Here is a 72,089-nt window from a genome sequence, read left to right on the forward strand (position 1 = left end):
TTCGGAAAATAAACAAAAGGCACGTTCCGCCTTCGCGTGACACGACGCAGTTACTTCAGATTCCCTCCGCGCAGCCAAATGTTTAAAATTAGAGTCTCTGGCGCATGTGTCCCCCCTCCCATCTGCCACCCACGCCGTTTTCGACTTTGCCGAGCAGTCCATTCTTCGCCTCGCACACCTAAGAGTTACACTAAGAGATGACGCGAAATCCACGTCATTGCTTACACGGGGAGGTTAGTAATTTCTCAACGAGAGCAGGCAAAAAACCTGGTAAGATTTATTTGTAACCTTGGTTCCCCTCCAACTAGAAAGTAAACAAGTAATAAAGAATGCATATAACCAGGAACAAAGGAGAGTACATGTAATTTAGTCAGCCTTTTTTTAAGGCTACTATGGAAAAAAACGTTTTCAAAGAAAACTTTTGTTAACACACTGAAATCAAACGAAAAAAATAATTTTGCCAAACTCTATACCAGGTAACATCGGGGAGCTTCTTTAAAGAGGACAGCCCGAAAGTTCGAAGACTTCAGCAACCGCATCGTGGCTTAAACTATAATGGAACTATTTGCCAATATTCAATACAATATACAATACAATAATATTTAGGGTTATAATTCAAGATAACTGTACTCAATTCTTTTTCCATTCCCTATCACTAAACAGGAACTTTGATGCTCCGCCAGACTAAATCATATTATAACCTTCTCAAAAACAATACTCCGTCGAGACACAGATATCAAGCGCTCGATCACAGATCGAAATTCAATAATTAATCTCACTGCAGAACTGAATGTCATAATTTTCATAAGCATGCTTAAGAATATCGCAACCAATCTTTCGGTAGCATCGCTGAGTGAGTGATGGTGATGGTAATTATACAAATAAGACAAGTTTAATCAATTAATTCCATCGGATTCGATTCGTATTGAATTCGTTTCGACTGGAAGACTCCTGAAAATAAAACGCTCACCGTGAATTTTTGCCCACACAGCTGCACTAAAAGAACAAAATGGTAATGAAAATTATATGTATTTTCCGATCTGGTACTTGAGAATCCAAAACGATTATTTTACCGGACTACTCAAGATCAAGGTAACTCTTTTTTCCGCCCTAACAGGTAAATCAGTCAAAAATATTTGCGACCTTCAATACGATATCTCCCTAGCTTTGAGCTTATAGAAGAAAGGAAAGCTTCACTTGCAACTCTGATTACTTATCATTAATTTCGGCATCATTTATCTTTAGTAACGCCAAATGGAAGAAAAAACCTGAGGGAAGTTAGTGCCCGAGGGGAACGCTGGACTTGTGGGCGCGGCTCTTTGCATTGGATTGGCAGGAATAAGAAGGGAGAAGATGCTGCTGTAGAGAAGGAATCCTATGAGATAACCAGAAGAATGTGGATTACATTCTTCTCTCCATTTTTATATCAACTAAAAAAATGAAAATCGTTCGAATCACTTCACTCTGATACTAAAAACTACTTACTGAAACTCAATTTGATAACGAAGACAAAAATGAAGAGAGACTTCACCATACCTTATAATTTAATAAAATAATAATAAATTCTATATCAACGACGGTGTCGCAGAGATTTCTAATCCAAGGGACTAATTTTATCAGTAAAAATAAATGAATATATTAAGATAACGCTGTTTCTTTCACTAATTGCTCTTACATCAGGCCTTAGGGAGCGTGATGGCCAAGAGTGAGACGCGAGGGAATGGTGATAGCAGGGTTCCAAGGTCAAATCCGAGGGAAATAACTGAACAACCCCATGATGTCCCCAGGACTGGTCCCCCCACACAGCATTTGTGAAATTCACACACCTATGATTTAGTTCGAGGTGAGATTCATCATCACCTAACCACATTTACTCACGAGTTTAATCACCGAATGATCACCCTTTAGAGTATTAATTAAACTTCACTAAAATGAAAGCACTTTCTTTAAAAAAAGTTAAAGAAAAAAGACGATGACAAATGATAGATATTTTCATACTAGGCCATTGCTACGGACGGACGGTTTGGTACCGGGTAACTTAATATCGGCTCTATTCTTAATTCATAATTAATATCACCCTATGACATTCTTTTTCCTTTTATTTTTCTTGTACATTCACTTTATTCCCTTTCTTTCCCGCTAACCGATATTTACCACCTCTAGAAAAACTTTACTCACCAAGATATCAAAAGCAGGCGAAGGTGTTGGTTGTAAATTTTAGCCAAGCTAAACCACATCGGAAAATATAATTGCAGAGTTAAAGGTCATAAAACTGTTTACCAAAGATAAGAAAGTAATCCGTCTTACGAAGCACCACAATATAATGCAATAAAACTAGCATGAGACAATAACCTACACACAAAACAGACATTTCGACGTTTCTTCCTCCTTTCCAACCAGCAAAGAACAATAGAGAGAATCTAATGATCTTGGCTGGGGGCCAAAAATGCAATCGTCAGACACCCTTGCGCAGCAGGGTCACATGCACGCAGATAAAATTCACAACACACGAATAGATCGCGGGGATCTTAAGTAGGTCAGGATGCAGGTGCAAGAATATATACATAAGATTTGCAATTCATTCGAAAGTCTTCCCTTAAAAACCAACTACCTCCTTATGACATTTCACAATTTTATCGCCAAAAAAGATTTGTCCAAGAGAAACAATTGGCCAATTCTAGGATGCAAGGTCTGTCGATGGAGTAAATTTTAAGTTTAGGTGAAACTTAACAATTTCTTCTTTTAAGATATCCTTTATAAACCCCTATTTATAACAATTCCAGGAAAAATGGCTTTCAGGGAACTCCGCATACATAATTGATGAGGAGGAAACATAGCGAAGCACGTTAATCGACATTCCTCTCCGTCCATGCACCTTTACAGTACTTAAACATGTACTGCATGAAAGTAAGCATACGATAAAATTCCATGAAAAAATAAAAGAGGAAATAATCCAATAAATTTGATACCAAATGGAAATGTTAGCATTAACACAGCTTCTACTGGTTAGGCTAGGTTACATGGCGTATTTTGCGATCCACCCCGCTGGTCTCTCCTGAATTTTTCTACCTTTGTTAATTTACAATAGAATGAAAGGAAATTGGCATTCCCTTTCACTTACCCCGTATTCTAACCTGAAATTCTTCCTTCTAACACAATTTTCAGTACCAGTATAACTCATGCCAGCCAAAAGAATCAAATTCAATCATAAGGCATATACTAGGAAACGAAAAAGGTGGACGTAATTAAATAAAATCATCGCCCTCCACATCGATCTCACTTACCAATACAAAAAATCAGCTTCTCAAACATTTTTGTCACTTTTACCACACTACAGGTGTCGATGCTTTCTTCATTTCCATTGCTCGCAGAGGAACATTTTTTCCCTTAAGAAAACGTGTTGATTTTGTAATCGTCCTTGCAGACCGCGGAGACGACGAAAAATCTTCCTCTGGCCTCCGAAATATTGTAAAGTGCTAGATACTTGAATACAGTTTACCAGAGCTAAAAGATGAATATTATTTTCGCTAGTACACCATTGACTTGCCTGACTAATATTACAATGTAATTTTGGGCAATCTTTAAATGGTTCCTGAAAACCTACTCAATATTTACCTAGAGCATGGCCCAAACTATGACTTCCCTGGCTGTCGATACAAAGTACAAACAAACGTTAGAGCCTGAGAACATCCTCTGCGAGTAAACTTCAAAAGAAGTAATTGATTTCGCTCTAGATTAGTTATATTTTTGCCTTAATTACTTTGAAATATATCAACTGATCCGAGCAAAACATGACGAATTTACTGCAAAAACCCAAGTTTGTAAAATATGCAACAACATCGTTATCTTTAGAAGGATCAATACATTTATATGTAATTAGATAATCAATTGTTCCCTAACAATTATGAACACAAGAGCATCCACAAGCCGACGCCAGACGCTTTATCTGAAAGCCAAGCGTATATTCTACTTGATAATGGACTCACTGCTCCCTAAGGTCGCAAGAATCGAAACTGGGTTAATCCCTTTTCAAGAGTCGAGGCGTCATCGCCTATCGAATTATTATCCGCGTCCTCGGATGCGCTATAAGTGACGCGGCCGCACAGATCACCGCTTAGCTAATCAAAACACATGCAAACTTCACTAAAAATTTGGCACACATAATGTAGGCCCCAATCTTAAATTGTACGGCAGTATGTAAATTACGTATTTATCAAATCCCTTTTTTTTATCTAAAAGAACAGGCATGCCTCATGGAATATCATGATTACACACTCCACATCTTTTGGGTCATCACTTAAGATTATTCTCTATCTACATGCTACCCCGAAGGCCACCACAATAGGCGTGTGGCGGGGGTGTTAGGACACCAGCTTAATTTACCTCGACAGATTCTCTTTGCTCATTGGAATTGAAAAAGCGTTCGTATATCGTCTAGTGCTTCATACAATCGGTGATTATGTGATCTACAAATATTTCAACACGTCGGGCAATTGCTCTCTTCGCACCCAAGTTAGGCGGCTTTTCATACACAACTGGTAGGATAGCAGAAACCAATATATTCCAAAAAATAAAATTACTGTTGGACTTCAACCGCGCCAGCCAAAATTTGGAGGGACAGCGTTTAACAAAATAATAATACATAATATGACTGTACTTCCCACAACATTGACCGAAAGAAACTACACGTGCCTTCGGCTTGAAGCAGATATGTCACGTGAGGTGCCGAACCACTGATAAGTCCCAATAACTACGGCTGAGGACAGTAAAATACATTCTTTTACAAGTTTTACTTAAGTGTTCATTTTGTAGGCAATATAATCTAGAATACGAAAATACAAAGTAGAAATATATAGTAAAAATTTGTGAATCTACTTTACACTAGCATTTTCCGATTTTTAATGGAAAAATATGGCATGTGGTAGTACCTCGAGTTGCTTCACGGCCGAACCTCAGAGAAGCGCCAAAGAAAAACAAAAGCACACGCGGAGCGGTGCGTTTCGCTGCACGACCTAAATCTATCTCCCACTCCTCCCCCGACGGTGCATCTAAAAATATGGCACCTTCCTCCTACTCCTCCTCGTCCGTGGCACCGGAAAGGGAACTGCTCTCCAAAAAGGCGCGTCCTCCAGCCAAGGGAACGTGGCGGGCGCATTTCGAAGCCCCGTGCGGAGGATTCCTAACGCCGCACGTGCCAAGGAACTCGATGGAGATGATGTTGAATTCTATGCCTCGCACTACTCATTCAATACTCTCCTTCAATCGCTCGTGGATGATGCGGGAACGGATATCAAAGAATAAATTCCACATTTAAAAAGAGTTTGGCTTCGTTCACAACAACTTAACTCGACAGAAAAGTGACTAAACTTTGTAATTTCATAACTGATGATTTCAGGCCTAACTTTGTGAAATCTTCCCATTATTCCATAAAATTTGATCATCATCATTAGTCAACAATCCTAAGATTGATTCCTTTGACGCAGCTCTCCATTCTTCTCTCCTATCCGCTAACCTTTACATAGCGACGTATTTTTTCGCTTTAACATCCTTTATGACCCGTCCTATGGAACTCATTCGGGGCCGTCCCTTGCCCTTCTTCCCTTCCACTTGTCCTTCAACGATTGCCTTCATCAGGCCATCATGCCTCACATTATGGCCAACTTGATTTTCATAAATTTTGATTTCATATGAGTTAGATAGGTTTCTAGTATACCTGAAAAAAAACGACCCGGAATTCATAAAAATAACATAAGATAACCTGAAGATGTAACCATGTTATGAAACCAAGGTCGTACTTTTTCAAATATATTAGTGAACCTAACAAAGTTTATTCATTCATTTCCCATTTGTAGAATTCCACTCAGTATACCAATAATTTATTCTTGTCAATATATATAACTGCTCTGCGGCATCATCAAGACTGAAAACTGAAACTGAACCGCAGTGAAATATACATATACTAGAAATAGTCATTAATAGACACATTGAATGGAATTTTGTAAATTTAATATATTTATCTGTGATAATGGATTCCCACAAAGAATCGACCGCAAACAATCATTATTACGAACTTGTCTTGGCGTAACTAAGGACTTGAAAACTTGAAAAGAGCATCAACTGATTCACTAGCAGCGTACATTAATTTTGAATTGCAATAAATTTTAACTAAAATTGTAGCCAATAACAGGACGGTAGTAGTATCTACCGACAGCCATGTGAACTGTTGAAAGTTCTCTTCAGCTCATTTCATGATCCATGCACGCTCTGAGATGTGATTGGTACATGGACTTAGAATAATAAGATTGGTATAATATTTCACTTGTATGTCTGAGAGGTATTTATTCAAGTTACGCTAAGTTGAGTTGCTACTAACGGGCTTTAATCTTAGAAACGTGGTTAAGGACTGAATAGTACCCTTTGCTAATAATAAAATAATACCGAGATACACTTGCATTTTTACATGCTACATGATCATCATAAGTCAGCAATCCGAAGATTGGTTTGATGTAGCTTTCCATTCCGCTCTCCTATCTGCTAGCCATATCATAGTTACGTACTTATCCTCTTTTACGTCCTTAATAACCTGTTAAGGATGGATAGATTACGGTTATTAAGGATGCAAAAGAGAAGAAATACTCAACTATGAAAAGGAAGTAATAGTTCCAACACTTCTCTATTCAAAATTTCTCAATACCCCAAGCTGAACTTAATGTTTCACCAAACATTCACCATTGAGACACCCCCAAATTAAATATTTCTGACTAATGAACACGAAAATCACCACCGCTATAAACATTGCAACGCTTGTAAGGTAGATCATTATTTTCAAACAAAATAAATGGGTTCAGTGCCCTAACGCGGAAAACAGTGTTTCAATGAAATATATGTTAATATTGAATTTACCGAGGAATTGACGAACGTAAAGTTACTTTCCCCAATAAAAGTTACGTACAGGATTATTATTCCTCACATTCATAAAATATTTTTTCAAAGCAAAGCCAACGGAAAAATCCTACGCAAGGATAGCTGTTGAGTACTGCAGTGAGTACTGAAGTTGAGGAGTAACAAACGGAAGAGGTTGCAATCAATCTATAGAATGAAAACAAGAGAATGGGATTTGTCTATTATTTTGATAACTAAAAGCGTTTTTTCATTGACAAAGGTGGGATACATCATCACTATCATAAAGCATCACGCCTTATTGCAAGTAGGAACATTCCGAATTAACAAAAAATAGAGAATTTACACAAGCGAGGTATACATACTTGACCTATGGCTTCTAAGTTGGAGCACCAATACAAATATAATAAGCACGTGCCAAGGCATGCAAAGATGATCACGGACTTCCCCGCACTCTCACCCCAGGGTTTCTCTGCCAGTCAAGAGTTCGATAACCCTTTTAACGCAGCAGACCGCGTGCTCAAATTCGAACGGCTACGTGCAACGTAAATACCACTACCTCAACTTGATATTTGCAATTACAAAATAATTTATGCCCTACGTAGAGTGTGGTGGCCTAGTTGTAGAGAAGAGCACCTGGCTCTAGATCATTGATTCCTTGGTTGAAATCCAAGGAGAAGCCTTCCGACACCCCCTAATAAAAAAACCACGATTTGCGACGAGGGCGGTGAAAGGAACTTTCCTCCTCCACCTTGAATGCGAGAAATTCACGTCAGCACCTACCCCCACTTATAAAAAAATTTTCGAATTGAAGCACTGATTGACTGAGAAACTTTTTACATTCAAACAATCGAGTCTCCTCTAAAGCACTTTCGTCATCGCAGAAGTACTAAAATAAATAATGGCTAATAGTATTTGAAGGACGTGGGTTACCGACACCTGCTGTAGCGTATTAACTTTAGAGATTGTATACGCGAAAATGAAAATAGAACGCACAGTTGGAAACAGTTCAGTTTGAGAACGCTAGATCATTTGAGGAGGCATGCAGCGGTAATGTTTCGTTAGGGGTAATTGCACCTTTGAAAGTCCACTAATACTTCTCAGGTAAAAAGGCTATTAGGTAGGGCTTATGGAGGCCCCGGAAAAATATTTTATACGCGTAATAGTTTACAGTACAGTTCAGTTTGAGAACGCTAGATCATTTGAGGAGGAATGCAGGAGTAATTTTTCGTTAGGGGAAAATGCACCTTTGAAAGTCCACTAATACTTCTCAGGTAAAAAGGCTATTTGGTAGGGCTTTGGGAGGCCACGGAAAAATATTTTATACGCGTAATAGTTTACAGTGCATGCACATATCGCACATTGACCGTAAAATTCAAATACAGAGGCTAGGAAATACCTTGATAAAGTCAATTTCTCAAGACACTTATCTCTTCACGCTATTCTTTGAACTTCTTTTATCTTATCTTGTCCTTCATTGTAAACTCAGAAGTGTCTCTCACTATCAAAGTCGGCGCGTCTACCGCAAAATAAGCTCTGATAAGCCTAAAAATTCAGAACCGAAACATTTAAATGAAACTAGTTCAAGAAAAAAGCTTCGAATATATAAATATGAGACATGTACGAGGAACGCCAAATTTCATTCAAAGAGCTAGTTAAATCATCAAAATGAATATCAGCAATTGGAAGATATGCTAAAGCGAAGTAGAACAATTCAAGAGAACAACATTCATATAGCTACTTCGATAAAATTGATTTAAAGCTTACTCAAGGCCGACCGTCTAATCCGCCTACGCCACAGAATAGACATCATAGACTAGCTCCATGAGTTGATATGGTACAACATTTCTCTCAATACAAGAATACAAGCAAAGTACTGAGTACTGTGAAGGGAAAATTACTTGATTTGGTCCTTAAATTCGATGGTAAGATACACGTGAGATTTTATTGCGACTAGGATAAAATTCGAGCGAGAAGCTCCTAACACTAAACAAGTTAACCTCAGCTACAAATAATATACAATATTAAGGACCCACATTTTATGACCACAAAAGAGCGAGTTATGATCGCCAGACTTTAATCAAAGGAAAAAGAGATGTACTTAACCATAATCCTAGAACAAGTTGACAGAGCATTAAAAGTGAAAGAGAGATGGCTCACGCGCTACGAGAAAAATCTCAAAAGTGCAATAGGCAAGTTTAATAACATTATGTTTCGGTGTACGTAAAATAGGATCAGAGCCGCAATACACGTGATTAATGGTTTGCGATCTCCAGAGATACAGTAAAAAAAGATGAAAAACTCCTTCACAAATTGGTCGCATTTTGTATTTTTAAGGAAGTTCAATCAATTTATAGCTTTAAATATCATCTCAAAAAATAAATGATGCATTGAATTGACTATTTTCAACATTTGCCGATATCAAAAATAAATCATATAACGGTGAGAAAACAGTGAGGTATTTTTCAAATTTGAGATACAAACAAATTTTGACAGGGTCTCCCCAACATATCCTGAAAATTTCAAAGCAATAGCTTAATTATTTAAAAAAAACATATGACACGAAAAAAGATAGGCCGAGCGCGAGTGATGCGGGAACACGATGAATTCAAGGTTTAGTACGCCGCTACACCTTACACGCATCGGTAAACACAATCCAATCTACATCTCATCTATCAACATTAGAGCATTACATTCAACGCCGAGGATAGAAAAACGACGCTATTCCAGATGACCACGACTGCCAACCAGTGAATGACCTTAAAAACCGCAAACGGCCATTGATCGTACTCGCCTGATCAGAATATATGGAAAATCCCCCAGCTTAAAGCCGGAAAGCAGCCGAGCGGAAGTAAGCGTAGTCGTAAGAGAATGGATTTAGCCAAGATAGAGGAGAAACTGCCAAGGACAAATATAGGAGGTGAGCTACACAGCACGAAAGGCAGAAACCCAACATGAGTTCCCCATTTCAATGGTATGTATGCATGCGCGAAGCCTTCTTACGTAAAAAGGGCATTATACGGCTTCTTCCATGTTTACCCCTAAATAAAAATAGCGTTTTATCAGTTATATAACCAGTGACTTTTCCGGAGTCGGTCATTATCATCGATGTTCTAGCACGAAATCAATATCTTCACTAGTCAATGCCCCTCTCCAGGGAAATAAATATCGGGAGACATTTTTTTCTGAGAGCTGATACCAAAAAAGAACATGAAATCGTAAATATTACATGACAAAATACCATGAATTTTCAGCCTATGAATTGAACACACCCGATTACCGCCTCTAATAGAAAATAAACTCCCTCGTTAGGGTGGCAGAGTTAAAAAGATACCCAAAAATATAAGTGGCGAGGCATCTTGCATCTTTCAGCCCAAATATTGGATACGGAAGTTAGCTACTATCTATTCAGCGAGAACGAAATATGGAGCAAAAATAATTTATTAAGAGTAATTACTAACTTGCACAGCGCATAAATTCGATATTTTGATAAATAATTTAAACACATTGGTAATACATGGAGCAAAAAATATACCTTTCTGAGAGGGGAGATGACTATTTAACTTTACCCCCTAGGTGGGAACGTATGATATTTTGTCGGTAACCTGCATATAACGAGCATGCGAAAAGAGAGTGGCTCTATATTGAAAACTAAAATTAATATTCAAGAAACGCTCAATGAATACCTTTATCCTACAAAGTATTTTTGGCGTTAAAACTAATTACATACTAGAGGCATTCATCTTATAGCCATTTGAACGGTCTGAAATCCTACAAGAAGTATGTAAAATGTTTCAATCAGAGATAGAGGTAGAGAAAATTACAACACTCCAACATATTTAACGAAGTGATCGTACGAAACATTCAATGATGCATATAATACGTAGGAGTACCCTAGTTCCTTATGATGAAACGATGTAACACATGCGGTGCTCCTGATACCTGTCGGTAGAAGCCAAAACTTTCCGCTCTAAATACTGTCCATATGACATGATTTATGCATATTTTTGTCACCTTAATATATTTCGAAAATCTTGTCTGAGGCTATGCTATATGCTATGCTTAAATAAATTAGAGTAGCAATAAGAAAGTACATATTTTTAAATTTGTTATTCCTACGGGGAGAGCAGAAATATTAATAAAAAATTTGTTTTAAATAGAGGAACGCAGTCAACCCATCTACTACACGATGCGCATCAGAAAAGCGACAAATCGAAATAAATATTTTTTGCCCGGCACTGCCAATTGGTAACACCAGAAGATACCCATTGGAGAGCATAAGGACAGTTGGAGACAACCTCTACTGGGAAAGGACAAATGCCGTCAGCGACTAGACGGTACAAGAAAATTAAATTTCCAGTCGCCTATCCGCGTGGATACGTTCCCCTTGATCGACCTCAGCGAGGATTTAGAGAGGAAAGTTATGACGGGAGGATTGAAATTTACCCAACCATGTCTCTCGGTCACGACAATATATTTACCATTTCTCGGCACACAAATACCCACTCATGGAAGGCGTAACAGATCGAGTATAATCCAGTCAGTAAAAAAGACAAGGGTTTTAGTGATGAAGGCGGAAATCTCAGTAGAAAATAGAATGGATGACGAGGACTTCCAAAAAACACCCAGTAAATAAATCTGATGTAGCTTGATTGAAATTCCATTACTACCCTTAATTTCCGACTAATTTACAATTTTTTTAAATCAGTGACAACTTTTTTAACTCTCAGTGACTAATAATCAGTGAAAAATGCATAACTTCCACACTATGTCACGAAAAATAAAGTTCTCCGGGCCAAAAACTAAAAAAATCCGCTCTTATGAAATCTGCAGGTAGCGTCACTGATTCTCCTATCAGTGTCTTACGGTCGAAGGTTATTCTGTGTTAAGCCAACATACTCGGAAGAAAACCCGAAAATATGCTGATGAATTTGGATTGTAATTTTACATGGCCTTTGTGTTGGATACTTCATCGGATCATCCGCGAAAATTGGAGGATTTTGAAAGAATTTTTCGCAAAAAATAAGCAGCATACCTAGGATCACATAGTATGTGAAAACTCACCATCTGCCAAACACCCTGGAGGTGGTTAGCAGGTCATTATACCGACTGAGAATGCCTAGTGCCACTAAGGATTTCTCCACTCAACCCTACCTCTGAAATTATAACAAATCTTAAGGGAGAAATAGAAATTGAACATAGGTTCTTTTCCCAACTCATACTGTATGCATTACTAAAGCGAATCTTCTAAAATCGGCACTGATTCAATAACCAATCTTCTGGATGCACAAATGGTGTTAGTGCTCGTCACCGAGGAAACCTCAATGATTTCAAATTTTGATACAGAAAGTTAAAATAAATCAAACTTTTCTCTTCGAATGCAACTTCAACCTATTAGATGGTATTCCACAATCGATCACTTTTCTCGTGCCGTAAAAAAGACAGTATTTTCAAACTCAGCAACAGGATTTAGGCAAAATGTGTGGATTTCGAACGCCATGCAGGTTGGATAGTTGATTTGAATCACTGGAATACTTATCTCATCCCCGGACACTACGCCGACCTTCAGCGCTTACCTAAGCACTAATTAAATTTGTTTCTCACGCACCCCATGTTAAGGCCTGGCTGTGTAATGTGGGATAAAGGAGGGTCTGTGAAACAAAAATGCAAAGTGAAAAGTTGATAATACACATAAAACTAGAAGTATTACAAAAAATCAAGATAATGTTGCTGTTCAGAGAAAATAGAAACATCAAACGGTAGCCTCACATCATATAACAGATGTGTTCAATCTGTTTCGCTATTTAAAACAAAAATTTTTAATAAATATAACTGCTCTCCCCGTAGGAATAACAAATTTAAAAATGCATACACTGTCCTTGCTCCTCTAATTTATTTAAGTATAGTACATAACATAACCTTAGCCAAGATTTTCTAAAAATATTAAGGCGACTAAAATATGCATTATTCATGTTCTTAAGGACAGCTTTTGGAGTTCAAGCCAAAGTTTTGGTTTCTACCTATGGGTATTCCGCAAGTATTTGGCTTCTTTGAGCCTATACTATGCTTTGCCAACTTAATAGGGTAGTTCCCTTCATCAAAGAAAACGAAAGGCATTGATTGCGATTCGTTACCCACCATTAGTGTATTCATAATATACAAATTATTTGGTTTTGGAAATACCGGTTTAGACGAATGGGAATGGTCAATTTTATCCTCATTTGAAAAAGGCCAGATTGGCGCCCATGCGATGCCACTCCACGTGACGTCACAGGGACCTAGTTTCTATACGGGTAGATAGGAGTTCTACATTGTCTGAGATTACCAATGCATGCATGAGGCACAGAGCTCATGGAAAGCTAGTAACTATAATCACCTATTAAAACTGCCTAAGATCGGAAAGTTTCCTTCGTTTGATAAGGTATATTAATAATCCTTATTTAAGCCAAGCACTATCTGCTAGCAGGGTACTCTGCTACCTGCTAGCAGTATACTCGGCTACCTGCTAGCATCCTGCGTCACATCAGCGCTCAAAGCCTCGCCCCAAGGTCACCTCACTTGCGGCAGCGGGAAGCAGAACGACGTCAAACGGGGTTTTCCCAGCATTTATACTTAGCCGTCGCGTTTTCGCGCGTTAGAAAATTTTCACTTTTCATTTCATCGCGAAAAATAGATATCGTCATTTAAAAATCTAAAAGCGTGAAATACGTACTCCAGGAGTAATAATATTACGATTTAGGCAATAAAAAAATAATAGGAAACCACCCTATTGTTAATGAAGATAGTAAGGCCATCAAAAAAGAACATTCAGCGACTACATGGGAAGTAATTTCGACGTGCGATATAAGTCGCATTAAAATTGAAAGGGTGTCATGTTTGTACTTACAAAAAAAATCAGTAGCCAAATGAATTTGAAAAAAGAAAGTAGAAAAAATGTCAGTGGATTCCACGCCACAGTTTCCCTAAAACACCGAAAGAAAATAATTTGAAAACATCGAAGATGTAGAACACGGCAAAGATTACAGGGAAAGGGATCGTAAGCGAAGCTATTAGGCAATGTGGGAGATGGTCGGGAAGATAATAGAGAGAATAAATAGACACGTCAAACCGATCTGGGAGTTGATAATTTCAAGTGACCAGCGCCAAGCCGTCTACACTTCCTATGCGTGATGGGTCTTTCCCGAGATAAAAATTGCAAATCAATATTTTGACGAAAATAAACATTGCGAAAGTCACAACCAGTATACTAAGGAAGGACTCGGAGACTGCCAGGCCGGAATTAAGAGATTTCACTCTCAAAATATTACAAGTCTTATCAAATAAGGATCCTGGAATTATCCACAGCAGTGCTTCCAAATTTATATAACTACAACAGAATAAATTCCATCTCGTGGTATACGCGGACCATGCCTGAATTACATAACTAATGCATATCTTTCAGGTTCATTCAATTTTTCCTTACTATCGTTTTAAGCTACACCCAAAAGATATTGGACAAACAGAAGAGATCCATATTGGCAGACATGTACGACATATAGCCATTTAATAACACCTCATGTTGGATACAATGTATAATGGACTTAAAAACGGCTGGGACAATGTTAACAGTCATTTCATCTCAATACCTAATTAATTACTCACATTACTAAACAGTTTATCTCTCTCGTGATAGATAATAAACTTCAGCATTCAAAAAATTAACGGAACAAAAATTCTTGTTCCCGCAGCAATTAATTCACAGTATAAAAAGTGTGGCTAATACTAAACTTCCACCACCGTTACGATTAGAAGGTGTTCACTTTGTTATTAGGTGAGCGGGTGTGACTGAAGTAAGTGCGGTGAGGGAAGGGAAAGTATAATTAATAATAATTTATTAATATATTTAATAATATATTTAATAATATATTTTTATAATTTCCACAGAATTTGACGGCCTAAAATAGCTTGAATTTTATTACAAATTTACCCAGCAGAGCAAAGAAATGAGGAAAAGGACTGTTTCCAAGCCAGTTCTTCGTTTGCAATGGTCCAAATTTGTGCAAATCTTCAATAATAATGACGAATTGCGGCAATGGAGGAAGAAATTGGCAAGGAGAAGGAACGAGGTAAGTATGTATACCACAAGGTTTTGACAAGTAAAGAGGAACAGGTGACTGCGGCAGTGTTGTTTCACCTCATATCTACTCCACAGCTCCAACTATCTGTAAAAGCAACCTTCTAATCAGCAAGCGTGACCACTGTTGGCGATAAGCGAGTAATTACACTAGCGACAAAGTGACCTAAGGAAGCAAGTTGAGGGAAACAAAACTTGACTCCGTTATTTGTAAAACGAAAAAACTAAGCAGCAATCCAAATCCACGCCCCTGAGGAGGAAGAATAGAAGATAAAAATAAACCTCAGGCTCTTGGGCTTGAGCAGATGAAACATGAGAGGACTCACGAAAGTAAACGGATAGGTTTAACGTCCCAAAGAAAGCATATAGACCGGTGCCCTTTAGTATCCAAGCAGACGAGTGAACGTCCATGCTAACGAAGCGTCAAAAAACTCTTTCGTGACTATAGTGCGTCCGAGTTAGGCCACCGCACAGTCATTACTTCGAATAGGCCACATTGCAGACGATGAGATCCATGAGAAAGAAATAGTAAAGAGAAAAAATTACCCGGATCGCGAACGGAGACACATTCCTAAAGGTGCGTTTACACAGTGTAACATGTAATTAATACATGGTACATGCAACAAGTTACTTGTAACATTTGTTTTATAACATGAATCCAGCGGAGCCAAAAATGCACAAATAACATGTTACAGATTCAGTCCTAGCCCGACTCGACAACAGGTTCAAATAGCATAGTTAAAATTAAAAAAAAATAACGGATAGGCTTACTGCCCATAGGAAATATATCGAAATTCTTCTCTTTAAAATATCTTTTTAAGTTGTCAGGCAGACACTGAATGTATACTAAAGGAGCGTAAGTAAGCGTCCACCCCGAAACGGGCTGTTTACCGCCCGCCGCTACCGCAGTACCACCTACAAATATATTAGGACTATTTAATATCGTGTTTCCTTTTACAACATATTAATTTTAAATACAAAATTTCATCGGTCGCCGTCATTTACTCGTTTTTCTCTAACCTTGCATCTTGCTTCCCTCCCCCCCCCCCCCACAGACACAATAAATACACGCTAAATTTATACTAAGAACAGGCAGAACGGAAAACCTGACTCTTTACCTTCACAGCAACACACGAATCGCCCACAGGGAAAACGGATGATTGTGAAATACTTCAGCGCATTAGCCATCAAGCAGTAGAGTAAACTTATGATTTTCAGGGAGCTTCCACAAGAGAGTAGGGCACAACAGTTCGCGAAACCGCAATGGATACCTACGGTGAATCACAAATGATAGTGAGTTACTTCTTCTTTTCTATAGTATTTTTCATCACTTGATAATATAAATATCTTGTTTAATGAGCCTCATTCTGCTGATAAGATTTTAAATATCCCAAAACAGGTGACAGACCAAGGAATATAACGCGATTCGCAACGGCTGTTGACAGCCTCAAAGAGTAGTAAGGTGTTTTTCCCGGAGAAAGCATTAGGTAACAAAATGAGGAGTACACCGACTTCCCTGCGGCATCTCTAGGGTATCTCAAACAGGCACTCGTGGAATTGAGGGCATCACTTACGGAGAGGCAATGGCCTGAATTCAACGACATTGAACCTCCCGCCTCTCCGTAAATTCACTCCCCCTCTTTTAAGGGTTCGAATCCCAAGACTCCTGCCCGTGAAAACCGCTCGCCTTGCCCTACATTTTGGCTTCTAGCTTATTAAATGGAATACAAGCTAAAGGATTCCAAGTGAAACATGTCCCTGATTCCAAAACCGGAACTAGGAGTTTTGTCAGGGGGGAGGCAAAGATCAGTTTGCCGAACCCCTTCCCTTCCCCCCTCGCACCTTCTCCCTCACACCTAAAATAATATATAGACAAAAGCTATTCTTTTGAGATGATATATCATAAGATATCGTGTGAAATTGAAATTACACACGATATGTTTGCCATTAAGATGTTTAATTAATAATATAATTTAAAAATTTACAAATTAATAATTATTGTTAAATAATTTCATTATAAAAAATAAATAACCTTCTCATAATTTTTTCCAATTGTGCCGCCGGGGGTAGCGGCGGGGAGTTTTGTTACGTTATCTCTCCTGAGGATAGAGAAATTTGAACACAAAGAAATGGTAAATTTACCATAAAGTTGCTTTTATTTTTTCGTAAACTATGTCTTGCTCGTGCGTAAGTCAGGGACTCACCAACCTCTGGAGAAATTGGCAAGAGCAAAAAAGACTGTGACAGAGAAGATATTTGTAAAACTAATTCCCAATTTCCGACTCACTTCATCAAAGATATATGGATTCGGAGTTTAAGTAAAAGTAAGAAACATTAGGCATAAAATACCACTGGAAGTAACGATTTATTGAAATTAATCATTGAAATAATTAAAATACTAAAAAAATTAACTTGAATAAAAAAATTAATTATAACATATTTAAAAAAAGAAAGTAATTATTGAAATCATTTTCTCTGAAATTCAGAGGTTGATAGATATAACTCTGCTCGATCACAAGTACTTTCAGACACAACGAGGTATGATTATAATAGTAATAATTATTGTACAGATGCCGGTTAAGATTAAGGTGTGCGACGAGGATGAGAATACACAGTAACTGCTCGCGATAAGAAAAAAATAAAGATCCCAGTCCCGCGCTCAGAGAGCGCCAAGCTTGCATCTCGCCATTAATTGGCGGCTGTGCGTGGGGTGACAAGCTATAATTGAAACGGTGAACATGCGCGGACCAATGACATCAACGCCCGCCTCAGTCAGCAGATGCCTCCTCCAGCGGCGGGTAAACAATTCCATTGGCCCCCAATGTTGACCCCGGCTGCAATCTCGCCTTCACAGCGAAATAAAGAAGTGAACGACTAAATCCTTCATTCCGCGGGACGCGAGTTCGAGACGGATGCGGTTTCTATACATCGTTGAGGCTTCCCTGTAGCCGAAATAGTAATGACCATAATCTTATAACTCAATACATTAGGTGCACACCCTCACATTCCGGCGCAAAATTGAACGCCGTTTATATAATGAAGTCGGAGCCCACCCACGCATATCCCGGGAGCAGTGTAGCGCAACCAATCCGAGTACACCGTGGGTCGCTTTGATTCAAGACTTACGATGAAACGATTCAACATAGACTTCATAGCATCATGAATGATTTTCTCTCTCTAGCGTATATCGCGCTTTCTTCTCGCAATTCTGAGATTTCGAAGCTGAGTTTGCAAATACGAGTAAGACGAGGCAAATACATATGAAAATCGTAATGAATCTGTCTCTATTGCAAGAGCAGACGGTCAATAATCTCCACTAACTGCTTCCGGAGCTAGACCTTATAAGGTTAGATTATTTTAATAGTTTCATAGAAATTGAAAATGAACAACCGTGCCTTCAAGTAACTATACAATTTATGCTTCCTGGCATAATTTTATTGTAAGTAATTGTAGTGAAGATTCATCAAGTGCATGCCCCTGATATAATTTTACTGTAATTGTTATATGTATCACGTGAATGCCAATGTCCTACCAGGGGCGGATTTAGGGGGGTTGCGGGGGTCATGAACCCTCCCCCCCAATTTTAAATCTGTATTAGGTTAATAGTATTCGCATCCTAGTGATGGAGTAAAAGGATTGTACAAGAAAATGCACGGCTACAAGTCGCAAACGCGAGAGAAGTAGAGGCTGTATTAATCGTAGAGCGGAGCACTTCCTACGGAAAAATACCCGGGGGGTACTCCATACTCCTCGCATCCAGGTCATGACCCCATCCCCCAAATTTGATTCTGAATCCGCCTGTTTCCTACGATGAGAGATACGTATAATACGCTACCTTTGTACAAATGACATGCTAAAATTAAAAGCGTCATGAAAAATTTAGTGTTCTTACTTCAATTTACCAAATGGTTTTGTCGTATGGGATGTTCTATTCTAAGAATTTATGGATCAACAAAAATATTCACCGAAAATTCACCGAGAACCACGGGCATTAGAGAAAAGGTCAATAATTACCAGCTTTGAAAATGGAACGATATTTTGGCGTCAAATATCACACAACGAAACATCGAAACATAAATTTACCAGGCAGGCAGATTACATTCTGAATGATATTTAATTTAATTTTCAAGTACCGAAACCGGAAAATCGACGACCCGAATTTTAGCGTGACCAACTGTGTATTAGCCGAGTCAGAAAAGGGTATGAAAGGAAGGAAATGAGCGTATTTTTAACTCCGCGTGCGTTTCAGCGCATAATCATCTCCAGAAAATTACGAACACTGACTTCCTCAGAATTTTCACATGCTTCTCGAATCGATTCTGTAGCGCGGAATCGAGTTTTCATTACGCTGGAGATCGGACAGGTAAAGACATTAGCGCAAAACGCAAGATCATCACGGAGCAAAATAAGGAAACCAGGTGCGCGAGTTGCAAGACGAGAAAAACATTTTTCCTCGGCGATCGGCAGCACCAGCAGTTTAAGGTCATCCCCAAGGCCATTAGATCGTCTTGGCAGCAGACCAAACGATTTGCGTTTACATACCCAACAAACAAGTTACCGGGGATTCCTCCGAGCGCGTTGAGAAAATCTTTACAGAAAATTATATAAAAAAGGGCAGTGCAGGTGTGCTTCTTCCCTCCTGACCATGTTTTTCTCCGCTGATAAGTCGACCTAAGCCTTCCGAGCAAATACGGTACTAAACAAACCGAAAATACGCAGTTTTACCTCGTCATTAATCATATCCATCACTTCGATACTCCCAAGTTATCATACATACATTTAAAACATACACAGGAACTAGAATCAGATCATCCCATATTATGACGCCAAAAAATGAATTATCAGTATACTAATAGGTGGAAATATAAATTCCGCAAAAACATCCTCAAATCCTTTAACTTCGCAAATTCTACTTTCCTTCCACGATAGCTTTGAAAATCATTTACAAGGAATCCGTGTTTTTACAACTTTTAGTCGGAGGGTCTATAGTCTCGGTGATGCCCACAACCCAATTATTTTCCTGAAACAATTCCAAGTACACAGATTCGGTCAATTGAGATGAAAGAGACAAACAAAACCATAACATCAATAATTTTAGGAGGTCAATACAACGGAAATTCCGTTTCTTGAGAGGTTATTTTAGGAGGTACAAGCTATCAGCGCCGTTGAATATGCACTCTAGTTAAGTATCCTAATTAACAATTCATTTAGTAAATAGCTCCATGAATAAAGATTTTTTCTAAGTAAATTGTTTTGATATCTAAAAATATATAGTTCATATCCGTTTCATTAGCACAATTTAAACATTTAGATACCCAAAATGCAAGTTTAATACGTAATTTTTTAAATTGGTAATATTTAATTACCTTATCATTAAATCAATTCCAATTAATTGAAGACCTATGCTACGTGCAGGAGCATTATTGACTGTAACTGTTACAAAGTTAAAAAATTACGGCTAAGAAACGAAATCTGAGCTTCAATTGAAATCCTCCACCCTATCACGCTCGTAATTATCGATTTCTATAATAACTAAAATCAAACGGCAAAATAACTATATCTTCGCAACAGCACAGAAACTGCGATAAAACGTTAAAAAATCACGATACTTCGACCAAGCGCCTAACCAAATGGTTACAATTCAAACGAAGTCAACGAGTCGTCCCGTTGCTATGGAGCGAGGAGAGATAAAACAAGCAGAGCGCGGCAGGGGGGATGAACATTGCGATTCGCAAGCCGCATTTTCTGTCCCGTTACATTTTTGAAAAGACATTCGCGACCCGTTCACTGTTCAGGTGCTGATCGTAATTCATCCCTCTCCGAAAAGACGATGTGAACAACCCGAGAGGCTTTTGAACTCCACCAACATAACTGAGTCTCGCTGTCTTCCTGTCTACTCATAGCAACCGAGGCAACCTTGATTGAACGAGCAAGGACTTCTCTAACCCCTCTCGCCGAGAGAATTATTCGTTCGAGTGAGTGAGTGCGAGAGAAAACAATTGGAGGCTTCCTAACGCAATGGATACCATTCGATTTCCACAACCGATGAAGTCATAGCATTATCAGAATACAAATTTCCATTTAGAGAGAACGCTCACTCATACAATAACAGTAACAGAGTAGAAAATAAAGAAACTAGGAAAACGCCAATCTCACCATTTACAATAAACAACGGAAATAACATAAAGAAACTAGGAAAACGCCAATCTCACCATTTACAATAAACAACGGAAATAACATACCTTAAGAGACTTAACAAGGCATTCACAAATGCTCTGGCATAATGAAAACTGTGCCAAGTAAAGAGCAAATTGTACGACCCCTAGTAACTATTGTCTGAATGGCAGAGTAGGAAATACAACCATACAACTGAAATATACTTTGTCAAGTCTTCTAGGGCAATCAAACATAATTTCATTACTACTGACATATTTGCACCTGAATCCATTGCCGAAGTAACCAAGTTGTCTCAGCAAGTTTAGTCTTGGAATTGTTGGTAGCAATAAAGTCTGCCATAACCTGATGGAATATTTCTTGTGTATGATACAAAAAATTTCTAATTCAAACCAGGATACCGAATCCTACACAGTACAAAATGTAGATTGTAATTTATAGGTAAATAGATGCAACTTTGCCAAGCTAGTTGTAATAGCAACAGGGCCAACCTTAGGGCGGGACGACCACCCCAGGCCCCGCGCTTTGGGGGTCCCCGCGTTTGTGAAAAAAAATTAAAATATATGATAGTTTTGAAAACGCAACTTCAACTATTACTGTATTGTTAAGTCCGTGCTAGACAAAAAATAATATTATGAAAAAGGAATAATTATGCAGTAATTTTTATTGTGCAATTGCACTTGTCACATACTTAGCCAGAGAGTGATAGGGATTCAAAATGCTCGATTTTGTAGATATAGGGGTTCAGAGTTTAATATTTTAAGTGAAGGGCCCCGCACTGAAGGTTCGCCCCTAGCCCCGCACCTGCTAGGGCCGTCTCTGAATAGCAATCAGCAGCCTCCATTTAATAATTATGGAATCATATTCTCTACCATCATGAACACAGCATACTGGACATAATATGAAAATTAAGTTGAGATAAAAATTGGCTTCAGTGAATATACCACAAGACAAAATACACAAATATCTATTCAAGTTTAACTGGCATTCATATTTCCTGTTTGTGGACATTTTTACTGGCAATACTGAATCAATATTATTGATCATGTGATGGAATGAAGGGAGAATGTCAGTAGCATGCTCCCCCTTTCAAACCCAGGGCGTGTTAGGCCTTCAGACATCCTGAAACAAAATTCTCACAGAGCAAAGTGTCCCAGGGAAAGGAACTAGCCCTCCTACCCTTAATGTGGTATATATATTCCCATGCCTGCTGCTTAATCAGGGATGAGCTCAAACCTAACATATCTAAACCAACCTTTGGGTTGAATCACTGTGTGGGTGATTAAAAAATACCAATTTCTACAGAATGCATTATAGAAACACTATTTTCGTGATTGCGACCAATGCAGAGCATGGCACTACAGAAGAGAATCATTTTTATGCCACCATGATCCCTTTCACCTTTTCAGCATGACCAGTTTCATCAAATAACGGTCCTCTAACTCCTAGATTTCACCAAATAAATAGGCATTGAGGCAAGCCAAATACCAGAAATAACTTCAAGGATTACTTCATCAATTTCTCACACCTTATAGAAAAATGCTATCTTTTCTTCTCAGCTGCATAGAAGTGGCACATTAATTGCAGAACATTTCAAGAGTTTTCATTTTCAATCTAAATATTTCTCTGACAATTCATACCAAATCAATTACAACAAAAGTGAAAGCAAAAATTGCTTCACCACACTGAAAAATCATTCCCAAATCAATACACACATCCCCATCAAATGCTAAATACATTTATTTTCCCCAAAAACTTTAATATATGTATAAGGTTTATCTGTAAAATGCATTTTTTTAAGCCCAAGTAGAAAATAAGTGATCCTGCATGTAAGATAAATGTTGATTCATAGGGAATAACAGTGATGTGAATACCACAAAAATATATACCTAATAGGGTGGTTTTCTATTATTTTTTTATTGCCTAAATTGAAAGATTATTACTCCTGGAGCACGCATTTCATGCTTTTAGATTTTTAAATGACGATATCTATTTTTCGCAATGAAATGAAAAGTGAAAATTTTCAAGCGCGCGAAAACACGACGGCTAAGTATGAATGCTGGGAGAAGCCTGTGAGACTTCATTCTGTTTCCCGCTACTGCCGTGTGAGGTGACCTTGGGCCAAGGATATGTGTGCTGCTGCGATGCAGGCTGCTAGCAGGTAGTGCTTGGCTTAAATAAGGATTATTAATATACCTTATCAAACGAAGGAAACTTTCCGACCATAGGCAGTTTTAATAGATGATTATTAAGAGGTTTCCCTGAGCTCTGTGCCCCATGCATGCATTGGTTATCACAAACAATGTAAAACTCCTATCTCCTCTTATAGAAACTACATAGGTCCCTGTGACATCACATGGAGTGGCATTGCATAGGTGCCAATCTGGCCATTTTCAAATGCGGTTAAAGTTGACCATTGTCATTTGTCTAAACTGGGATTTCTAAAACCAAATACATAATTTATATCTTATGAATACACTAATGGTGGGTAACGAATCGCAATCATTGCCTTTAGTTTTCTTTGATGAAGGAAACTACCCTATCAATTCTTCGAAAAAAATTCAAGCTCAGACCGTAAATAACCATCAGTTGAGACTCCCTACAAATCATTTGAACACAAAACTAATAAATTCATCACTTTATAATTTGCCAATATAGGTAACCTGAAATCAGCGGCGGTTTGCCCATAAGGACTCTCGGACGCCGCCCCTCCCAAATATTTGAAAAAGTAAAAAAAATAAATATCCATTAATTTATAATTATACATCTGATTAATCAAAGCGTTTTTTCAGTCCCATACATCGAAAGTGTTGGAAAAACACGAAAAGAAATAGCGCGAGAAGTTCGTATTTGTAGCCGTGGGGCGCTGGCCAGAACGTCCCAATCCATCCCCATGCAGTTATATGGAGAGTGGTAGTGGTGGGGGCCGCTGGTGCTATGACGCGTCTAACGTTGTGTCTTATGGAAGTCTTGGGACGTCGTCCGAAAATGCGCAGAGCGACGAGTGAGTTGACATCGCTGCGCAGGCCGGCGGGCGTATAATCTGGCGTCTACTTGGTGCTGCCACAGAAAAGGGACGTACGGAATCAGAATGGTCACTGTACTGGGTGTAGTTATACGATTTTAATTTTTAATTACTGGTAGGTATTGCTACAGTAAATAAATTATCCCATTATGCTTGCGTTTTTTGGTGTTTGAATTCCGGAACACATAAAATCCAACCAGTTAAAGGCCGTATTGACGAAGGAAAACTATTCTCGAGTATTTGACACAGTTCTGTTATGATTACGAATTTCAAGAACCTCGGGGAAACTAATATTATAATATTTAGGCCTTAACAATGTATTCATATCTTCCCGATGATTAGAAATACGGTACCTATTTTTCAGATAAATGTATCAAAAGACCTGCAGTATTAGGAAAAATCAGTTAACATTCCCCACTGATTTATAATTTAAGAAATAGTTGCGTGCGTGAAAGGGTGAAGGATTAAATATGATTTAAATCGTTAAGCGCGACTTTAAATAGAGTCATTCAATTAATGTCATGAAGTGCCGCGTACAATGCACCTTTTGTGTGTAGGTTCATCATTTTTCTAGCCGTCTTTGTTGTATTAGTTCATGTTCACCTAATTCCTCAGTGGCAGAGCGGTAGCTATCTGACGGAAAATGCCCACTTGGGTCTGATTTAAGTGGCCTCGAAGAGTTCATATCAGTGCGGAAATCCTTACAGCTCCCATCTGTGGCTCAGTCGAGTCGTCTTCTTTTACGATCTAGAACTTATTTTCTATTATATCATGGCAATGATTTCGAAGACACGGTTATTCCAAATGCGACCCGTTGGCGTCTCGTGTGTTTACCACATATGGATCTTAGACTCAAGGAGATGGTCCGTGACGTCCTTTGTTTGCGTGAATGCCTTTGCTGACCTTAAATTCGTCCCTCAGCTGAATCAGCATTAGTGGACCACGACTTCTATCTCCCTTGAGTCGTCCTTATAGTAACGGCAAGACTCTCGGAAAGAACGGAGTGAAATGAGTTCAGACATCATTTTCGAGGAGTTAATTGTGCGTAATTGCCGATTAAGAAGTTTCTTAGTGCTGTGTGTACATTCAAGAAGACAATTTTGAATTAATCAACAGTGCTCGTTTTTTTAAGGGAAATATAGGGAAAAATTGTCCCAATTCTGTGTCCAGGCACCTTGTTCTTTTTGGTCGTATTTTTCGTCGGCCTATTTTGTGTCGTCCCTTGTTTATTTATAGACTAGTGCCCTTGCCATGTGTTCAATCAGAAAGAAATTGTTGTCCAGCGCTGATTTCAACGAACGTGTAATTGATCACTTTGCTGGACAAAATGAAAGAAGGATGGACTTTTGCAATACAACTAAAGGCCTGTGAGTATTTCATATTTTGTTAAAAATGTGTGAGAAATGTTTAATTGTTGATTTTAAATCATACTGTATTCAAGAAGTATCGCGAACACCGCCATAAAAGTTTACATCTGCAAAGCAAAGCGCGGGCATTCTAGTAGTGTTTGCTGCCTAGTGGAAGTCAGTGACACTCTCCTCCCTCCTCAGGTGTTACAAGTGTCATTGCTACCTAAATCATTGCAAATGTTGTATAGATTTGACAAATAACGCATTATTATTGCAAAACGAACAACAGAAGTGTATTGCGGGCATATCCGCACGAAGAATGTAGACGCTAAAACCTAAAGTTACGTCTTTTCGTTTGTATTTGCAAAATATCGCAGCAAATATATTTTTATTCTTCAAGATCATTGATCAGTATCATCGAGAGTCCGGACTAAGCCGATCCGTATGACCGAGAGTCTACTGCATTTAGTATTTATTAATCAAGCTTTATTAGGAAAACTAGGTATTTTTGTTGAAAAAAAACGGAACGTATGGCATCACAGAATTTAATTCCTAAATTGCCGTAAAAACTTAATAAAATACACGAAATATTAAAAAATTATGACCCCCCGGTGGAGTGCGCCCCCCCTAGCATTTGACTCACGAGCCGCCACTGCCTGAAATGTGATGATCTTTTGTGTAGGCGAATGTGTAATTCTTATGAAAACAGGCACTAAGATACGAGAAGCACAAATAACAATATATTAAATACCACTTCATACTCTTATCTCAACTCATTATCAACATCAACACTAAGTCGGGAATGTTTCAAGCCATACTTCCCCAGTTTCTTCTCTTGTCAGACTCTCACCCTAGCGTACCAAATGGAGACATCTTAATAACACATAAATAAGGACTACCAAGAGATGCTCAGGGTAATTTGCTGCATCAGCCAGAAAGCACAACAGACACCAAATGCTCATCAAAATTCAATAAAACAAGTGCTACACTGATCTCAGCCTTGGGAGATTTTGTACTTCCTACCCCCAACTATAACAACCAAGAAAATGAGTTTTGGGAGGCAAATTTTCATAACTAATGATCCCTTTCAGCACTCCTCCATAACAAAAAATTACTGTTTTTAACTATGAATGTAAGCATTGCATACAACATAGCACATATTGTTAATGTGATGTACAAGGCCGTAGTTTCCTATTGGCAAACTAGGCTTCAGCCACAGGCCTCCTCAAGATATGTACCTCCTCGAGGACCTACTTTAAACTCTTGACTTTTTTTTATATCCTTGCCATACTTTTTTCCTAATGATACCTAAATTACTCCACTAACTTTATTCTGAAACTTGAAGTTACATGATATACTAAGAAGACATGTTTTTTACAAGTAGCTGACAAGATCCAAATCATCTCTAACCTGGGAGAAAACCCACACGTATAAATATCTTCCATGACAAATAATTTCTTCATTGGTGCAAAGATCATTAACAAAATCTATTAACTACATCAACTCGAAGATGTGATCGTATTTTAACTTCTTCCCTTAAATCGCATGATATGTACTACAGATCAATAAGTTTCCCAAGAAATCTAGAGGCACTACTTCTGCAAAATTAATTGCACAAAATTTGACTCTCTACACCATTGTGTGTCATTCTAAGGCCACCCAAATCAAGCAATGTAACATAAAACTTATCTATGTGTTTACTTTTCAATCTGATAGAAATATTACAGAGAATACAACTTTTTAATTACCTTGCATCACCGCCCACTAGAAAAGAAAGTTTAGCTACTTAAATTTACTGTTTTCCCAACATTTTCTAAAATACTATAAAAAATTCCATGTGGGTAGCAAAATACTAGAAGAAAGGTGCAGTAAATCATTTCAATCTCCAATTGCACAGCCTTAAGTAATACAAAATGGTAGAGAAAGTAAAATTTTTCCCAAAGAATAACTGTAAGTGGGCCAACTTGATTGGGAAACTTATTTGACCAACTGTAAATACAAAGAACCTATTTAAATAAAATCAACAAGTTTCTCTACTTGAAATTTTCTCATTAATACGCTACCAAAGAATACAACTAGAAGTAGTGAATAGCCATAAGAAGGACAGTACAACAAAAAATGATGCTAAACCACAACAGCCCAAAAAAGGAACCAGAAGATCTACATAAATGCATTACATCACAACATTCAGAGATAAAAGTTATACTAATCTTCCAATAATCTGAATTCCATTATCTCTCTCTCAGACTCTCAAAAAAAAAAGGAAAAATGATGTTGGTCATGAAGTGGTAATCAGGTACAAGAGTGTGATTACATAGACACCTATATGACTGAAGGAACATATAAAGAAAAATACACAAAATGATTTCTAGTTACTTTATTAATAATCATAATATCTTAATTGTGAGCCAATTAATCCACCAGCAAATCTTAAAATATGAGTGGCAGCCTTATGCTACCTCCTATTCTTAACATCAGCTGTGGCTTGGTAATACTATTTGAAACCACAGAATATTTTACGGCTGAAGAGATCATTCACACAATCCACATCCACATTCAACGCAATCATCAATAGATAAATCAAAAATAACTCATGTCTTTTAAGAAATACCTTTGTACTCAATTTATACACTTAAAGTAGATTAATAGTACCGAAGTGACAAACTAATAGAAGTACACATGATCAACTAAGCAACATGAATTAATGAGAAATGAAAGACAGTTTTCTAACAAGATGAAAGAAGAGTGACAAAACTATAAACAGAACAGAGTAAATCTTGGCGCACTTCAGTTCGTGGCAAGCTCGGATTTCAATAAAATTAACACTTGGTGATGCCAGGAAAAGACAGTGAATGAGGGCTGCATAAACATACTACAACACTCGATTACATAGTCTTCCTACAACCCCAAGAATTAGATTCACTACAGATTATCCGAGCTTGGATGACGTCAACAACGAATAAAAATTGAGGTACAATAATAAATCAAGGGGAAACCTATAGGATTTAACTATCCATCTTCATCAACGAGGTAAAAAAATGAAAATGACTTTGGAGTGAACAGGAACATAAGATACAGACACAAAATACACACGAAGAACTTAACCAATGCACCGCACTAATCACAGGGGCTCAGTGAAGAAAACCAAGGAAACTGACACTTATTGATGTCCCAGAAAAGTTCTCAAAACATAGTCATTCAGAAAAGAAGAGTGAGTTTGAAGTCTTTCATAAAAGTTTGTCTTAATGTTTTAACGCACCAATTCAATTCAGAGAAGGCTTAATCGAAACTTAAAAAAATGGAAGTGGATATCCTGTGGAACTTTTCATTTCGTGAAAGAAAGAGTCCATCGAGAGTTGCGGGGAAGAAACGTATCGACACTTTCCGCCTTACATGGAAGTCGGAGTCCAGAAGTTCATTTCCCGCAACTCGGAGGGCTTTGGTTTGATCACTGTTACCTTGTGCACCACGACGTCGGCGATGGAATCCATGTGTGGTCCATTGCGAAATTCGTCGAGGGGCTTGCCGTCCGCGCCCCGGGCCAACAGAGCCGAAGTGGACTTGTTCCTCCTCAGCTCGGCCACTTTCTCTCCGCCCGGGACCAAGCTCAGCACATCTCCACCTTCCGCCTCCTCATCCTCCTCGGAGAACTTCCGTGTTTTCGCGATGGCACCTCCTTCCCCTGACCCCAGCAGGCGAGACAGGATGGAACCCTTGGAGAACCCCGAGTTGTCTCCCAAGACTGCAGGGGTGAAGTAGCGGTTGTGCGTCACGCTGCCCGGGGGTTGGCGTCGACCCGTCTTGGGCGAAGTCTGCGGGGTAGCGAGCGGACTGGCCGGCAGGGATTTGCTCCCCCGCCGCTCTCTGAGCCTGGGAGGCGTCTCCACGTACGCCTTGATTCCGCTGCTGATGACCGCCCCCGTCAGCTGCCCTGTCATCTGCTGTGCCACCTGAACGACGGAATGTCCGCACGACTGGTCTGCGTCGTGTGGGAAGCCTCCCTCAAGGGCCGGGGGGCCCTTACGCCGGAGAGCGACCACGGCGGGATCGTTGTCCGACTCGAAGCCAGGCGTCATGCCGCCTTCCCGAATGAACGGACCGCAAGCCGTGGTGTGCTGCGGCGCCGCGGTAGGTGGAGGTGGTTCGGAACTCTCCCTCGACAGCCTCTCTTTGGCCTCCAGGAACTCATTGATGCTGTTATATTTAGACTTCTCCTTGACTTTCTTCACTTGCTTAGGGTAGCGTATGTAAAAGAAGTTGTCGTCGTAGGACGGGGGAGAGAATGCGGTGTCGTCGAAGTCGTACCTACCAAAACATAAATATTCCTCACGTTAGAAAAAAACTTGGCACAGCTAAAAGCAACCACCAACCACCAAGGAAAAGATGAAATGGAACGTGCATTAGGTGCCAAGAAGAGTATAGGGGTTAGTCATCGGCTAACGCGAATTCATAACACGAGCGAGGGCTCTTCCGGAAAACTTGGCATATAATTTATGTAAGTAGGCCAATCCAATTTTCGCTCGCAGAACTCAATAAAATGAAGACCCCTTTCAAGGCAATATGAGGTGAGAGATTTTCATTTCTAATTACTATTATAAAATAAGACGGATCCAATAGGAAATATTCAATTGATTGAATTACCTTTCACCAGCCTTCTGCTTCATCCACTGTGGTATTGCCATTCCAGAGGACAGCGAGCGATCTGGTTCGGTGGACCCCATGATTACCAGTTAGTTGTCAAATTCCAAAAACCCAAGAAGAGTACACTGAAGGAGTATATGAGGTGACACAGCTGATGCAATTTGCTAAGAGATACTCTGCAATACTTCACCCATCTGGAAAAAAGCACGAAAATTGAATAATACTGGTATCCTAAAATGTCTTCCGTGTTGACAAAGGAGGGCTACTCGTATAACTCAACGTACACAAATTCTCCCCATATTTACTGGAACCGTTTAACTAAAACTCGTATCAACACAAACTGGGCTCCACTGTCAAGAAATAACACACGAATGCTCGGGGACGATCTAAGCATACCCTCCCAGCGTTACAACAAATAAAACAAACTCAAGCGCCATGAGATAAACACATGACCTTGTGCATCATTCAACGCTGACCAATGAGGGAAATTCTGATACATACTAAAAAATATATACCAATCAAATTTCATTAGAGCAATAAAAACAAAAACATGCCTCGTCTTTTAGTCACTGCTGAAGAGATAATCACGGACCCCATCCTTCCTGGTCTTCTCCCAAATGGACATACGACTCGAAGGAATTACGGAATTACTGTTATAGTCAATAAAAAGATATTTATTATTTTATCAGATAATACTTATTTAAATGCTACAATTCGCCACAAAATATTACAATAAAGTTTATTAGGAGTTATAAACTATCTATTACATTTAATTAAACTATATTTATTGATATACAGTCTTTAGCTTGACATTACATGAAAACATGGATGCCGCCCGGTCTGGAAAAGTAGTGAAATCTTTGCTAGCCCTGGGTTCTGGTGTTGTGGTTAGTCTATGTGCGTATTCAGCGTTTAAATATTGGAAGAAGAGAGATGCTAAAAGCATTGACGAGGGTTTTGAAGATGTTTCACGGGTAATTATCGAAATCGCTATATGTAAACCGTATGTTGGGAGGTGACATTGCCGTTCTGGAAGTTGTACTGTTTTCATTTAACAATTACAATTTTTTGTTCTGTAATTCAATGCTCATTTTTTGTTATTTTCAGCTCGAGGAAACCCCTGACAAGAAAATTGTCGTTCTTGGACTAGAAGGGGCTGGTAAAAGCACAATTCTTTCTCAAATCGTCGTGTCCCGCAAGAGCAATGAAGGAGTGATCCCGACAGAAGGTTTTGTAAACACTCGCTATCAAAAGGGCGACGTACCTCTTAGTATATGGGAAGGTAGGTTACAATGAATGGTTTTTGACAGGGAATTTTCATTCAATGACATTCTGAAATATGGTAAAATGATAAATAGTGTTTCGATGGTATCACTGCTGAGTTATTGTTTTTACACAGGCAGTACGCTTTATTGCATATTAATAACATGGTGCCTGTAATTTTTGAAAATAACTTTCATGCGTGCCAAAGCCTTTTTGAAATTAAACCATATTGTTTTTACATATTGATGAGAATCCCTATATCTTGTTGAGTTTAGACGTCGGATATTGATTAAGAATTGAAGTTAATTGCTGAGGAAGACATTTGCTTGTAAGAGCCATTAAGTTTATTGAAAATATATTATTTCAGTTGGCGGCAGAGAAAGCTCTCGACGGTATTGGGGTAAATTTTTGCAGGACACTGACTTATTAGTATTTGTCGTTGACGCTTCAAATCGATCCAATCTCCCCTTGGCCAGCAAAGAAATCAAGAAATTATTGGGAGATGACAGGCTCACTCAGGTGCCTGTACTTCTAATCGCAAATAAGCAGGTTAGTATTTATTTGTCAATCATTTTATGTAGATACATTTGGGTCAGGCAGGTTAATTATTTCAACTACTGTTTGAATTACATTTCTCGTTGTCGTATGAATGCATTGTATTTTAAATTCTTGATTCTGTTATTTTTGTAAAGTTCTCTTTTAATAATGTCGTGGTTGATGGGTTGGGTCTTTTCTTTCCAACCGCTGGTAAAAAATCAAGCATGGAATAATGATTCATTTATTATGAGTCATGTGTTAATTTATGAGTGAGCATTGTTCATGCTTGCGAATTGTGGCGCATTCAGTTAGCGTCAATGCTACAAACACAAGAATGCTGGTTGACTTGTCGCCAAATCCTTTATGTCTGAATTAAAATAAGGAGAAAAAAATTTCGATTGTTCAATGAGGGTTCAAACCTGAGAGAGGCCCCAATGGCCTTTGTCGGTGTATTTACACCTCTTGTGCTGAATTTAAACCTTTTAAACACTCTGTATACCCTGAATATTTGTACTTATTTCTGTATACTCAGTTCGTTTCAAGCGTGGTTTCACACTGCTATTTTTTTACGATGAAGATACTGGAGGTATATACTTGCACATAGTGCAACTATTTTGGACACTGACAATATCTGGATTTCACTGAATGCGATGGTGGTTGGCGTAACATGGTGAAACTCCTTCATGATGCACATAGGTTAAGAAAAGACTTAGCTGTTTCACAAAATAAATTATTATTTGTTTATTATTTATATACTTATTTTGTGAAACAGCTAAGTCTTTTCTTAACCTTTAGGATTTCACTGGTTGCAATGATGCAGGTCAGTACTATCTTTCCAGAATGAACATCAACACTTGGCTATTTTCTTTATGTTGGTCCAGCTGTCGGATACAAGACAGTGTCTTATTTCCAAATCTATTCCTTAATTTACATAATGGCAGAAGCTTAGTACTTTTGCTTTTGCTGCAGTTAGTATCTTTCAAACAATATTCTACTGTTAATTTTAATTTTCTCATCATCTTAAGAAAAATTTCTAGAGAACCACTGTGTTAAGTATCTAACAAATGTGTTTACATCGAGGCTTCTAATTGGAAATTCAAAATGCCCAGCTATACTTTAAAAGGGTATAGTATCTGGCACTTGATTTCATTTAAATTCAATGCAATATTTGCAGTTAATTGCTCATGATAAGCATGAAGGTGACCTATGTCAAATGATATTGACAAGATGGTTAATGCAAATGAGAGTGAAGATTTTCTCCTCCTTATAATTCCAAGGAAGTTTCCTCAAGTCCATTTAGTGAGACGCTGAATTGATCCTGGAAAAGGTTTGCTTAAATGTCCATTGTGATATCTTAAAATAGTGGTCAATCTCTTGAATTATAAAAAAAGAATGCCATTTCTAAGCACCCTTCTTTCTTAGGAATGAAAAGTTTTGTCTTAAAAAGTTGGTCTTCATGGAGAATGGGTTAGTAAGGGTTAATGTGGCTTTTCCAAAACTGTTGTTACCAAAAATTGACGTACTCAGCATCTCCTGAGAATATTGCCAAAATCCTTCCTGCCCCTTTTAGTCTTGATTCTAATGGATGTCCTACTTAACTGTGAATCCCTAATTGTCTCCATGTGTTATTGACTGAAAATTGTAGGGTTTTTCGTTTCTGTAAGAAAATCTTTCCTTTTCCAAAGAAACATGGTTTCCCAAGGTGAGGCCCACGTCACACTAATGATGGCATGGGATTTCTCTTCCAACCCTATCCTTGCCCAAAAGATATTATTTAGCTCCTAATTGCAGCGGCACTTTTTTCCTTCTGTTCCTTCCTCTCCACACCCCTTCCAAGGATGAATAAACGTATAGGTTCTTGTACTTGTTTCCTGGCCTTGGTGCATCGTACCTTCTAAGGGTGCAACCTGGGCCTTCATCCACTACCACCATGTGTATCAGCACAACTGTTCAGCTGAGTTATACCTCTTCCTGATTCCTTTTTAAATTTCCAAATAACTTGTGCACTAGCACATTCGATTATTCCTGCAACCATTGAGTTGAGATGCAAATATTTTTTTTCACTTAAGAAATGCCCTCAATGCAGATCTTGGTTCTTCCATAACATTGCAATGTTGTTGAAACAGGAGCATCATCAGCTGACTACTCTTGAGCAACTCTTTCCTTCTCGTGTTTTTTTTGTTTCAAATGACCCTTAATTCATCACAGCCAATACCTAATTGAACTTCAGGAGGCAGCCTGCCCTGGGCAACTTTTCCTCTTGCATCCTCCGTCCTCGAAATACTTCACTATATATGTAGTGTGATTCATGAAATAGTGTCTGAAGAAAACAATAACGCCAACTCATCTACGATTCCTTTAGGAGTTTCCAAGCACTTAACCATAGTGTTCTTCTTTTATTCTTTTCTCCTAGCTAGTGGTAATGACAAAATGACATTTCCTTTAATGTTAAAGGAGATTGTGTATTTGTTGAATAGAACTTTAAACATGTGGTAAATCAGGGTTTTACAGGTCAAAGGCAGCCAACCGAAACCTCATATCCCTTCCAATTAGTGATAGTGTACAAATTATATTTCATTTCCGTATCTTCACCAGTAGTCACGTTACTGGCCTTTGCTGCTAGTATTCCTGCCGACAGGATTATTTAATAGCTTTCAGGTTGGTGACCAATTAGTTCTGAGTTTTTGATGACATAGTTTGCTATTTTTAATTGCATTGGTTAGGTAATGTGTTTTCCACTTGATATATTGCAATTGTTAATTTTTTTGTCTGATTAATGGGAATAAAATTTAGGGATATAGCCACGGCCTTATGCGCCCAATACAAAAATATTAGTGAGGCATTGGATGGTACAGCATTTTTCGTATTCATAGCGTGAAATAACTCTTTAAGTTTATTTTTTATTGTCTTTCCATAAAATTTTGCCAAGAATATTAATGCTGTGGCAATGTGAATCAACTAGAGAGGAAGAATTGTTTCAAAACTTGATTTGCCTAGGGCTGCAATTTGGGGTGCAGAAAAGCCAAGTAAAGCATTTATTTGTTTTCAGTGTCATAAAAAGAAGATTTATTTAATAGATGGTTAAGGGCAATCCCTCCTGCTGGTGTGAAGAAAACTTCAGCCGGTCAGTCATTAATCAGAAACGATCAATTAAAGGAAACATTATTATGAATAATCGTGATAAGAAGTTTTTCCTCCCCACATAACATAGGACTATTATACATGCTATATAGATCTCAGTTTGCGCATTTCCTTTTTTTTATTAATAGCTGTTGTGGTAGCATACCTATTGAAGTGGCTTACAGGGTAGTAAGTTGATGAAGCGATCAATAGCAGTGGTGATAGTGTAAATTACGTTGCACCATGCAGTGGCGGATATAGAAAGCACTCAAGGGGGGGGAGCAAAAGATATATTGAGTTGCCTTTACTTTTATCGTGATAAAAAATAATCAAGTCACAGGCAGAGTAAAATAAAATTTTAATTAAAGTAATCATACACATATATAAGACAATGCCATCTTATGATATAAAAAAGTCACAATTGTGGTTCTGCAATGTTTGGCAATACGGCCGGACCCGCAAAGGAGGGGTGCGCGCCCCTCATCGGTATCTGCCACTGGCACCATGCGCTATGTTTAGAATTTCTGTTAATAGTTGCACCTTCATCCTTGAACTTATTGCATATCTTGAAATGTATGTTAAATGGCGTGAGAATTCATCTTAATTATTGAGATGTAGAGTGTCTGAGATCCAGGCTGAGAATTCCGTAACGTTTCTCTTAATTTTGGTTGCAGCATTTGTGACAAACCAATTACCACAGTTGTTTATTTTGTCCATAAATGCAAGTATAGCTGCTGAAAATTCCTTTTTATTACTCTAGCTTTTAACGAGGAAATTTAATGTTTATCGCAGTGAATTGGAACTGAAAATTTAGAATTATTTTTAAGATATGTAGAATATAAATGTAATAATGTTATAATACAATTTGATTAGCTCTTACCATCAAAAACGTTGTAGAGTGATTGAAAGGTTGTGAAAAAGTCTGGGGAAATATTTAGATATTTTTTGGGGAAAAGTCAGGTTATTTAAATTCAGGAACTTTTTTCAACACTGAAGATATCCATGCCATTATCAGTCTTGTTGAAAAAGATTTGGTGGTAATCAGTGTTGGTAAGTGATCGAGTAAAAGTAATCTGATTGCTCGTAATAATTATTTTTTACAAAATGAAATATTTTTGTAATTTAGGTACTCGTTACTGTGAAAGAGGAATCATTACTCTCTCACTTGCTTACTTGCTCGTAATCGACACTTACTTAACTGATTTCGCTGAGTCACCTAGGCTTACAGATAACTTCGAGTCCCTGAGTACCATACTTTGCTTGCTTAGGTTCAACCACTATTATGTAGTAGCCTACTTATGACGGGTACTAAGTATGGTAGCCCTTGTGTTCTTACACCAGTTATAATTTATTATTTAATTTTATTTAATTTATTAAAAATTAAATGTATCACAAGTTAAATTGCAATTAGCAATTTTTTATAACTCAACTATTCCACATTTTTACTGCAATATTCAACAGTTGTCTGTTGGTCTGTGTTGTGGAGAATCTTACTAGAAGTAATTGTAACTGAAATTTTACTGATAACTTTTTAAAATCAGTCATTTGTTTTGTAATTGATTACTTTTTGTACGAAGTAACTGTAATTGAGCTAGTTGCATGTTTCCAGTACTTATATGTACCCTGGTGATAATAGATAATTACATTCGAATGAAACCTGCTAAGAGCTCTCTTAACCCCATCCACTTCATTTTATTTTCTGAATATCATGCTCTCATCCTCTATTTATTTTTTCTGTGGTTCTTTTTAAATGGAATGGTAGGTAATGAATTGTTATGTAGTAGTTTGCAATCAATGTTGAGGATTAAAGTAAAAAGTGATAATTATTTCATATTGTAAAGTATCTTGTTAAATACGTTGAGGACACAGCTATTGCAACCGGTATAAAATCATATTACTCCTTCTAATGCATCGTATTTTATGAAATATGAGTTCTTTATATGCATTATTCATGTTTTAACATTGTTAAGCTGTTAAAATATGTATATTGTCCCCTAAATAGTGCTAAAATTATGATAATCTGGTGACGAGCTTCTCTCAACATTGCGTAATTTGGCATGGGAAGTTCATGACAAGCTAGGCTCGTTATTTCAGTGCAAGGGATTAAGTAGTTACTTTTGCTGTCCATGCACTTGGTAGTTTAATTGTGAATTGTAAGAAGTTGGCGAAATATTGGTTTTTCAAAGGTGATAGAGAAGTAAGGCATGATAAGAATTTTAATCACCAAGTTTGTGTTAGCCTAGCCATATCAAATGGGGTGGTTTCCTATTATTTTTTTATTGCCTAATTCGAAATATTATTAAACCTGGAGTACGCATTTCATGCTTTTAGATTTTTAAATGACGATATCTATTTTTTGCAATTAAATGAAAAGTGAAAATTTTCTTGAATGTAGGCTTTCCCGGAAAACTAGTCACAGGAACTCTTCTCTGGTTCTCTACCAGGGGCCATATTCTGTATTTCGTCGGTACTGCACCGATCGGTTTCCCTTTCAAGCCCACCGACTGGACATCATTCCGTACCAACAAGGGTTTCCTTACCGACGACGGCACTTTCAGCGATTCTGTAAGGTCGTCGGTTTCAAACCAGTCGGTACGGTTCCTTCTCCTTCCCAAACAGGGAAAATCCGAATATATCCAAAGTTAGAAGTCATCTAACATGTCTCCACCAATAAAAGAAGGGTAAAAACAAGTGAAGACTCATTGGCACAGTTTGTTGTCGTCGTTTTAAATCTTTTTATTTGTGGAAATAACGACTTATTGTTAGATTAAGAGAATCGATATTGGATAAGTTGTTAACAATGCTTATATAATGTGTGGTAGTAATTCTGTACCTACAGAATCAAAGGAAACAATATTACAACATCACTGTATAGTTTGTATGTGATGGAGATTGTTGTTGCTGGAATGAATTATTGAAACTATCCTTGAGATCGTAGTTTCTTTTTTTATGTATTGGTTCCGTATATTGCTATTTATTCATGATTTGGTAATATAGTTGTCATTAAGTAAGTTCCGTCTAAATGTTATCAACGGAAGGTTATGCCAGTGGCACCGTAGGAGACGAAAATCACATACCATGGAACGTGAACGTAGGATTCAAAAGCACATGTAAATGTTATATTAAGGCCGTTTTACACGGTACACGGAATTGCGCAGTCTGACGTACGTGTGAAGGCGCAATCAAAATTGCATCGTGTAAAGCGGTGAATTGCTAGAACACATGCGAGAATGCGTGGATGCGATACGGCAAAATAGCCCCTGTTCTAATTTCGTTCATGCATTCGCGCAATTCCTCGCCATTTTAGAAATTAATGTAGCTCTAACCTGCGCAATTCCGTGTACCGTGTAAAACGGCCTTTAGAGGAACAGGTAAGGAAATTTTCATAAAAATATGGAGCTGGGTGTAATTAAAAGAAGTGTAATGACGAGGAAGTAAAGAAATTGTGATTGGGTGAAATACATATATGTATAAGTTGTGCATTCCAAGTGAGAGAAAATGATAATATAACAGCAAAACTCATACTTACTAACAAATATCTTCTTTTATCATAAAGGGAATCAATGGCTGACCTTAAAATTAAACATAGTTGCCTATTACAAATGAAAGAAACTGATACCGTTGCGGCAAACTTCATATTTAAATAAAAAGATTTTATTTCTATGTCGAGAGAAACGCCAAATGATGATTGAGTGAAATAATAGTTGCCTATTCAGAGTGAGATAAAGTGTTAACATTGCGACAAAACTTATATTTAATCAAAAATATATTTTTTATGTCAAAGGAGCAAATAAATGATGATAGAGTGAAATAAATCCTATTACAAGGAAGTGAAAGTGGTTACATAAATGAGAGAAAATCATTATATGGTGGCAAACCTCATGTTTATTAGCCAATACATATCTTATATTTCTGTCAAGGTAATCAATATAGATGACACAGTGAATTATAGTGGCCTATTCGAAGGGGGAGCATTTTTTCTCATTATTTACTTGGTGATGAGCTAAAGACAAAATAAAACATACAATGCGCACCGGGGAGCTCATGAAACCCACTAGTCGGTGGCCGTACTGACACCTTTTTGCTGTCGGTACGGCTACCGACGATCTCCCGTCCTCGCGTCGGTGTCGCACTGATCGGGTTCATACAGAATCGCACCACTGCTTGCCGGGAGTCGGTGTGACGTCGCACCCGACGAATCGGTGCCGCACCGGTCGGTTTGGAGTTACAGAATACAGCCCTAGGTCAGATTTTGTATTACCAATGTTTTGATCCTTGACCAGCTCCTAACCCGGTATTTTGAGTATAATGTCAATATCTTCGCATCAACAAACTGGATAGTGTGGTCATGGTGGATGCTATGTTAAGTAATAAGCGATTGTTTTTGCTATCCTAACATGCTGTAACAAAACCATGGTCAGCCTCAATAAATTACCATGTGGAAATAGCAAAGTTGTTGATCCTTCTATTCCTGAGTTTATGGATTTCCACCAATTTAAGCCCACTACTATTAATCATATTAGATGATACATTGGGTAAGTAATATAGATTGTTTTGTTTTTTAAGTGAAGTGATTTTGAAATTTTTGAGGCTGCAATTTGGAAGAAAGGCAACAATATGAAAGACTCCTGTAAACCAAGTGAGCTAAAGAAAATAAGGTAGCATTTCTATATTTTCTTCCTAATTTTAAATGAAATCCTACTAAGTACAGTATGTGGTGAAAAAAGATCTATACATAATTAACTGGTGCAGTGGTTTTTGAGGGTGGAACCTTATTTTTCCTGCTGAATTGATGTATTGCATTTTTTCTAATGTCAGTTAGGTTTTTTTCCTTTCAAACAATGGCATTGAAGATGTTTGGGCCTCACACTGTGTAAGGTCCTCCGGATATCTCCTTCCGACTGCTCTCAACCACGGCAATTCGTATATATACCCCTTTGCCCGGGCATAATGGCATTGGATTCCTGAATCCCTGAGGATGATGGGCAAGTTGATCATCAAAATGTCGGAAGGAGATATGTAGGATCCTACCTTAGGATGATATCCGAGAAATCCTCAATTACCTTGTTTCTATTACAAATCCTATCTCCATATCTTATATATGTAGCAATAAGTAGTGAAAAATACTTAAGTTTTTGTTGCACCTTGTTAAAAAATATTTTATATAGCATTTAATAGTGAAAATAATCTGATGTTACATACGTATTAATTCTTTTAATGTGAAATTTTAATACTAATTGTTGTTATTTTCTTTCTCAAAAATTTTGCCTTACTATAATAATTACTGGCAGAGGTCATTTAATGATTATGTGTAACAATATGTTTCACAATTATTATAATAACACTATAATTTATTATAATAATATTGTTGCTGTGGCAGATTCCGACTTGGTATATAGGTACTCATTCCCATGGTTTTATGCTCTTCAGTGAATCAGCTGGTGAGAGGATATTTGCAGGCATTGGAGAGCATAATAGTTTGATTATGCTCTGTTGAACTAATTGTCCATTTGTGGAATTCATGTTCTAGGGATACTTCATATGCTTTGTTATAGATCATTTAGGTTAAAATATTAAGTGCTTAAATATTGGTTGTGAAGCAATTTTGTTTGATGATATCAAATCTGACTTCATTAGAATCTGTACCGCCAAATCAGAATTGGGAGTTAATGCTGATAGCATGCTTGCTGCCAATAATTTTCTTAAACCTGTGCAGTAGTGTCATAGCACATAATGGATGTCGAAATTCACACAGCCAAAATAAGTTTTTTAACCAGGTGATATTGAATTGAGGTTTGATCTAGGGAAGTATGTAATCACTTAACTAAAAAATTATATCTCTAGTGTCTTGTCATAATTTTTGTAAATAAGCCTTCTTTTGTGTAATGTCATCATGTTAAAAGAACTTTTTTAATCCGTTCCCTCAAAAATTGTTTTTATATAATTCTACTCTGTAAGTTTAAAAGTAAAATAAGTTTGCATTAAAAATATTATAATTCACCCTATTGGTAAGGTCCATATCATGACCATAGTCATGTGTGTAAAGAAGATGAAAAAAGTGTCAAACAAATGTAAGACCTCAAAAAGTGTGGCTATGTATATTATGTTGATTCTTGTATATAATAATATAGTGTCTATCATGATTTAAAAGCATTGAGTAAGCAAGTAATTTAATTCCAAATAGTCTCACTCTCAGGTGCAAAAATTCAAACATGGAAGGGAGACAATATAACAAAAAGATAACATTCATGTGACTTGACCAGCAATGGCTTACCCAGCCAAATACTGTCTCCTATGCCTCAAAGTAGACTCGCTACACTGATAGTCTGTTGGATACACTCCAAGAATAGTTGCTTCAATGAGATGACAGTCAAAATGATATATTGGTGGTGCAAATGGTGCAATACTTAATGGCAGTTTAGGGATTGGGGTTTGAATGTGTTCAAGTCAAATGATTTTCCGAACAAATTCCTCCCCATGATGTTTTTTATGTGATACTGTTTTGTTACAAAATCTGAAATTTCCTTACAGGATATCCCTGGTGCCATGACCCCCAAGGAAGTAGCGACAGCATTGGACATTGACAGCTTCCCTACTCTTAAGTCTCGTCTGAAAGTGTTGGGTACTCAGGCACTGCCTCAGGAACAAGATGCGCGTCATCCTTCAATAGTGGAAGTGGAGAAAGCACTGCTGACCATGAGTCAGAGTTGTTAGCTGTTGCGTTGTGAGTAGTGATGTGGCAGTGAGATGATAAGCGGAGTGATGGGAGTGTTTAAACAGAACAGCTGTAAGATGACAAGAGGATGCGGTCAATGCAGTTTTTTTTTGTCTCCACTTTGTATAGGTATGTGTACATATAACCTCACAGTTTCCCTGGGCTCAATCCCCAGACAAGAAGCCCGCTATTTTATTATAGCTCCATAAAAGTATTATAACTAACTTCATTCCGGATTATTTACGGAGGCTTCGGACGTGGATGAATACATTTACTCACGGTATATTCTCATTCAATTCAGGGCTATGCATTTTAAGTTATTTCTCTTCTGCTCATGTTAGTATGTCATTAATTATTCCTGGATGGAACTGCTTTCAATATGTGATCATTGTCATCATCTTATGCAATTTTGTGCATCCGGTAGGCTCAAACGTTTGACTGTGGTATTGATTTAGTGATATTTATTGCTGCCGTTCTTACCAATTAAAAAATTCATTTTATTGTCAAAATGCTATTGGTCTCAACGATTACTTATCTACTTCTTTTTTTCTTTTTAAATTGAAATGGGTAAATTCACTTTCCTCTGCCCCATGAAAGAACTTGGAATATGCCCAGTGCTTGTCATGTTGGCCGTAAGTTTTTTAGTGTGTGTGGTTTTTTCTAGGATATTTTGTCTGGCACTACATGTTTTGGCAATTCAGCATCTGTCAATGAATTGGATTTTATTGAAAAATTTAAGCTCTTATTGCTGGTAAAGATAGTCCTCATGTGTATTTTATTCTTTCATTTTGATTAGAATAACATGAGCTGACTTGTAGTCCTGCAACTGTGATCTCGGAATACATGACAAATGTTTTAAGAGGTTATATCTCATTTAGCTTGGAATTTAGGCTAGGCTATTTTTTACATAGCAGTTACTTTGTTGCTGATTTGGTTCAGGGATGAGTATTTTGTAGGCCAAATGCTTCGTTCCATGGAATAATTTTTTCTTGAAACTTCACCTCTGAACAAATGTTTATGTATTTATGTATGTGGTGCTCTTCAGTGTTGTCTTGGGTCAAAGGTGTGTTTTTGTCAACCTTATTGAAGCTTGTAGGTATTTCGCTGCTCTCTGATACTTAGATGGCACAGTCAGTGCATTATTGAGTTGATCCTGTACAACAATGAGAAAGGATTAGTGTTGTATCAAATGCTAACAATCAATGATTGAGCATGGAAGGGTTTTCAGTGAAAGTGCTTAAAATCAATTGCAAAGCCATGAGAATGAAAATACCTTGATTGTTCGTGCAAACCTTGCAAGTTTGGTGATAGGTTTGTAGAAACACATATTCATTCTAGTGCAAATCAGTATGAGTTATGTTTTTGAAAGTTTATGTTGGATATTGGGTCAAGTTTTACCTAACAATTTGGTGCACTCTTTGGCTAATCCATTTAAAATGTAGCTGTAATAGATGCCATCCTCATCTGTAATGAATTTCAAGATTATTCTGTTTTGTGCTGAATGAAACTTCACAAGAATGCCATTTCTCCCATTTTTCCTTGTGGTGAAAATTTTCTCTTTCACTATAAAGAGTGTAATAATTATGGAAGGTTGCACGAGAATAATTGTGCATTTGGCAAGTACGAGTCTCTCACAATGCATTTATGTATCCTAGTTAAATGAAATCTCCATCTCAGAGTGTCCTTTTTCCATTGGTACCATTGTGATTTGACTTGAATTTTTGTCTGTTGTGGTGAAATGTATTTTAGTGATAGTGTTTTTTTCATGTGTGCGTTTGATTTTATTCACTTCTGTGGGAACAATCATTTTTTCTCTTACAATTAATTTTATTCGGTTCTTTTTATTTTCGACTAATGGATTCTCATGTCTGAAGTCAGTACGTCATTTAATCCAAGTGTTTCTATTTTTTTACTCAAAACTTTACAAAAAGATTAATGATGATTACAATTTTCTGCAAGTCAGGTTTTTGGATAGTTTTCTTAGTCGATTATTTATTTGTTATATTGTTTGGATTGTTATTCTTTGTACATGCATATCCTGTGTAAAAGCTCCAGTTGACTCAGTCTACTCTTTTGTTGAACAAACAGTTTATTTTTATTTTTTTGATATATTATATTTATTTTTTCATTACATTTTAGCTCTCCAGTATCGTTTACAGTCTTCTCTTTCTCCTTTGCCTTTTGTGAATAATCAGTCATGAATATGATAAAAATATTTTGTCAATCATGATGAATATCCTTGGATTAGGGGACACACTGTGAATTATAAAACAACTGTTGATGCACATTGAACTGTAACAACAACACTTCTAACAACAAGACAACATTTCTGGTAAATTAGCATGCATTGCTAAGGAGCACACTTGCTTCATATCTACAGTTAATTGTGCATTTAGATATTCATTTCATCAGTCCCTTTAGATGTGTTGATCAGAAAGAAACTGGTCTCTTCTAGATGTGCATTTCTGAATTTCTGTTGGAGATTATGGTCACTTTTAAAAATTCACTTTTGCAAGTGTGGGTGTCAAATCTCACTGCCAATGTATGCAAACCATTCATCTGTGTGACTTGGATGATAATTTTAATGCATCTCATGTTAATTGTATGGCATTAAGATTTCACGAACTTAAATTTATCTTGCTTGCCACCTATTGCATATTTTATAAATTTTTATTAGCTTTTTGGCTCTGTCTTGATATGATATCAATTAGGGAGTTAATTTTTCAGCATTAATTCTTGAAAATACCAAAGTCATTTGGGGAGAATTAAATAGACTACAATTATGTTCTATTTTTTGACATTGAATACATATATATAGTCATCGTACTAGTTTATTTGAATATCTATCTGATTATTTCAAACATGAAGTGTGTAAAGTGGTGAAGTTTTTCATGTGGCAATTATTGTGAATGTTTCATTTGTTTTTATATTTCTCTGCCACACACTCAAGTGAAGGGGCTCATAGTTTTTGCAGATGAAAACCAATGTTTTCTAGTGGTCTTCTTGTTGCAATGGGCTGGCATATTAACTTATTTTTATATGATTGTCATAGGACAGCTAGAGTCACCTTTTGCTTTAGGAAGTGAAACTGAAATATTCATGGACTAGCTGATGGCCACGTAATGCCTTTATTGCCAAAAAATCTTATGATTTTAAACTCACCATTTTAATGTGCAGTGTATTGAGAAACCTGCAGCCCAGTGGCATTGGATGGTATAGTTCCAATTTCTTTGTGATTAAGAAGGTGCAACTGACTCAAATTATAATGCATGCCTTTAGAATATTTTATATCTTGAAATTTATTTGAATAACTTTATCGGCAGTGGCTGGCAAACTGATAGATTTGTCGATTGACGAGGTAGTATGTTACTACATGATGGGAATCATATGTAAACATTTGTGGGCAGCAACTATAGCACGTAGAAACTTAATGTTTCAAATTATGATGGCCCTTCAGTAAGCTTGGGTAAATGAATTTTCCATATGCTGAAGTGGCCCTTGGAGCCAAGTCCATTTGGGAATCTGTACTTCTTAAAATTTATTTTTCTTGGATGTAAAACACTGCCTTGCTCATAGTTATACAATTATTTTTTAAGAATTAAATGTTGGAAGTGGTACAAATTTGAGTACAAAGGTTAAGGTATGAGATTTTTTTTAAGCTTGCTTCCTTCTAATAGGGAATATTCTTGTGTGCCTTAGGTTTTCATTTCAATTGAGATTGTACATTTCATTTATGTTAAGGTGAGTAATTTAATGTTTTTTAGTTTGTTTTCTTTGTAATTAATTTTTGTACAATGCTTTTATCTTTTTGTACTGACAAATATTGAGCTGTGATCTGATTTTGGTTTGGTGAAGCTGTTGACTGATGCAACAGTTAAATAAAAATGTTAATATTATGGATCATTGTTTTCTTAAATGCTGGAAAATTCTCATGGTGTGTTACTTGATAATTCTTACCTTAGTTATGGGTTAGGGACAACTAGCATTTCTCTCCACTCCATGTGTTAACAGCTGTAAGATACAGCCCATTGCTCTCATAGTTTTCGATCCTGCCGCTTAAGGTACTTTTGAAACAAAATTGTCCAAGTATATTAAAAACTTTGAACTGAATTTTAAAGTAGTGTCAAGTACAAGAAGAGTTTGTAATAGCATGGGAATAATTTTGTGGGTTGCTTATTGATAGAGGTCTGTGAATTTCGCGAGACGCGATAACGCGAAATCTGTAAATTAAAACGAAATTTCGCGTTTTGTGCGATTTTAGGTGGATTAGCAAAAAAATCAAATCTAATGAGTCATAATCTATTAAAGCCTAAGCCTTCATTGTTTAACGCTGCCGACGTTCATTTTCTCTATCTCATTATGATTACAAGGTCAATTGGCTCGTTTAGTCTCGGGAATAACACATCCGCGTAATATAGCGCACTGTAGTGATTTCTCCGCCAAAATTTACCGTTAAATTTATCACAGCCTCTCTCTTCGATTCCCATGTATTAATCCTGAAATATTTAGAATGGGGCACTTTCTCACCTGAAGAATTAGATATTATGAATTAAAAATGTGCGGAAAGAAATCTAAGGTCATAGCAATATATATAACAGCATCTTCCTGTTTTTACTATCATTCATTTAATGAGGTAGATTTTCATGAAAACCTACGTTTACACAGGGTAATAATTGTTGGCAATATGTTGCTGGGATATGATAGTGGCATGTCTGGGCACAAAGAAACATTGCTGCATTACTAATTGATAAATTTCAATGGATTTTTGCATTTGGCATGGATTCCACTTGGAATGGAAAACATCGCTTGGCCCAACATAGAGGGAGTAATGGCTGGAACTCCTGTTGAAATGTTCTCTCTTGACATTTGAAACAAGTGCTTTGGGATATGATGGTTCTCCAACTCAAATGTAATTCTAAAAGTCCTTGCGCAAGTTTATTTCAAAACTTCCACATTGCTTTTTCTAAGTCTAGCAAAGCTTTTGAATGAGTAGACATTGTTCAAAATTTTTTAACTATAATGGCTAAGGATACAATAATTGAATATTTCACTTTTAAATTGTTATTCATGACTACTATGTGAACATATTATGTAATCTTCAGGTTTGAATTCGTAAGTGTCACTATCAAAGTAGGGGTTGGGGTTAATGTGGATGGATGTGATGGGAAGGAGTGGGTTTTTGCAATAGCTGAACATGGGAGGTGGGGGCAGAAGAGTATGAGTGGGGGGGAAGAGTATGATTGGACGGAAAGTTAAATATTTTTTGTGGTGGCTTCGAAGTGAAACCACATGCTCCAAGCTGCAAGTTGCCGTCACCACTTACCGGAAATCCAAGTGTATCTCTGGCAAGTTCCAGGGCGTTGAAGGGTTGGAGTGTCCTGTGCCCTTCCTTTTACTGCTGGTCTCAGCTTAGTGCGTTATCCCAGTTCAAAGCAACATGAAGGAGTGGGAAACGGGGGTGGGGTGAGTGCTTTGCATGATCGATTGTCCCAGGAAATGATAGGGGATGGAATGGATTGGGATGGGAATATCTGCTCATTAACAGGTGAGGCCTTATTCTGGGTGACAACGAGTGAATAACTAATAGAGTGGCTATATTAAGTATGCCACAGCTGTTCATATTTACCAACATTTCTGGCAGCCATCCACAAACTAAGTTGATGTGGTGATTTGTAAAAGTTTCATTTACCTCGGTTATTGTTAGTGTGCCCAGTAACCCAGTGATAAAAGTCATAATTCAATGGCCTACTCTGCCCCTTTAAAGGGGAATTGTGACAACAGATCATCGGTATTGCACTTGTAAAATAAACTTTGAAAATGAAAATATCTTGGTGAAAAGTGGAGTGCAGAAGATGTGAAGAGGAACTTCCTGGTGATGAAGATTTCATGTGGTGTAGGCATTGCTTCAGTAGTATTCCTTATGAATGGAGTGAAGGAGTCAACCTACTATGACAAATTATTTCCTCTATTAAATATAATGACCTTCTGGCAAGCTAGTTTCATTTCAATGGTAAATACAAGGGAAGAGATCAAGCAAGGGATGGTGTCACAGAGTTATATTGATTACATTTTTTATAATGGTAATATAGAAGGGGTTGAGGGTATCCTTGTTAAAATACAATCATCAGATCACTACTTGGTTGGCATAGACTTAAAACATTGAACAAAAGGTGATAACTTAAGGAATAGATTTTCTTCATTTGAGTGTACATAATAATGAAGGAGAGTAACTTTTAATTTTCCATCAATGATCTGCCCTACTCCCTAGGAGTACCAGCATCTGTTTGCTATGTTTCGATGGAATCAGACCAACTTTACCCCTGTTTACACAGTTGGAAAGGTTACTCTGCATGTGCAGCATTCTCCCCTCCCCAAAGGGACATCTGGGCAAAGTTACATCCGATGTGTGGTGTTTTCAAAGCGGAGTTTTATGCTATAAAGACAGCTCTAGAAGCCCTGTGTGACGACGGTGGCTCCTTTGTCATACGCTTGGAATCCCTGAGCTCGCTACAATCCATCTCTGGCCTCTCACCCGTGAACCCAATCATTCTAGAAATTCACTCCCTGCTGCTGACCCTTATGAGGAAGGGAGTTAATATTTGTTTTCTTTAGGTCCCGGGACATGAGGGAATAGCCGGGAATAAGAAAGCAGATGCTTTGACCAAGGAAGATCGGGATGACAAAGATTATGCATCGACGCTAGTTCTCTACGAGGGCCTGAGAGCCTCACTCAGAAATGCTGTACTGCAAAAGTGGTGGGATTCGTGGAGGACTCAGAATAATAACAAACTCTGTGGCATCAAGGGCGAAGCAGTAGCGTGGCCCTCCTCTTTCTGGATCAATCAGAGAGAGGAGGTAGTAATCACACAGTTGAGGATAGGGCACTGCCATCTGACTCATGCGTATCTCTTTACTGAAGATAAGGAACCTCCCCAATGCAGTGATTGTAGATGCCCATTAAGTATTCGACATATCCTCATAGAATGTGATAAGTATCGCGAAGTGAGGCGATGGATTAATCTAGGGAGAGACCTAAAATCACTTTCAGGGGACCACCCTAACAATTTAAATAATACCCCTCAGTTCATCAAGGAAATTAGTATTTTTAATAAAATTTAAGTTTACTCACCCATTTTACAAAGTCAAAATGTACAGTGGCTATCTTTTCATTCTATTTCCAATAAAATATCAGCATTAGATGATATAGTAGTGGTGTGAAATGACCTAGCCGTTGACGCATCCTAAATCACAATACATACTACTACTTTTAATTTTCCGTACATTTCTTGGCGGGGGTGGGTGGACAAAGGGAGGAGCGGGTGACGGGAGGGAGGAAGCAAGTTGTTAATCTTATGCACCAGCTGCCACTGCCTTGGAATGGAATGTGAGTCATAACCTTGGTAAAGGGCATTATCACGAGGGCAAAAGGTGACACGTTCCACGCAATGCTTTAGGGTCAATGTTTATGTCCCATTCAATTTTAAAGATTGAAACTAGGAATGGTCGGATTGGATACCTTGGATCCAAATATCTGCGGATATTCATCGGATACATCGGATCCAAAGTTGTGGAAGACATCGGATCTGGATCCGAAATTTTAAATAATAGCTTCAGTTAATGCAATGCCCGATAAGGGTGGAAAGAGTTCCGATTCTATCTTTGAATACACTGTCGCATGCAATTCTTGTTCTACTCATGGACCGTTTTGTTTGAAAGCTCTCGCAGAGGTTAAGTAGGAGAATTTCAGCCACGGAAAATAAAAAAGGCAAAATACGACTGGCACATAGTGTGACACTTCCCAAGAGATTGAACAATCATCGGGGGAAACTCTGCGCCAGGAATTTGAAAATGCTTATGGATCCGAAAGATCCGGCTCCGAAAATCAAGGATCCGACCCGAATCCGGATCCGAAAAAATCCTGGATCTGTCCGTCCCTAATTGAAACAATATTGTTTAGATAGATATTATACTGAATAAATCCATCTGAATAAATAATAGTGGATTCACCCATAACCTTGGATTTAAACCTGAGTCCTGGGAGAGTGATCGTTCCCATAAGTCTGCTGAGGTATAAAAAATGAGAGAGTAATTTCACCAAGGATGACCCTTTTGTTTTGCATCACAGATGGACAACTATAGTTTCAAATACTGCCATTGACCCAACCACCTAAATGAGAAAATCCCATCCTCGTTCAATCCATATTTCTGTCACTCATTATGTTCAATCTCTGACTCTCTTGAAAAGCAGGTGGTTCCAAAGAAGTGACACGTGTGTATTTACTCCAAAATAAAGCCAATTGTAGTTTTCATAACAATGCACTCATAAATGTTGAGTTGTATTGACAAGCATATGCAGGACATCAGTTAGTTCAGGTTTTCCTAGTTTTACAATGTTATATTTTAGTTTACAGACATTTCTCCACTGATAAAATTCTACTGTAAACAATTGGCATGGTATTTATCACAAAATTCTCATGTCAAATCGGATAAATATAGTGACTGACACTGTTTTTCTATCTTCATCAGAATGAATGTCACTGGTCGTTTCGGGTAGTCTAGAGGAGAGTAAATATCAATGCAGACGCTGTGAAAGCATAGCCACAAGAGAAGTGATCTTGGTACTAGTGAAAGGAGTGAAATAAATTTATTTTCTATCATCCACGCTTTTCAATGAGGTATAAAATAATTGGGGGGTTTACCTGAAGAGGCTCTGCATTTTCAGGGGTTTTCATTAGGAGGGGATAGACCTATGACTTCTCAGATTAGCCTAAAGCCACCACGTGCAGCCATCAGGTTCTGGATGCTGAGTTGGCTTCTAGATATAAAGGGTAGCTCCGAGATAAGCAAGTTCACTCATCCAGTAAGCAGTCATGGGCAAAAAGTAATAATGTAAGTTATGGCAATAGGGTAAGTTATGCCATTTAAATAATACAGTAGAATTATCTACTTACTGCGGGATATTTAAATGTTGAAGTAAGGAAACAATTTATCAGAACTTGTATTTGGAGTATATTTCTCTATGGAAGTAAGGTATGAGGTAAGACAGCTGTGGAGAAAGCAATGATAGAGGCCTTCGAAATGTGGTGCTACAGAAGAATGATGAGGATCAAATGGATGGACCAAGTGAATAATGAGGAAGTTCTAAGAAGAGTAGGAGAGAAGAGAAGCCTTATGCCACTGCCATCTACTATGAGGGAGAATTAGTGGTGGTGCTTTGTTTTTCTCAATTTCTATCGGAGGGAATCAGGCATTTTGGTAGTCAGAAATTTACTTTGGGTCCGTTGCGTAACTATGGGAGGGGATGAAAGCCAAAATGATGTAAAAAGCATTTTCAGGCATTTTATTTCTCAATATATTTCCTGAACTCCCCGTTTCCCAGGGGGTAGCCTCCACTAACCTCCGTCATCCCCCCCCCAATATCATATATTTCATTACACCACTGCTTAGGGTGGTCCAGTTTGCTTGGATGGTATGTAAGTTGCCTATACTAGTTATTTATTATCAATTTGCATGCATAGGAAAACAGTGCATTTCATTAGATAGGCTATTAATTTTGCTTACAAAATGCTGAATTTATAGTCACCATTGGTTTTTATGGACTCACTCTACCTGCCTGGAGGCCAGACCGTCATACTAATCATGCTCCTGTGTCTATTCTTTGCCACAAAAATAATGGTGATAATTCTCCTTGTGATTATAATTCCTCTATTTTATGCTCAGAATCTTTCCATGCATTTATCTCAAAATTTTGCCCTGCTGCTAAGGAGATTGAATTATGCTTTTTTATTCAAGTTGTTTCAGTAGCAAAAACTGTTGAATGTAACGGTATCGAAAAATAATGGGTCAGAGGATAGGTGCCTCTGGGCAAGTTATCTCCTCAGTGGATGCACTGCATGTACTCCCAAAGAGGAAATTATTATTGGGGTCTGAAGCCCCTAAATCACCACTTACCAGACTTAAGTGAATTTAACTATGTACCTGGTTTTGTTAGCTATGTAAGTGGCGGCTGACATGTTCCTTTCCCTGACACCCTTGCTCCTTATCCTATGCTCTGAGCAAATCTAAACCTCCCCACCCACACAGCACTTCCTGCTGGCCGCCTTGAGTGCTCACCTGCCCATGTAAGGAAATATGCACTTTGGACCAGTAAATGCGAGGGTAAGGGAGCCAATGGGGAGAGAGACCTCAATTGCAAAAATGCTCAAAAATTGCCCACCAAATCAAATCTGCTGATCTAGTAGCCCAACAATACGAATCCGGTCAGCTGGCAGTGTCCAGAGCATAAATACTCACCTCCTATTCTCCAAGCTTGGAGGTGAGCTTTTATGCTCGGGACACTGCCAGCTGAACGGATTCGTATTATTGGGCTACTAGATGAGCGGATTTGATTCGGTGGGCGATTGTTGAGCGTTTTTGCAGTGGAGGTATCGAGATCTCTCCCAGACAACAAGTGAGAAAAGGGGAACAACGCCACTGAAGGTGTCAGTACATACCTAACTGAGAGACAAATAACTTGAATTGTATTTTGTTGGATAAATATAGTGCGTGATATAAAGAGTACATATTTGCTTTAACTGTTAGCATTCCCTTCCCCTCTCTGAGGAGCTTACTGCCTACCAAGAGGCTATACAGCTAGTATAGATAATACAGATATTATTTTTCTAAATTGGTTTATATTTTCAGCCATAATGTGCCTCAAAATTGTGTAAACTTGCCAATAAAACACTATGGTTTGTTTATTGTTGGAGTAACCATATTATAAGAATGGAATTAATCATGTTATCTATTTTTTATTTGAAGGCCTTCTACAGTATCTTCCCCATCTCCTTGGATAAGAGGTAATATCAGACTGGGCAGTCAGCCCATATCTCAGGTACACCTTCTATTTCTGTGAGAAAATATCCCATAAGGGGATTCAGTTTTTCCTGATTTTGCTGTAGAATTCATGTCAGAAATATTTGAGTTAAGATGGGAAATTACAAAATAGATTATGCCACAGCTGGTTTGATAATTTTTATATTTATTTACTTTTGTGGACTAAGTATGGTGAAATCAATATACTTTCCCGCCTTAGTAACTTGGCTGGAATTTTTCTGCCATAACTTCTTTGGAACCGATTTGATAAAAAAAGTATTCTTCCTATCATTTACTGCAGACGTAAAGAAATCCATTTTACTTATTTGGATCAGTATTGCTTATAGAATAGTGTTCGGATTTATCTAATATCCCTTAGAAAGCCGTAAAAATTGCCATTTTGAGCCATTACTCTTAAAAATTTTCTGGAGGAGGGCCCTCGCAATTTCGGCTTACCCTGGTGGGTATGCAATACCGCCACACCACTACGTATTAGTCGGTATTAGTTACCCTAAACTCCCCCCCCCCCCTAGTCTTGTTTCCTAGCTGCGCTCCTGGAAGTAGATACCATCACGTACCATTTTGAATAGATGATTTAAGTGTCAGATGGTTATTGCCGTGGATATTGAGTTACTAGTGCGAAATTAAGGAATTTTCCTCCGATACGTGACGTACGGAGAGTTTGTATAAATAGAATAAAAATCCTACGTAAATCAAGGTATTAGGTAGATACTTTAGGGGCTTGGGAGGATAAAATGCTGTGAGAATAGCGATAGTGCCGACAAATGGGAAAACAAATGGCATTCGAACGAATGGAAATTTCGGGCGGGGTCAATCTCGCGAGACCTCCACCACGAAAATTACCGCCGACCTGTTGTGGCGATTTTCTCTCAGGTAATTAAGTTGAATTATGGTAGAAAAACGAATAAAAGCCGATTGATTTATTAAGCTATTTTGGGGTCGATATTTGCAAAAATTTCTGGGTTATGAAGTTTCCTGATGGTTGGTTGGCGGATTTATTTGATTTTCAGCGGGGTTTTGGACTCTTGCGCGACGCTACTTGACACAGATTGGCCAAATTTACGCCGTGATATTTATGTTTCATAATACCGTGCTCCACATTCTCTTTTTTTATCAAAATATGGCGCAAGTCAGAGTAATTGGAGAAAAGTCTGTGTAATAAATTTAACATTTTCATTCAGGATGTTAAAAGGAATAAAGCAATTTATGTGCCTTCAAGTTCGGGGTATTACTTTGAAATGTATTCTATTTATTCTCTGTACCATAGTATAAATTGAACTTTCCTTCTGTTCAACGAAACTTAATTTGAGGGGTCGTATATGCGGAAGATACTTAATTATCTATAGATAAAAAGATTTTGGTTAAGACATAAAAGTGCACTTTATATAAAATCCTGGGCGGGTTGAAAAATTTCTCACCACAACTAATCCGAATTCAACCTTTATTTGCATGGTAGGCAGTTAGTAAACATCATAATACATGTGAATCGTTTCCATAATAATTTCTTAATTCAGAATATTTCACAAGAGCAATTAAAAATTACTAAATTCTGAATATTTCACTTTTTTACCTCGTTTTGTCATGAAATATTCTCGACACATGGATGATTTTCATCGACACGTTAAATGTTCTTCTACAGGTACATTTTTGAGAAGCGTCTCCTATCCCTTTGGGATTCAATCCGCTGAACTCTTAAAGGGAGTCAGGGAAAAGGGATAAGATTGGGTGGGGGAGGGTACTTACTCCAAGCCCATGAAAGCCAAGAAGGGCATGATTTCTAGCGAAACTTTGACAACCTTTATTGTGCCTAAAGAAAGGACAGATGATTCTATCCATAAGAATATCCTAAATATTTCCGTAGATTTATATCAACAGAGAATATCCAGACGGAATTTTCATGAAAAAAATAGGAAAGAATAAGTAAGTGGTAGACTTTTATGAAGTCACCCACAAGAGACTATCAATTGCTAATAGCCTCGGGTTACCAATTTCGTTGGGTTATTTATGGTTGAAGCATCAGCATTGTGGCAACGTTCTTCGAAGCGAATGATTTCTCTTCTGAGTAATTTTCAACGCGTCTTATGGGCAATTCTTCGTTAAAATTCCTAGATTCCCCTGAGAAAGCGACCAGCATCGGTCGGAAAACTTTGGGGCTACCCGAAAATTGACGCGGCGATGTATCCCAACAGTTTTTTTTAAATCTAACATGCCACCTTATTGGTTCTCACCATATTTAATATTTCTATATCAAAAATGAATTCATCGAAAACCAGGAAGCGCTTCCGTATTTTTAATTTTCGCGCTTACAGCCACGTTTATCGTTTTGAAATCCACCCTGCAGTCTCCATGCAGCGGATTCCGCATCCGAGAACATGTTCCATTTCATCCGGCCACCTGCGAATTTCCCGGAACTCCTTCGTGACGAGTCGTAAATATATATATATATTCCGCCAGTTCCCCGAGAATCTCGGATATGCTTCTCGGAAAGAAAAAGAATAAATTTAAAAAAAGAACACATAAAAAATGCATAAAATGGCTGATGTTTCTTTCTCCTTTGCACTGACTCGGTCTCGTTTCTAGTACACGCCGCGAGCACTTGGGACGCACCGCGGAAAGATTGAGTTGCACAGAACGCTACTCGGAAAGCAGAGCGTTTTGTTTTTTAACTATGCATTAAGAGCTAGAAAGAGGTAATATATGAGTTCGCTACGGCGCGTTGTTTCTTGTGGATAGATGGGGTACATTAAATGAGTCGAACTCTGTCAAGTTTGACTCAGAAGTATGTAAGTTTAATTATTTATGATTTGATATGAAGGATGAATAAATAATTAATATTTACTTATTTCCATTATCCCCTAAAACATCACAATTAGGCCTTTGCCGCGGCAGTTTAAACAATCAACAACAGACGATCGCACACACCTGTGTCCTTGAAGGGGCAACCTATCCAGGCGGGACTCGAACCCGCGACCATCGGTATGGTAGGCGAGGGCCTTTCCCCGCCGACACCGAAGTCGATGGACGTATTTGAATGAATAAGTAATGGACAAAATATGTAAATTATTTTGTCTTTATTTTTCATCAGAATTTAGGATTATACTGTCTTTTCTTGCCATTGATGTACACGCATATGCATCTATGCCCCGGAGAAAATCCAACCTGGCGGGATTCGAATCTGCGCCCCCTGAAGAAACAGGCAAGGACTTTACCCCGCTGCCAACGGGGCCGGCAAATTGGTACGATTTGAAGTTGCAAAAGGAAACTCGTAGAAATTAGCGTATGTTTACTTTATATCAGATGGACCAGTATAATCCCATAAGGGAGCTGTAGTTATTGAAAGCAATAACTAGAATACGGTTTACATCTCCAATTCCCCATTTTCCGATTCCATTTTTACTTTAGCTTTAGCCGGGCCCCTGAACTTGTTTCGTATTTTCCCCTTCGTGCATTTGTATTATCATACCCTCTAAGGGGGTAGTTTCTTCACACCGAGGCAGCGAACTTCAATTCGAGCCGTCAATATCTATCAGTTAGAGGCGGATGGATGGCACCCATCGTATTCCAATGAGGGAATTCAAGGATTCATGGGAAGTTGCTGACGCATTAAAATGCTAAAAGTAGACTATCAAAAGCAAAAATGTTTTTGTCTCCTATATTGAACTCTGCGAGTAAACTAAGGAAGTCATTGGTCTCATACACCCTCCTTCAATGGAATACCAAACTGTGATATGCTATCAGCTATGTCAGTTACACCACCAAGCCAGCGCTATTCAAATATTATTTAGGTTGGAGTTTTCCCCGTGCCGAGGCGATTTCCCCATCCCATTGCGATTTCCGCGGGTTCCACTTTTATGCATTGTAAGTACTCGTTTTGTCTCGTAATGAAGTGGCAGTGGGGTTAAAAAAAACAAATGAGTGAGGATTTGGAGAAGTACGAAAGTATACACACTAAGCGCTGAATGATAGGGGTCTCTATCCTCCCCTTGATCGCGGTGCTTTGGAAAGAAAGTTTTCACTATTGTCCGTTAAACAGAGTATCTCCCTCTACTATTTCGGTACATTAATTAGCTCTTGTTCAGCCTGAAGTGAGGGATTATTGCCCAGAATCCATCATCAGGGATATATGATCTCGATTTTCCGATAATTTTAGCCTATTGCGTACTTTCTCAAGGATTTCTGGGATTCTACTGGCTCTCCCACTGATTCTCTGATTCTTTGGGTTCAATTTTTTGTTGGGGCAATGTTTTTTTAGCTCAGCACTACGAGCTAATATGTTATGTCATTTTTAATATAATTCATTAGGGCCCATACATCTGGCCCCCGGATTCTGCCCCCAATTAGCAAGATTTTTTTCTCCTTGTTAGCACTCCAATAAATTGGAGGATTCGTTCAATATTTTAGGCGTATTTTTGAAAAACATCATCTCATTCAGACTCATCCCTTTTTTCGCTGAAAACACATTACCTTATCTCATATTGTTTGACTGCGTGATGGGTAATTGGCTTTTGGCGTTTTATTTATCTGCGAAGACTGGAGAAATTGTTATAATCGGATAGGAGAAGTGATTAGTTAAATATGTACACGAAGGATTAGTTATTAAATAAATATTATGACAGGTAAAAATGACAAAAATGCGCGTAGATGTGGCATAGCTGTTCATTCTTCGTGAAGGACTTGCTTGCGTGCACCAAATCCCTGGCAACGCCCATGGTGGAGGCACAATGAAGGACTCACTTGGGATGCAAACCTAACACTGACTGATGAGTGTCGCATAGTGGTCAAAAATGCCGTGAAGTTGGAAAACAAATCCTGAGGCCGTATTTTCTGGGTTTTTTTAATAAAATTCGGTGCTCGGAGATTTTGACACCCGCTAAATTCGATTATGACCTCTGAGTTCATAGTGCACCTAATAGTGTGAAACGTTAAAATTCCACATATCTATGTGCGCTTTATGCCATTCTCTTTAGAAGAGAAAAATTATGATGGATTCTTACTCTGAAGATTGCCATCGAAAAATACGTTGTCACCTAGGCAATGGCGAATACAGAAAACACTCAAGGCGGGTTGCAAAAGATATTTTGAGCTACCTTTACTTTTATCGGAATAAAAAAATAATCAACTCTTATGCAAAGTTTAAGAATGTCTTATTTAAACTGATTATACACAAAGTGGGTTTTAAAATAAAATTCGGTGCTAGGGGATTTTTTACACCCACTGCATTCGATTATGACTTATGATTTCACTAATGTTGGATGTATTTTTCAATTTATTAGAATGATAACTATCGAAATTTATTACAAGATTCCAGAGTTTATGACATGTTTTAAGGGTCGCTAAATCCCATTAATACCAAAAAATAAAACAGTGGCGTACGTATTTAGAGTTTTCGACTCGCAAATTTTCAAGGAACTCTCCAGATGCATGTGTTTTGTAAATGACCCCTTGGATCGATGATACCAATTCTAATACATTTATGTCGCACATTGATAAAAGTCGAGATTTCAAGCTTGGCTGCCTATCTCTGTAAGTCGTTACCGCCATCACATGGCAAACTGCGTCCCTCGCCAGTCAGGTGACTGGCGGAGTGTGTACGTAGCTTTCTTGCCCATTGTTGCAAGCGCGCGGCGGCTGAGGTGGCAGGTTGTGGAACTTAACAAGGATTCAAGTTTGCTTCTTGGGATATCGTTGGCTCATAACCGATCCATATGATCTCGTTAAATTTATCCAATAAAAACGATAAAATCGTCACGAATAGATAGCTAAATTGTTCATGCATGAGAAAATACCGCGCAAGTTTCATCAGCTTTGCCTTATATAGGTATTATATGAGGAATCTTGATTTTTAATTTACGATAGTTCTTCACCTTCGCGAAGAAATAGACATTGCTAAGCATTTCATGAAAGGACTAAAATTTTCATCCTAATTTTGAGGAGAGAATGAAGCACTTCTATACGAGTTACAGAGTCGTGCCTTGGGAATCCGGCAGGTACATCTATACCCATTCTTACTGCATTGTTTGAATTTTAATTTATTGAAACCAAAAATTCTGGGTTTTTCGTCTTTCTGGTATTTTCGACCACTGTATGGTGTTTTCCTCGGTCCAGAGTTAAATCTCTGAAACATGCATCCATTCCCAGCCGCCAGAATCCAAATTAAGCAAGAGTCGATACTCGTCTCCTTGGAAAGCAAAAATATAATGAGTGTTTATATTTAGGAAGTGCAATGCATAAAGTAAGCCACATGGAATTGGACTTTTTTATCATTAAGGATTTTATTGGAGAATTTTTGACAGATAGGGTTGTATTTTTAAAATATAAGTGTCATTATAGCTTCCAATTTTTATACGTACTTTCACTATCGTCTTTGGATGTCACATATCAAATACTTAAATTTACAATTAAAGTTTCAATGGCTTGCCCATTATCTTTAGCCAATCAACTTTCGAATCTCTAGTGGTTTTATATTTTTCTAAGATTATGCGCGGTAGACTGCCTATCAAATTGATTAGGGAACACGAAGATCCTTACTATGATTACTACTACTTAAGGCGTATTTTTCTGATGGAAATTTCATTACAGTTAAATATGAATGCGTGTGTCTATTAATAATGTGTCTAATGCAATAATACTGTTGCATTGATGGCATTAGTTAAGGGTTTATAATATGGGATGATTGATGTACTCGATAAAAGGTAGGGTCTGGCTGCAATGAACAATAATAATTATAAACGATCAAACTTGACAAAATGACATAGGTAACGCTCGTAATTATATGTTAGTTCAACCGACTATCACCTAGGTGAAGTGGCGGATATATTGCCCATACGGGCAACCCCTTACGGGGCCGCCAGCATTGCCGAACATTGCAGAACCACAATTGTACCTTTTCATAACATAAGATGGCATTGTTCTGTATGTGTATAATCAGTTTAAATAAAAATTTCTTAAATTTTGCATATGACTTGGCTATCCTTTTATTCCGATACAAGTAAAGGCAGCTCAAGATATATTTTGCAACCCCCGTGAGTGTTTTCTGTATCCGCCATTGCCTATGTGACAACGTGTTTTTCGATGCCAATCATCAGTGCAAGAATCCATCATAATTTTTCTCTTCTAAAGAGGATGGCATAAAGCGCACATAGAAATGGACAATTTTTATGTTTCATAATACTAAATGCACTAATTCTAGCGTATGAGTTATTAAACCTCCCCGGATTTCAAGAGACCACACTGTAATAGCATCGGCATGGGAAAGGATTGCGAGAGTTTTGGTAATACACGCACCTTCCGGGAAATCGTTTCCACGAACACTTTTCCCGATGGATTGGAATTTCTACCGCTCTTTCCTCACTTCTCGCGATATCGCTCTTCCTGGGAAACTAATCGAGTTTTTTTAAATGCAAAACCCCTGGCGAGGTCTTCTTTCCTCGCACGTGTGCATATGCTTCCGGAATTTGGCCGTACTCTTAAAGAGGGTCTCTGGAGAAACAGCATCTGGTTGGATAAATGGGTTCCAGACCAAAGCTTTTGGCGCATTACGGCGTCTTCGTCTGTTTCCACGAAAATCTGGAGGCCGCCCTGGAAGTTCTTGGAACGGCAGCCCGGTGTGAAGGTTTCTTCGCGGAGTTAATTAAATTTAATGGCCCTGTGAGAGGAATAATTCAGACTCGTGTGGCGTTGAGCGTGCGGTGTGAGAAGCAAATGCCATGAGGCATGATGGCTTTATTCCGGCAGTCGGATGTCATTTTAAGTATTCCCATAAAGCGCTCCACTGGGAAGCCATCATTATAGATGGCCACTAATAATTGACAAAATAATTAGTAATGCTATTTTGGAATTGGAAAAGTATCGCCAAATGGATGAAGTGTTGCTATGATCAGTATTCAATGGCAGCGGCGAATGCATATGGAGGACGGGTTCCGGGGGGTCCGGACCCCCGAAATATAAAAGAACACTTACTTTGCATCAAAAAAGAATACAAAATATTGAAAAATCATGAATTTACAAAAGATTTATTTGAAAAATGAAGTTTTTTCGATTATGAAAAGTGTTAAAATTAGTTTAAAACGCTCTACTGAGTACCCTGTTTTTTGTTTAAATTTCCTCCCCTGGTTTTGGACCCCCCCCCCCCCCCCGAAAAAATTCCTGGCTACGCCACTAACGCGGGGGGCACGCGAGTCCGCTCGCATTGCCTAACATTGCAGAACCACAATTATAACTTTTTTAATCATAAGATGGCTTTGTCTTGCATATATGTGTAATGAGTTTGAATAAAACTTACTTAAACTTTACATGTGACTTGATTATTTTCATTACGATGATAGTAAAGGTAGCTCCACATATCTTTTTCGCACCCCCCCCTTTGAGATTTTCTGTATCCGCTACAGTTCAATGATTAAGTGGTATAGTTTTTCCAAGTGTGTTAAGTTGTATATTCAGCTGAGGATTCGGAAAGATTCAGGGTGTTTGGAATTGGTTTGGATAAGTTAGCGAGGAGAATTGAGTACTGGGATTCAAAATGGATATTTAGAGAGTTGCATCTCGGAAAATTTAGTTTTGAATCTTGTAACACGCACGCTGCCAGAATCATATGCAAGAATGAAAGAATGAATTATATGGTTGAATTCTATGCGTTAAGAACCTACAAGCGAGAGGTTAGGCGGATTTATGGTTATATTAAAACTAATAGTATGAATTAAATTACAATTTTGGGTCCATTTATAATCGACAGAGGCATTGAGGCATTGGTGAGAAAGGGAAACAGAGGAAACCGACATTTCCTCTGGAGTGCTACCGTAAAATAGGCTACCGTTAAAAAAAAACCTTTCTATTTAAGAGTAAGGGACCACGGGCCCAATAGAATACTCATATCCAAGAGACAGTGGCGCCGACTCAATGGCGCCTGAGGGGGCCCGAGCCCCCTTAAAAATTCGATATGGGTATGAGGAAAAAATGTGTCAGGCTTGTCGATTTTCTCCGGAGTGTCCAGATATCGAGATTCGAGTTATCAGGGTTCTAATGTTGATCATATGACTCTTTTAAAATGCTTAATAAACTTTAAACTCACTACTTATAAAATTTCACGGTGCAAGATCCCCGGTTTGAGACCTCCAATATTTTTTGTAAGTCGGCATCCCTGCCAAGAGAATAAAAAAGCTAAAAGAACACAATATTCCCGCTGGAGAGGTCGTATTTAGTCTATTTCCATGAAGTATCACATTATTAAAACTTGCACAATCATGTAAGGTCCTATTTTTTTCCAGCGAAAAATGGCGGTGGAGATTTCTCGGGTTTTATATCGGGTATAAGATTCTCCATATCTTCGAGCTTTCCCGAAAGGCGCTCGTTCCAACAATTATTAGGCCCACCTATTCGGTGAATTTCAGGGGAACAAACTCGGGAGGATTGGCAAAGAGCTTTGATCATCGAGGGCAGAGTCTTACGTCACCAGGAGCTGATGAGGACGACTTGTGACGGAGCTAGAATAGCTGGAGTCAATCAGCAAAGCCTTTGGGCTCAGCGGAAGATAAGTGGAGCCGAGGAACCTCGTGTCCGTTGAATTTATGCTCGTGTCCATCCTCTCACCGAGCCGGTTTTTATATTTCTTGCACCCAGTCCCGACTTTGGCTATCCCGAATTTTTTGTATTTTTGAAGTTAATCCTTCTTTAGGCGTGCTAGGCAGCTATTTTAAAGTTATAAAATACTTAGGTTGCAAATTGCCATATCCGTCACATCTTCACGCACTTCCTATCACATACATAATGGGGCATAAAAATTAGAATGGTTTATTTTGCAATCGTATGTATGAGTTTCCGTGGTGTAGTGGTTATCACATCCGCCTAACACGCGGAAGGTCCCAGGTTCGATCCCTGGCGGAAACATGCTTTTTGTGCATTACTTTTGAATTTTTTCTTCCATGAAATTGAATACATCAATAACTCTCTTCCTTACCAGCAATTATTTTCATTTTCAAGAGTTACATATCTCAATTCTATCCATTAAAAATTCCATGAAACACCTTGAATGTTTCAACTGTAAAAAGAGAGGCGGCAATTGAATTAACATTTGTGCTATTAATTATATAGAATACATCGGGAAATTACGATTTCGACACCTGCCAAAACTGTGCTGTATAGGAGGATACAACCTTTGTGTGCTCACGATTTATTCCAGAAAGTACAGGATGATAAAAATCGGAAATAAATGTGTAAGTGCGTAAAATAAAACCGTCAATACTCACGCATCGAAGAATTAAAAATATGTGTAAAACATTTCCCACTTCATCTGATTTCGAACCGGAATCACTCCACTCCTAAATTTTCACCAAACATTTTCACCCTGTCCACGACGTCAGCCTACTATTCCGCGACAATAATTATCCGTCATAGAAAATCGGTGGTGTTTAAACGTATCTAGAGGAGGGAGACAGGGAGCACTGGAAAAAATTAAACTCGGATCGGTGCGAGCATGGATACGAGGTTCATCAGTTCCACTTATCTTCCGTTGGGGCCAAAGACCGAGCTGTTGAGCTCCAGCTATTCTAATCCCATCTCCAGCAGTTCTCATCAGATCTCGGCAGCGTCAAATTCCTCAAGTGAGAGTTTTTGTGCCAGCCCTCCGGAGTTTTTTTTTCAGAAATTCGCCCCGTTCATTAAACTAGTGAGAGGAGCACAGATGCACACAGAATTTTGGAAACGGTCGTACATGCTGTGGGACAAAAACGTTTAACTGTTCGAAGTATTTAGAGTAACTTTGTAAAACCACGGTATAGGAAAATAAAATTCACTATACGTTCCATATAGGGTACACTGACAATTTATTACCGACCATTGCTTCGACTTACGTAATTATCAGCTCCTATCAACTAATGGCATTATCGTTGAAACTATGGTCGGAAATACATTTTCAGTAAGTATTGTTACAAAATGAATTTTATCTTCCAATGGGACAAGACCCTTGAAATGTTACAAGACCGGGCGGTATTTCATGAGCATTTTCTCACGTGGCGGGTGGATAAGTGACGAACGCAGGGTAGCGATGTGCAGTAAGCGATAGGAGCAAGGAGCGACATTTATGAGGCCTCCCCTCCACCGTCCGCAGGCTGAAGTAGCCGCAAGTGATAACCCAGAAAATTCCCCTGTTGTATTGGTGACGACGGGGATGGATAGGGTAGAGCAGTTTTACGGTACACCGATTCAGCGGTTCGGTTTTTCTCCGAACCGTCATACCGGTTCACGCCAAAAATAGAAACCGGTGCACCGGTTACTCAGCTCAGTGCCGAGGAGCTGGCCATGTTCATGTAGTAGATTCAACATAAGTAACTCTGTTTCAGCATGCATAAAAAGGAAATGTCCACATTTTAATGAAATGATTTGTTGATTCTTACACGGGTCATTACAAATGTAGTTGGAAGTAAAATAATAAAACTTTGTAACGTTCACTACTATTTTAATATGGGCACTATTATTATTTTAATGTTGCCCATGTTAAAATAATAGTGAACTTTACAAATTTTTATTTTTTTTACTTCCAATAAGGAGAGGTTTCACAAAGTAAAGCCGGAAGTTATCAGCTACAAATGTAGTTGTTGTATTTCGGGTCTATTGCAGACTATTCCCGGCAACTTTCGGCCTTTACAGGCCACTTTTTCTGGTAGGAATTCTCCAATGAGCAATTTACCGGATTAAAACGCAAGATACTCCTGAAAAAAATTCAGTGATTATGACTAAAGAAAGATTAAATTTATATGCGCCAGACAAAACCGTTAATTATTGCAAACATGCTCAATTTTCCATTTCAATTTCGAAGACTTTTCCCGTATTACTATGGATCATCAAGGAAAATGCGTTTTAAATTTTTTTGGCAATAATCGTCGATGCAAAAATAATCGCAGTGCTATAGGAATATAATTTAGTTAAACAGTCCAGTGAAAAACAGTTTTAGGGTATAACACCGGTTTATCAGACAACGAAGGCTCAAAAAACCTGTTCAGCGTAAATTCCGGGACGACCAATAGAGTCGCTATCACAATCGTATTCTTTAGTGAGCCGATAACAGATTCACAGTTTCAAGCACCGCCAATTAAAATATCCCGATGTAAAATATCGATACACAGGATTATATCGGATAATATATTGGTTTACACACAACCATTTACAAAATGCTCAATTTTCTGTTCATTTAAGATAAATATGCCCGCATTAATAAATATTCCGCAAAATTTTAAACCAATTTATTCGCTATTAATTAAAATCGCATGTTCTTTATCCCGAAAATCGAATATAGTAAATCGGATGATACATCTTGAAATTTTATCGGACGGCAATTTTTTTCGGACGATATGCCATTATACTTTATCGCAATAAATTTACCAGACGCGATCGTTTGGTTTTGGTTATAGAGCAATATATCACGGTTTTTATGGAAACCCATGCATCAGGCCTCATATACAACCATTTACAACATGTTAACATTTCTTTTCAGTGAAAATGAATATACCCGTATTTTTTAAGTTACCGCAAACCTTCAACCAAGTAATTCGTCAATAAATTAAAATCACGTGTGAAACATAGCCACTAGACGCCAAATCTACTGCATGAGCGGCAAACTTCTCAGTAGCCTTAAGTACCCATGTATCGCTAATGTTAAACACTCAATCTTACACCTGAAGATGTAACTACGTTATGAAACCCGGGTCGTGCCTAATAATATACAAGTTAACCTGACAAAGTTTTACTCCTTTATTTCCAACTCAGTATTGGGTTACCGATATAGTCTTCAACTATTGCGATATTTTCCGATATTTCGGTAGTATCGCCGTGGCCTTTGGAGAGAGACAAAATCTTCAGCGGGCGGCAGTGGGATGGGAAACGCAGAGATGGAATAAGGGTCTATCTCTCTCCCTATACGTCGGTGCCGTGATTTCCCCATCTCGATCTCTTTCAAAAGGGTCGATTCCCTCCGCGTGCTCTACCTTTTTTTACGTCCGAAAGCGAGAGATATATATGCCCACGATTCCTGCACCGGTGAGAGAATAGTGGTGTGCGAAGGCCGTGTTCCCCCATGTGGCGTTCGGTGCCTACCCTAAAGGGTTACGGAGAGAAACGAGGGGCGAATGAGTGCTTTTCGGGCTGAGGATATGGCGAGGCTCTGTACATAATGCACGGAAAGGCTGCTCTTCAATGGGGAAATAAACAGCGGTGGCCAATAAACGTCTCGCATTGAAGATTCGCCTCTGAGAAAAAAATGCCCCCGTCATGCGCTGAAAGCCTTTCCCATCTGAAATTCATCTGCCAGAATAATTTAAATAGTGTTCAAGCCATAAAAATATCTTAAATAATGGGAAATCGATACTTAAGAATATATAAATAACCTCCACCCAACGTTATGGGGTGATTTAGTAGTGTACCTGCTGTATAGTATTACAAATTATGTTCATGGATTCCATGGAATTATTTTATTTATCCCCGTTGGCATTTTTGTCCTGACCGTATATACTGGTAGCATTGATTTTTAAAATCGTCACAAATATTATAATTCATCAGCCTCTATTGCGCACACTATTGCGCATTTTCCTTGGCACTCTTATGTTATTTATTATCTCCCCTGAAGAGTCTGGTCTCACGTTAGGGCACACTTTATTTTTCTGTTAACTTTCTACTTATTTCATAATGTACTTTATGGAGCAGAATTCTTTTAGAAATCTATGAGTCATTTATTTCAGATATTTTTCATAACTGTAAATTTATCAAATGAAATATGTCGGCTGCATTGTCCAACAATGTTATTATACCTTTACTTCGGACGTCCTCTTGCAATGCAGGCCTTTCTGGATCTGGTATTTTCTGATTTTAATGATTCGTAAAAAGTATTTGTTCTAAGTGCAATCGCAAACTAAGATAATATTTTCCTATAATTTCATAGCTATTTTAATAATAATTTCATAAATAATATTTTAAATATTTTTGTGCATTAAATGTTGATAGATGATACCCGCTGATATATATCGCGGTATTTTTTTATATTTATAATGAGATATATTTGATATGGCTGTGGTAGGTGAAAAATTAAAAATTCAGATTGCTGGTGAAAATCAATTTTAAAATATGTTGCAACTTTGACGTAAAAGATATTTTGAGAGACAATAGTTAATGTAGGGGATAGGATCACAAGATCAAAGAAAGAGGTACGGAGGGGTTTGAGTAATTTATTTTCCTGAAAATGATTAAAAACTACATCAAAAATTACTGCGATTTGAAAACTAGTCTGCCGTCGGGTAGTTTGGCTAATTTATCAGTCTCTTCCTAAATATCACCTAATAATTTTACAAATAGTAATGAAAGACAAGTTATCTTGCACGTGCTTATTTATGGATGCATATATATCTGGGTATAGATACCTACGTGGCAGGATGTATGGTGTATAGGTACTTGGTGAGAGCAAATTTCTGCCACATTTACGCATAAGTTCTTGCGGTAATAGCGAAGACTCCGCCACGAGTAATGTTTTTTTTAACTTAAAAATAAGAAGCACCCAAAAGAAATAATTTATACCTACACCTTACGTGTACTTTAGTGAATTTTTGGTGGAAAGAAAATAACCCCTTGCCAAAAATCTTTGACGTGGGTCTTTTTGTTAGCATCAAAAACCATGCAACACGTATTATCATTTTTTAAATCAAAAGTGGAGAGGCCCCAAAAGAAACAAATTAATTTGTACTAAATACTGGGTAGCTATGTCCAGATCTATACGCATCCATAACACATGCAGACTAATAATCATATAACACATGCAGACTAACTGTCTTAATGCCATCACCCTAAGTGTACTTTTAATGAATTTTTGGCGTCATGAAACTCACCCCCTGCCAAACACCCTTGAGCTGAAACCCTGTCGTTGAGAATGTTCCGTCCTCGTCCCAAAAAAAGACGAAACTATTCAATTTCTCATTACTTTTGGCTCACGTAACCGCGATCATTCGTCATAAAAAATATATCCCACCGATGAGATAAGGAAGGGAGGGAGAGAGAGAGCGAGGAAGAGGGTGCGGAAGATGAACGGGGGTCAGAAGCGCGGGGAGCGGGAGAGGTTCGCCGCCGCTCTGTCTTGCCGCTCCTCTCTCCGCACGCAAGCACTCACAATGAAAAACGCACTCACGTACCACGCCGCCATCGCCACTTGTTGCGTAAAGAACATCCCTACCCCTCTCTCTCTTCTGGTCCCTCGCTATCATTTCACTCTCCTCTCTCAGCTGCAGAACGTCCCTTCCACCACCCCCCACCCCCCCCCGAGACGCAAGGGGATGTCGGGCTCATTTCCATCCGGCCGTGCCCTGGGAGAGATGATGGTCCCGCCTCCTCCCCATCCTTGCCTGCTCGGGATCTCTCCCGGCTCCATCTCAAAGCGGTTCTCAGAAAGAGGAGGAAGAAGTGGTGAATGGGAGAAGAAAATAGAAAGTAGACCCTGGGTTTGCGATGGGCAATACTTACTACGAATATGCTCTAGGACAGGATATTAAAAAGAGATTAAAAAAAACAAGTTTAAGAAAAAACAGTACAAAATGCAGTAAAAAATAAAAAAATAAGCTTTTCTTCACTCGGAGAATAAAAGGTGGGTGCTGAATAGGTTTGTTAAGGCCGCTATACACGGTGAATGATCATGCTGAATGATTATGCGAATGAAATCATTCGCTGTATATAACGGAAAGATTCGCGAATGAACCGTCATGCGCATGTTAATTCAGACAAAATTAGAACATGTTCTATTTTGCTTGCATTCCGCTCGCATCGCTCGAATTCAAGCTGGACTTGGTGGCGGAGGGGTAAAGTCCTTGCCTGTCAGACCAAAGGTCGCGGGGTCGATTCCCAGCCTTGGTGAGTTACCCTAATACAGGGCATGGATGTTTTTGCTCGTTTGTTTGCTTAAATGTTATGAGAATCCCCGAAGTAAAGGCCAAATAGTGCTGTTTTTGGAGGTGTGGAAATAAATATATAAAAAAATGACCCCGACAATGATGGCATGAACATTTAGTATGCTAATGTCATCAGTAATGTGACTTAACCCCTTATTTGTTATCGATACATTTTTTTCTTGGCAACATTTATAAGCATTAATGCTCTTCACACTGATTCCTTCTCCGGAAACAATGCAGAGTCAACATACAACAGAATTACCCTAACGATCGGTACGCTGAAATGTCATAAAGCGAAGTTCCATCGCATGCTGGATAACTTCAAATGATTCAGGGGCCACTTGAAGCGTGAAATGTACGGTGAAAGCTATCAAAAACGGCCGCCAAATGACCACTTAGGGAGGTGACCGCTGATTAAAGGTTGTGTACAACATATGAATTACCTACCTAAGACTAGCACCATCACCAGGCTGGCGTTTTAAACTTTTAATTTGATTGATAAATTATATAGCTATGGGTATGGATGAAGCAATGCTGGCAGTAGGCCAGCGGATACATTTTTATATTGCGTTTATTTTTGTTATTCCTTCACATAACGATTTATAGACGATTTTTAGAACGTGGATTTTCCAGATTGGAGTAGGGCGATTCCCAAACTTTGTTATTAAGTATGACATGGTGGTAGCTTAAGGATTGGTAGTTGTCCGATGAAGACATAAAGGGGTGAAAAATCACTGCGTATTCGTGAAATACTTATAGTTACATGGAATCGTGAATGGAAGTGGACGATTGAGTAGGTTTCACTGGCTATGATACAATCCATTGACGGATTTAGGGAGAGGGAGGGGGGAACGGAGGCCACGTGTCCCCCACCCTCTCCCCCAGCCACTTAAAAAATAAATTTTTAATACGGTTATCATTACGTTCGTTTTCTTTTTTGTATTAAGAAGCCTCAATCATTTTATTTCATATAATCAATTTCATTAGTTCTTATGTTAAATAGATAAATCTTCTTATCATAAATAGAATATTTCGTACAGTAATAGTTGTGTTTTTTTTACTTCAGATATTAGAACACCATTTGGCTGTAAGACTGTTGTGCTCCTCACCCCCAGAAAAAAATCCTGGATCCGCCCTTGATACAATAGGTTACTTTGTAATATTTAATGTGCTTCTTTCGACCTAAAAACGCTTGCAAGATAGCCAGGAAAACTGTTTCCCACAGTGAATTTAAGGATCAGCTATCCACAGGTCAACTGACGCGGACGAAAAACCGAAAAAATGCAGTGATCATAATCCAAGCAAATTTAATAGCAAGAATGTTGCTGCTGATACCCTGAAATCGTTGTGGTTTGTTTTTATTCCAAACTTCCGAGATTAATACCATTATTGTGAAGAATAGTGGAGTTAATTTTTTCATATTTTTTATTTTCTTTTAAATAAATTTGGTGATGAAAGAATCTGGAGGACCTAAACTCAAATGGGTGAGTACTTTCAGCGATTACCAACTAAAATTGATATCAAATTACGTTATTTACGAATAAATACAATAAAAATTGTTTCATTAGCCGCAAGAACCTTTCGTTGATGATAAAATCAAGTCAAAAAAACGACATTTTTTACTTTTCAATCGTAATTTTTCACTCTTAAGTGCGCCGCGTGGTCAGAGAAAACAATAATATTTGGCTAACTTGAAACAAGGCTGAATTCAGCGTTTTAATTTATTCAGTGCCTTAAATTACGTGCCAAGCAAACGAAACGCGAGTGTATTCGTGACCCGTTCGTAAACACGGGCACGCGAAAAAAAGTCGTGATCCGTCTTCAAAACACTCATCAGTTATTTATTTGAACCTTTTTTTTATAGTTTATGTAGGTACCGCCCATGCTTACTCTCCATTTCCAAAAGGGGATATCAAGTGGATGGGCGTGGGTCTTTTTCCCTCTCCTCTCTATATCTCGCACGTCTCCCGCCAGGGGGATTGTCATCGCCAGACGAGGGAGCGAATAAAAGGGAAGAGAGGCCTCCGAGATGGCAGGTCCAAGGTTTTCCCCCATTCCCCCCCAACACCTTCATTCCCACCATCCCATTTTCCCACAGGGGAGGTGGCAGGCCACCTACTTTTAAGGGAATAGGGTCCCTAAAAGGGTGGTGACATCCTTTTTTCTCGAACCCACAGCCGCCGCCGAGCCCTGGGGAGGAAAAAAAATCTCTTCTCCTCGTTTTCCCGGAGGCAGGCTCACCCATTCAGCCCGTAAGGAGTCGCCCCTTTCCCGGTGGGAAACGTCCGATGAATGAAAGGTGACGTGAAAAAAATGGCACTCCCGTGAGAGGATTTCGTGGAAGTGATTACGGGGTTTTAATAAGGAGGCTAACTTATCGCTGGAAACGGACCTTCTCAGCTCGAAAGACGGCGAAATCACGCTTTGATTCCTTTCCTTTACTTCAGTGATGGCTAGAGATCTATTTAATACATCCAGTATCTTAATTAACAATCGTATAATAATGTTTGGATAATTAGCAGCGGTTATCATTTTTTCTATCTAAACTGATTTTATTTGCTATCTACCCCTTCTCAATTAGCGGAATCATGAATTTAATTTATTTCGGCAAGAAAACCCTTGAAGGAGTGAAGATTTATCATTATGAATTAAAGACAAAAATCTAAGAAGGCAGGGTAGACTCTCAAATACTCCATGCAAACCTACCTTAATCGATAGAATTCTTAAATAATTGTTATAATTCACTCATAAATTTTATTGATTAACCTTCCGTCGGGTGCAATGGATCTGACAGGCTCAGTGTTTTTTTAACCTTTCCGTGCCAATAGGTGGCATAGAGACTTTATAGTAAGTAGCTGTTTGTTTTGGCACGCTATATGCAGCCTTTTGCTTTCCGCATTTATGCCGACATATCGGTGGTGGATTATTTAGCATAATTAAGCAAAATAATGGTAAAATAAAGAGAAACAAAAGCATTATTGGATATATAATGTTGCAAAATAATAAACCCTAATCTTATAGAATTCACATGCTAAAATACACTACATATAATAATACTTAATGGTCCAAAGAGCAGATTAAATCGCACCTTGCTGGATCGGTCCGGGGCATATGACGGTGTGTATAGGAGTATATATACAAAGCAAATTAGACATCATTTATGCGTTAGACTTTACTAATAATGGTTGTGTAAAGGTGTACCACCGAGCCGTGCTAAGAGTTAATTATGTTATTTTACAGCTGTGCCTGTTTGGTAGATTGCCCCTGAACTCAGCAATCCCAATATTGCGCCTGAAATAGGTTAACATATCCTAATATTTAGTTACTGACCTCATCTTTTATTTTATATTAGAAATTCAGCTAAAATTACGCTAACTTTCGAGGAATTATTTCTATTTAAAGGGTAACTAATGACAATGTAAGTGCCTTGGAGGTAAGGGCTCCTCATCTCTGCTAAGAGGTGCTT

General features: G+C 38.2%; 2 protein-coding genes and 1 non-coding gene across 3 annotated transcripts; 2 read left to right on the top strand and 1 right to left on the bottom strand.

The window, feature by feature from the left end:
* Nucleotides 1-27,923: 27,923 nt before the first annotated feature.
* Nucleotides 27,924-30,697, bottom strand: LOC124156162. Its single transcript, XM_046530519.1, has 3 exons — nucleotides 30,487-30,697; nucleotides 30,203-30,396; nucleotides 27,924-29,866 (listed from the first exon to the last, which is right to left on the bottom strand). The coding sequence occupies exons 2-3, from the start codon at nucleotides 30,280-30,282 to the stop codon at nucleotides 28,951-28,953; spliced, it is 996 nt and encodes a 331-aa protein (XP_046386475.1). The 5' UTR covers nucleotides 30,283-30,396; nucleotides 30,487-30,697; the 3' UTR covers nucleotides 27,924-28,950.
* Nucleotides 30,698-30,756: 59 nt separating this feature from the next.
* Nucleotides 30,757-45,733, top strand: LOC124156163 (ADP-ribosylation factor-like protein 3). Its single transcript, XM_046530520.1, has 4 exons — nucleotides 30,757-31,176; nucleotides 31,310-31,484; nucleotides 31,833-32,014; nucleotides 41,654-45,733. Exons 1-4 carry the CDS (start codon nucleotides 31,027-31,029, stop codon nucleotides 41,834-41,836), a joined length of 690 nt encoding a protein of 229 aa, XP_046386476.1. The 5' UTR covers nucleotides 30,757-31,026; the 3' UTR covers nucleotides 41,837-45,733.
* A 16,788-nt stretch (nucleotides 45,734-62,521) lies between these two features.
* Trnav-aac lies at nucleotides 62,522-62,594 on the top strand. The gene has a single exon. It is a non-coding gene; the product is annotated as a tRNA-Val (tRNA).
* The last annotated feature ends 9,495 nt before the right edge of the window (nucleotides 62,595-72,089 follow it).

The sequence above is a fragment of the Ischnura elegans genome, chromosome 3, assembly GCF_921293095.1.
Source record: "Ischnura elegans chromosome 3, ioIscEleg1.1, whole genome shotgun sequence".
Classification (NCBI taxonomy): Eukaryota; Metazoa; Arthropoda; class Insecta; order Odonata; family Coenagrionidae; genus Ischnura; species Ischnura elegans.

What these genes read in the sequence shown, in the direction of transcription:
- LOC124156162 (XM_046530519.1), bottom strand. Translation starts at nt 30,282, where the DNA reads ATGGGGTCCACCGAACCAGATCGCTCGCTGTCCTCTGGAATGGCAATA. An exon ending in AAGCAGAAGGCTGGTGAAAG is followed by an intron (nt 29,867 to 30,202) that starts GTAATTCAATCA and finishes ATGTTTTGGTAG; the next exon opens with GTACGACTTCGACGACACCG.
- LOC124156163 (XM_046530520.1), top strand. Translation starts at nt 31,027, where the DNA reads ATGGATGCCGCCCGGTCTGGAAAAGTAGTGAAATCTTTGCTAGCCCTG. An exon ending in GTTTTGAAGATGTTTCACGG is followed by an intron (nt 31,177 to 31,309) that starts GTAATTATCGAA and finishes TGTTATTTTCAG; the next exon opens with CTCGAGGAAACCCCTGACAA. An exon ending in ACCTCTTAGTATATGGGAAG is followed by an intron (nt 31,485 to 31,832) that starts GTAGGTTACAAT and finishes ATATTATTTCAG; the next exon opens with TTGGCGGCAGAGAAAGCTCT.